The sequence below is a fragment of the Gossypium hirsutum genome, chromosome D05 (assembly GCF_007990345.1).
Source record: "Gossypium hirsutum isolate 1008001.06 chromosome D05, Gossypium_hirsutum_v2.1, whole genome shotgun sequence".
NCBI classification, from domain to species: Eukaryota; Viridiplantae; Streptophyta; class Magnoliopsida; order Malvales; family Malvaceae; genus Gossypium; species Gossypium hirsutum.
Genome location: NC_053441.1, coordinates 24,411,668 through 24,483,756, shown reverse-complemented (window position 1 = coordinate 24,483,756; position 72,089 = coordinate 24,411,668). Strand labels below are relative to the sequence as shown.

At 31.4% G+C, this 72,089-nt stretch overlaps 7 protein-coding genes and 1 long non-coding RNA gene across 10 annotated transcripts; 4 read left to right on the top strand and 4 right to left on the bottom strand.

The window, feature by feature from the left end:
- Positions 1-8,134: 8,134 nt before the first annotated feature.
- On the bottom strand, positions 8,135-9,380 carry LOC107916064 (ethylene-responsive transcription factor ERF021). Its single transcript, XM_016845233.2, has one exon. The coding sequence runs from the start codon at positions 9,146-9,148 to the stop codon at positions 8,612-8,614; it is 537 nt and encodes a 178-aa protein (XP_016700722.1). The 5' UTR covers positions 9,149-9,380; the 3' UTR covers positions 8,135-8,611.
- Positions 9,381-29,066: 19,686 nt separating this feature from the next.
- Positions 29,067-31,852, bottom strand: LOC107914200 (pentatricopeptide repeat-containing protein At1g71460, chloroplastic). The gene has a single exon (XM_016843015.2). It carries the CDS (start codon positions 31,274-31,276, stop codon positions 29,210-29,212), a length of 2,067 nt encoding a protein of 688 aa, XP_016698504.1. The 5' UTR covers positions 31,277-31,852; the 3' UTR covers positions 29,067-29,209.
- Positions 31,853-31,929: 77 nt separating this feature from the next.
- Positions 31,930-36,502, bottom strand: LOC107914027 (pentatricopeptide repeat-containing protein At1g06270). 2 transcript variants are annotated; one of them, XM_016842743.2, is made up of 2 exons: positions 36,258-36,502; positions 31,930-34,684 (listed from the first exon to the last, which is right to left on the bottom strand). In XM_016842743.2, the coding sequence occupies exon 2, from the start codon at positions 34,640-34,642 to the stop codon at positions 33,611-33,613; it is 1,032 nt and encodes a 343-aa protein (XP_016698232.1). In that variant the 5' UTR covers positions 34,643-34,684; positions 36,258-36,502; the 3' UTR covers positions 31,930-33,610. The 2 variants fall into 2 exon arrangements, with proteins under 2 accessions (XP_016698232.1, XP_016698231.1); XM_016842742.2 differs by lacking the exon at positions 36,258-36,502 and adding an exon at positions 35,026-35,313 and having other exon boundaries at positions 33,054-34,684.
- Positions 36,503-38,978: 2,476 nt separating this feature from the next.
- LOC107914100 (uncharacterized) lies at positions 38,979-42,113 on the top strand. 2 transcript variants are annotated; one of them, XR_005914083.1, is made up of 2 exons: positions 38,979-39,724; positions 41,484-42,113. It is a non-coding gene; the product is annotated as an uncharacterized lncRNA (long non-coding RNA). The 2 variants fall into 2 exon arrangements; XR_005914082.1 differs by having other exon boundaries at positions 40,897-42,113.
- A 2,857-nt stretch (positions 42,114-44,970) lies between these two features.
- On the top strand, positions 44,971-47,778 carry LOC107914028 (uncharacterized). Its single transcript, XM_016842744.2, has 3 exons — positions 44,971-45,526; positions 47,060-47,320; positions 47,417-47,778. The coding sequence occupies exons 1-3, from the start codon at positions 45,110-45,112 to the stop codon at positions 47,603-47,605; spliced, it is 867 nt and encodes a 288-aa protein (XP_016698233.2). The 5' UTR covers positions 44,971-45,109; the 3' UTR covers positions 47,606-47,778.
- Positions 47,779-48,340: 562 nt separating this feature from the next.
- Positions 48,341-49,666, top strand: LOC107914030 (ethylene-responsive transcription factor ERF020). Its single transcript, XM_016842745.2, has one exon. The coding sequence runs from the start codon at positions 49,024-49,026 to the stop codon at positions 49,465-49,467; it is 444 nt and encodes a 147-aa protein (XP_016698234.1). The 5' UTR covers positions 48,341-49,023; the 3' UTR covers positions 49,468-49,666.
- A 3,193-nt stretch (positions 49,667-52,859) lies between these two features.
- LOC107914763 (probable serine/threonine-protein kinase At1g54610) lies at positions 52,860-56,564 on the top strand. Its single transcript, XM_016843785.2, has 7 exons — positions 52,860-53,847; positions 53,941-54,225; positions 54,319-54,636; positions 54,761-54,988; positions 55,112-55,212; positions 55,440-55,791; positions 56,064-56,564. Exons 1-7 carry the CDS (start codon positions 53,428-53,430, stop codon positions 56,196-56,198), a joined length of 1,839 nt encoding a protein of 612 aa, XP_016699274.1. The 5' UTR covers positions 52,860-53,427; the 3' UTR covers positions 56,199-56,564.
- Positions 56,565-68,696: 12,132 nt separating this feature from the next.
- LOC107914031 (uncharacterized) lies at positions 68,697-71,821 on the bottom strand. Its single transcript, XM_016842746.2, has 3 exons — positions 71,277-71,821; positions 70,211-70,362; positions 68,697-69,522 (listed from the first exon to the last, which is right to left on the bottom strand). Exons 1-3 carry the CDS (start codon positions 71,515-71,517, stop codon positions 68,851-68,853), a joined length of 1,065 nt encoding a protein of 354 aa, XP_016698235.2. The 5' UTR covers positions 71,518-71,821; the 3' UTR covers positions 68,697-68,850.
- Between the last annotated feature and the right edge of the window lie 268 nt (positions 71,822-72,089).

Below are 72,089 nucleotides of genomic sequence, written 5' to 3'. Positions count from 1 at the left end.
TTATCATGTTTATTCAAGATAACAAGATCTTTTAGATGCATATCCTTTGCTAGCCTCTTCAACGATAGGTTCTGTCCTTAGCCAACTTGATCCTAGTATCGATCTTTTTATTACTCTTAGAAAAGGTAAACTACAATGTAGTTATCTAATTTCATCCTTTATTTCTTATGACAATTTGTCATCTATAATTAGCTCTATTATTGCATCTTTAAACTTTATTTCAATTCTTAAAAGTGTTTGGGAGGCCTTGTTCCATCATGGCTAGACTGATGCGATGATAGAGGAAATGACTACTTTAGATGGTAATGGTACTTGGGAATTGATGGATCTTGTAACACCCCTAACCTGTATCCGTTGCCGAAATAAGGTTTAGAAACGTTACCTGGATTTACGGATCAGACTTAAATATTTCATATTACTTCACATTCATATCAGAAATTAGTCATAAATTTATCATATCGTCCCTTATATGAGCCCTCGAGACCCAAAACATACATTAGAAACAAGTCGAGACTAAATTGGAAACTCAAAATTTTTTTTACAAAATTTCAAAAATTTTCAAGGTGCAGGGGACACACACTCGTGTGGTTAGGCCTTGTGGCTAGCATGGCCAAGTGACACACCCGTGTTTTAGGCCGTGTGGTATTTGAAGTAGGGCACACAGTCGTGTCCCCGACCCGTGTAACTCTCTGACTTGCAATACATTTAAGTGCATGGGTCCTATGGTCAAGCCACATACTCGTGTGCCAGGTTGTGTGATCAATTTTGAGATTCTGCTTTAAAATTTTAAGATGCAGGGGACACACAGCCAGAACACAAGCACATGTGCTAGGTCGTGTGTCACATATGGTTGAGACACATGCCCGTGTGGACAAAATAAGGTCATTTCCAAGCCTTATTCTTCACCTAATTTCACCTTTCACATATATAAACATTTAAACACATTCAAAAGCCAATTCAAGATATTTAAACCTAGCCAAATTCAAGTCTTATGCATGACATATTAATACCTATGATCAAATGTCCAACTTACCAAGATAGCCTAATACTTATAAACATGTTTTACCAAATAAACTATCATAAACTAATATCCAATATACTTATATGATTTTCCTCATTCAACCCTTTAAACATACTCACCAAGCATATTAAGACTATTTACATATCAAAACATATCATTTAATAGCTATTCCAATGGCTAATTTCAACCAACATTAAATTGCTATCAATGGTAACATTTAACCTATACATGCTATTATTACCAAAATTAGTTTACTATTTTTATATATATCGAAAAGTCCGGGGGATAGTGTGCTGTAGCTCTAACTAGCTTCCAACCTTTACGAGCCTTCAAGTATTATAAAACAGAGGAAATAAGACAAAGTAAGCACTTACCATTCATTTACTTATATAATAAACATGCATAATACATCCAAAGCAATTTGACAATTAGCCTAACACATATAACCTCAACAAACATATTAATCATGTATTTCATGTGAATAACAAAAACAAGGATGAGCTTACTAGGTATCGAGTTTCCAAGTATTTCATGCATATATAGATAATAGTTTCATTTTGATTTTACATGTTCTCATGTTAGAATTTCACCCGTTGAATCATTTGAAATCTCGATGGATACTTGGGTAGTACACCTGAAGTGTACAATACTATAAATTCGTCAATTCATATCCGGGAGTGCTTTTATGAGTACTTAAATAGAAATCTCTCTCTCAAGCACTATAACGAGAAGCTCATTGAGCCTTGTAATGAGAAGCTTATCCGGGCAATATAACAGGAAGCTCACAAAGAGCCTATAACGGGTAACTCCAAAGAGCCTATAACGGGTAGCTCCAAAGACCAATTAACGGGAAACATCGGATAGCCATATAACGGGGAGTTCAAGCGAGCACTAATGGGAAGCTCAAAAAGAGCCATATAACGGGACATTCATAAGAGCTGTGGTGTGCCCACAACACATGTAGGGTCACAACTGATTGGGATGCTCCGAAGAGCATTTAACGGGAAGCTCGCAAGAACACTATAACGGGAAGCTTGAGAGGGCTTGTAACGGGACACTCTTTCGAGCTACAGTACGTCCGCAACATATGCATGAACACTACCATTTCGGGAAACAGAACCTTGTATCCATCGAATCTCATTATCTAAACGAGACTTTTTTATTTCTTAGGGATTTTCAATTACAAGATCAATTACATACACATATATGACATTTACATAGTTTACATATTCAACACTCAATATACGCATATAAATATACACAATTAAGTTACACGAACTAACCTCGACATTTGTTCTTGACTTGTAAACTACTAATCTGATACTTTTTCTTTTCCACAATCTAACTCCGTTTTGATCTATCCAGATCTATACGAGTAAATTTAACATCAATTTAATACAATTTACATTCAATTCAAACCAAGTCACATCTTAGGAAAAATTATCGTCTTGCCCGTATACTTTAAATTAATAACGATTTCATCCCTAGGCTCAGAAAATGAAATTCATACAATTTAATCCTTATCCCAAGCCTAGATATTTCCATATATATCAATAGCATCCCATGAATTCCATGAAATTTTAGAATTTTTCCATGAATTCAACAATTTTTCAATTTAATCCCTAAATCATGATTTCATCCAAAATCCTTTAATAAAATACCTTTAAATATCCATCAACATCTCAATTTCATCATCTAAGAACTAAAATCATATAAACTTATCAATGATATCTTCCAAAACTTTCAACAAAATAAAAAAACTAATGAAATGGTTAGTTGGACCTAATTGTAAAAGTCCCAAAACATAAAAATTTAAAGGAAAGAGCAAGAATTAAACTTACATGAAGCAAATATTGAAAAACCAGCTTAAACCATCTTCAATAGTTGTTTTAGAACTGAAAACTGATGATGAAAATGTCTAGAATTTCAATTTCCTTTTCAATTTCCTTTCTATTTCACTTAAATTTGGCAAAATTTACAATTTCGCCCTTATTTCACATCAATTTCTTGACTTTTCTATGCTTATGCCGCCTTAGCCATCCCATGTGGCTCCAATTGCCCTTATAGTCCTCCTTTATTTACTATTTAGGCTATTTTATCACTATTTCTTTAATTAGCAAGTTTTGCACCTTTTTCAATTTAGTTCTTTTTAATTAATTAACTACCAAAAAATTAAAATTTTCTAACGAAACTTTAATACTACCTTAATGACACTCCGTAAACATTTATAAAAATATTTACGGCTCGGTTTATAGGATTGAGATCTCGATACCTCTTTTCTAAATCACTTAACCTAATAAAGCCTTATAAAACACAAATTACTAATTCAAAAATATTTTAAAAATCACATTTGACTCGTAAATATTAAATAATAAAAATTTACGAGCTTATTTGCCGAATTTAGTGGTCTCGAGCCACCATTTTCGACATCATTAAAAATTAAACTGTTATAGATCTGCCTACTGGTAAAAAGGCTATTGGGTGTAAGTGGATGTTTATCCTCAAAGTTAATCTTGATGGGTCCGTTGCGTATTTCAAAACTTGTCTTGTTGGTAAAGGATATGCTCATACTTATGTGTTGGTGATTATGATACTTTCTCCCTAATGGCTAAGTCGGCTTCAATCAATTGTTTATATCAATCAATTGCACTCTAATTTTTTTAAAAATTTACAATTCAATTCGAATTTTTTAATATAAAATTTTTAACTTCACTACAAAATTTAACTTTATCATTAAATCAATATAAAAAATTTGAATAAATAAATTACATATGTCGACCAAGTACAACATCAATGCATGTTTTGGTCATCTTATTCCCAATGAAACAAACACATCAGATTTTAGAAAAATGGGTTTCAAAGTATATTCAAAGTCGATGCATGCAAACCAAAGATTCCAAGAAATCTTAAAAACGAACACATGTGAAAATTTACATGCATATATATATATATTATGTTTTATGATTTAGGGGCTGTGATTAATTGGAACATACCACCAAACGAATCATTAGAGATAGTCAAATAGATAACTGAAACAGCTGGATCCTTCAAAACCAACACACTTTTGGTCTGTCTTCCATTAACATTGTGTCACTTGTTTTGACCTCCAAACCGATTATTATTTGACATTGTTCGATTTTTGGAACTGACACCGCCCATTCTCGACCCATGCATGCCGTACCCCCAAGAACAGGTTTCGCCTCCACCGCCACCATTCGCTTGACTGCCTGCTGGCTTGGCAGCTTCACAAATTGGCACCTAACCGTACAATTTGTATACTTTTAAGGACCTCGTAGATTGAAATGTACGCACCGCTCATGCGGGATGAGAATCGGGTTATGGGAAATTTTTGTACTTTTGTTTTCTATTCATCTCCCTTTATATTTAAAACTTCTTTTTCCTCCTCATTAGATTAATATTCGATGGAATGGAGTTTTTATACTTCTAAATGTATTATTGTTTATTGCTGTAACAATTAAATTACATTAAATGATCATGATTCACATTGAAGAGAATTTGGAGAATCGTTATAACAAGAATAATTCACACTAGTGTGAAAATTTGCTAGAAATTATAGTTTAAGAAAATTGAAGTTCAATTTTATCAAAAGTATAGTCAATGTGAGTTGCCATTGTTCCTCTCTTCATGCTCTAGTGCTAAGGAAGGGTATTTATAAAGGAAGGCTAGTTGGCTTAAGCCCTAGTCATTGAGTTTTTTACCCATAAATGTAATGGTAGAGTGAAGAATGTTAATTGGTAATACTTTTGGAATCGACTTGAAAAAATTAAATGATGCTTTTATTAGGTTAATATGTGATAAATTAATGGATATTGCGAGGAACTCTTTCTAATAGGTTGTTGTTGTGTTAAGGGACTATAGTGATAGCTTTGTGCAAGGTTTGTCAGGCCATTTCACTAATGTATGAAATCCTGGTTTTGTCGAGATTTATGCTCTTAGGGAAGCTTTACTTTGGCTTCCCAAGCAGAGCTTGGATGCTTTGATTGTTGACTTGGACTACTTACTTGCGGTTAATGCTTTAGAAAGAAAGATTATCGATATGTTGGGAGTACTTACTTGCGGTTAATGCTTTAGAAAGAAAGATTATTGATATGTTGGGTTACTAGTTCAAAATTATTTTTATCTTCAGTCATTTTTTATTGATTTGTTCTTTTTTTTAGATGAAGAGGGATACTAATAAGATTGTTCAATCGCTTAGTGTTGATGGTCTTATCTTATGCATCCTATCATGAGTTTGAGTCTACTTTAGATGTTTAGAAACCTATTTTTAGTGCAAATATTTTTGCTCGTTCTAATAAGGATGGTATGCATAGGATATGATGTATGATATAAATCTATTGGCTTGAAATTAACTTGTTTATTCTCTTATGTTTCTTTGATACTCTAAATTTTTTATCGAATTAAAATAATTAATTTTGGTAAATGAAGGGCGTCTTGACATTTATACAATTATTGTGGATGCTGTTTATGAATGGCAAGTTATATTCTACGATCTTCATATTCTTTAAATCTTATTTTTGCATAATGGAAGAGTTATATGCTCATATCGTACTAGTGTCGAAAGTTTGATACATTTTTACAAACTATACTTCAACACATTCGGTATGTTGTATACATATTATTCTTTGCAACATTTTTATTTACTTAAAAATTATACCATTAAATTACCAATATAAATAGTATATTTCATTTTTCGAACAGAAAATAGAGGTATAATAAGTTGGTAAATTAAACGTAATCATGACACAATGCTTTAATGCCTTGAGGCATTTTTCTTTTTCCAAACGTGCTAATTGAAGCCATAAAAAAAAAGCCTGAATTGAATCAAACACTGCTAAATTCTTCGACATCATTTTCAGTGACTTGAGGGTGTTTAAGCTTTAAGAACACCGGCATATAAAGAAAAAGGCCAGTGTCGACCACGCCAGCCCTAGAGAAATAAAGCATTGGGCGACATAATTTTAGTACCTGGCAGCAACTTAGCTAGTCAAATTTGGCGTCTTAGTCCCATAAAATAGGAGTAGACGTGGACCTTCACTTATTTATTTAGTATTTGTATATGCATATAATGCAAAGGCAGTGTATGTTTTGTATTACCTTTCCTCCTAACCATCTTGCATAAACAATCAACAAAATTGACCTATCATTTGGATTATTTGTCCCATGCAAACTTTTAAATCCAATTTTTCTGTTAATTATTTTCAAGCAATTTTGAATAACAAAATAGAAATGAAGACGTGATCTGATCCATTGACAGTAGCAACTAAGAGTTGGGGATCAGCTTAGCCTCATAAGTGTTGGGCTAATTTTGAGACACTGTAATGTTTCTGTGTGCTGCATGGATGGGCATTGTTTCTGGACCTTCATTTCTTCCCTTTATTAATCGATACTTATTTTTTTGTTTAGACTAGTTTAAGTTTTAATCATTTCAATGTTGGATTAACGGGTTAAAGTTGGATCCAACTTATGTTAAGGCGGGATTATAATTGGTAGATCTACTTCCGCAGATAGTAGAAACAATCAAGAAAAAGTTTAGTATAATGGTTTATTTGGCTCGCAATTTAATTTTTCTTTTTTTTTTCAATTTTAGATTTACGTTTTTTTATTATGAAATTATCTTAAAATAAATGAAAAAATTATAATTTTTTAACTTTGCTGATATGACATACACGTGAATGACATGCCAGCATTTAATTAATTATTTTTAAAATTAAAAATTAATTAAATGCTGACATGGCATACACATGGTGTTATCCACATATATGCCACATCAACAAAGTTAACAAATGTTAAATTTTTCATCCATTTTGACGTCATTTGAAAAAAAAAAGGCAAATTCAAAAACTAAAAGAGGTAGGTAAAAAAATAAAATTAGGGATAAAATGATTTTCTGAAAAATTCATTATGCTAAAAAAATTTAGTACAAACTCTCGTAGAAAGAGGATTGAAAAGATAGAAATTTAAAGAAAAATAATAACAACATAGAAAATTTAAAATTTCTTTTTATTCATACGATTGGTAAAAAGATAAAAAAAAAAGTTGTACGGAAAATATATTTTCCTTTTACTAAAGAAAAAATTAAGATAAATTTAGTATTGTATCATTATAAACAGTTTCTTTTATATATTAGATGAGTAAATGAGATTTTTTTACAAAATGATTTTTTTGTAATACTTTTATTTCTTTTCTTAACTTTTTGGTAAAATAAAAAAATTATTTTATTCTCTTAAAAATTAATATTTTAATTTAAGTTCTTTTTAACATAATTTTTTTAAACTTCATCCTTCAAAGTTTTATAATTTTAATCTTGATTCTCAATATAAAATTTCTTACTTGGCTCGCGTACGGAGGTTACACCAACCATGACGGAAAAGATGAGCTGTGGTGGCTCTAATGCGGCTTAAGACACCAGGTATTACTGCGACTTTGCCTTCTAACCCGACCCAAAACAATGATAAAAGCAGAGTACATGGAACATAGGTGTGGCTTGTGCGGCGCAATGTCTTCAAGTATGAAATAGTTTTACAAGGACAACGTAAATATCATCATCTTCTTCTTCTTCTTTTTAGGAAAAGGGAAATTTTGATTTAAAGTTAATTTAATAATGCAGTGTAATATTAGCTGATTGAATCTTAGTTTGATTAACATGAATATTGTTGCCAATGCGGGAATATGTCGGTTTGAGTGCGCTAAAACGCATTATCCTCTTATTTATGAGTTAGGGAGAAACTATGAATAATTTTAGATATTGTGTCAAAAAGAATAGATATAATTAGAATCAGAAAACAATTCGAAGTTATGCTTTTAGATACTTACAATAGTTGAAAAAGAATTTCAACACATGCATTGCATTGCAATATGATTGGTGAATTTTTATTGTTCCACTCTAATCTTCTCACATTAATTTTAGATATAATTATTAATATATGTATCATTTTCTCCTTCAATGTCAACATCAAAATTAAAATACAAGAATGGCAAAATGTATTAACTTTAGTAAATTAAGCAAGATATTAAACCTTAAAAGACACAATCATACAATTAATAAGAAAGTTTAATTGTACATGTACTTAAATGACAAATACAATTCAGTCACATTATATATAAAAATCAGAAAACAAAGCCTACCACAGCAAATAAAAAAGTAGCCTATATGTCAGATGGTGGCTCTTTCACAAATCTCAGCCACAACAAGTAACATTGTTTAAGGCTTAATGGGACCCTCCAAAATCTCCCACCATTTGAACTTCTCTCATTGAATTACACATGGCCTTCTCTCAACAAATGCACATACCATCTCAGAAAGCCTCGTGTCAACTCAATTCTCCACTTTCTATTCAATTTTTGATTCACCGATAGCATCAAATTAACACCCTTTTCTTAATAGAAAATAAACCCATTTTGTAAAATATCTTAACAAATTATGTTTTTTTTTAATTTTTCGAAAACAATACTTTATAAAAGTTCAAATATCATAGTTAATGAATATGTAAGACAATCATGGTATGGAGTTATGTTATTAGGGTAAAACGATGGTTGGTATTAGTTACCTAAATAGTAAACAAACATTACCTAAGGATCCCAAAGGGAATCGCTTTGCATATCATCCCACTGATCATTCTCCTCATTTTCATTGGGCAACATCATATCATCCATCATCAATGCCTCCGACATTTGCATCCACATCTTGGGAGAGTCGAGAGGGGACTCATTGATGGCCTGAATCTGACTCTGCGTCAGCCTGACTGTCACAGGCCCCACGCCGGCACTGGAGCTGCCTACGTCGGGCGGTGTCGCATTAGACCTCACTATCAAAGCTGCCTCCTGAGCTGCCATTCGGATATCATCAGCATTGGAACTTGCCGGCCTCGGGAGACAGTTGACCATTTCAGGGAAGTTAAGACGTGCATCCCGTCCCCTGAAGTGTAACGCAGCAACGTCGTAAGCTGCGGCTGCCATTTCAGGTGTCTCGAAGCTCCCTAACCAGATTCTTGTTTTTTTTCCAGGCTCACGAATTTCCGACACCCATTTCCCCCATTTCCTCTTGCGAACGCCCCTATAGCTCGAAGATAAGCCGGCCCGAGTATCGCCGCTACTCTTTCCTTCCATATACGTTGTGGTGTTTTTCTTTTCTTCTTCTTGGTGTCGTTTGAGAAAATGGATTGGTTTGATGAATGTGATTGTGTGTAATCCAGTTAAGGGTATTTATACAAAATGCTGGGATTACTATTACCAGGTAAGCTTCCAAGCAGCTGCGCAAGTGATAAAAAAGATATGAAAATTTGCATGTTAAGAATGTAGCAAACTGAAAAATGGAATTTAAAAAGATGTTTAGTTGATGGGGGAAGGGAGCCAATGAAAGGGTGACAAGGTTGTGGAGTTGTTTATAAACCTAGGAGAATAACAGAGACTTTATTTACTGTGGAAGACGCGGTTTGAAGAGCCATGGTGGCGAAGGGTCTTTGGACCCACTCATCCATACAAAGATAATATCAAGTTTGGTTGAATGAAATGAATCTTCTGTGCTTTCATCACTCTACATATTATATTATATGTTTCCTTCCTACGTATGCTTTGGTTTGCTTTTCCTCTGCCTTGGCCTCTCATTCAGGCAGAAACCAAATCCCAAGGCTAACTAGTTAGACTTTCAGTTTTCGGTTAACCAATTCCGTCATCTTTAATTTAATGTTATGATGAAATTTTTCTTCAATTTTTTACTGCACCTTACTGTGAAAACATTCATTATGTCTTAACTACGGGGTGAAAAATATCTTGGCGACTGCAACATCATCTGTTCTCTCGTCTTATATGAAAGAAGATTGTATAAATAAATGATTCAACACAATTAATTAATAAGAAACCGAGGTAATCTTTGTTGGTCTGATGACAAAATTAGGAAAGCTTAGGGATAAAATTTGTTGCTCCATGAGATGCCATCTTACCTATTTGAGATTTTTGTCACAGACATCCAACAAAAAATATTTACATATTTGAATCATGAGCAGTTTGCTAGGTTATTATTGTAATAATTAAGGGATGTGGATTCTAATGCACTTAATCATAGTTTTCTTTCATTTTAAAAGTTAAAAAAGAGTTTATGAGTAAAAATAAATATTTTATAAAAAAGTTTAGTAATTATTTTTTTAAATATGTTTGATATGCCAAGAATAGAAAGGAGCAGTGATTAAATCTCTTGTTGACCTATAAAAAAATCAGGATTCATGATTGATATTCCTTCCACAATTTGTAATTTATAGAAAAAAAATCCTTCGTCATGAGATAAAAATTATTTGATAGAAAGTTTCAATAAAAAAGTTTTGAATATAATAAGTTACTAATCAACACGTTCAATTTATTTTATTATTTGATTTTTTTTATTTTCTTCTTGTTGATACAGGTTATCAACAAGGACGAGGTAGTGGGGGAAGAGAGTGCCCGTTCACCTAGGTTAGGTAGAGAGTCTGTGAAGAGGAGGTGAGCCAATTGTGGGAGAGGGAGAGAGTAGAGAAGGATTGCGCTGGTGAAAGGAGGAGAAGATCTTTGTACCATTGTGCATCCCTACTTATATAGTAAGTCGTCGTCTCTTGTCTTGTAGTGCCACGTAACCGATAGTATGGTGCCTGTATGACTGTGCAGGCTGGCTAGGTGTTAGTGCCATTACAGATTAGTCGTCGTATGGTGAACTACGTGTTGCTGCCAGTATTATAGGTTGTCCTACTCTGGCACTTCTGTTCTTGTGGCTATGTAAATGGTTACACCTAGGTGGTCTTGGCAAAGGATGCTCCATAGATTGTTCTCGAACTAGTCCAACGAAATGTCCCTAAGAAGCCTACGAGGGTAGATCATAGCCCATTTGACAACCTGCCACGTGTCCCCTCTTGCTAGGGGTATAACACTTTTAAAACTATAATACCATTTAAATATCATATTATTATTTAGTGCACTGTTAAACAAAAGTTAGAAGATAGCAAGTGTCCCTTAAATTATATTTAAGAATCTAAAAAAATAAATAAATAGACAATATAGTCGTCTTAACCCTCTTGTGAATTTTTTTTCTCTTTCTACTAATAATAGCTATTTTACTCATGATTTACTCTTTCTCTTTGTAAAGTTTTTCCTTTTTTAAATCATTTTTATTATCACGCATAATCTCTTCTCCAAATCCTTAAATAAAAGGATAATAAATACTTAAACATGCTCGGATTTATCTGTCTTGATTGTATTGAATTGCAACTCTAGATATACCTTATTACAAATGGTAAATTTTAATAACCACACAATGTCCAAAACTGGTAAAAATTATTTTTGGTAATATTTTTTTCCTTTTTGTACATTTGATAATATTTGTTTTAAACATGTTTAAATGATATTGAACTTTCATTTTATTTTATACTTGGGATTTAAATATTTAATTTAAAAATGAATTATACTAAATAGTTTTTACGTAAAATACTTTTTAAAATTTTTTCAATTAAATTATTATTTTATATTTTAATATTTTATGAAATTAAATTTGGAACTAAATTAAGATAAATTAGCAAAATATGAGATAATTTGAAATTAAAAATATGACATGATAAAATTAAAACATGACATACCCATTCAAGGTGCAGATCAATCACTTCATGATATAATTTTAAAAATATTAAATTAAGTAATAAAATATATCTATCTATATACAATTGCTATGATAAATCATATAAATAATTCTTCAAAAATACCAAATTATGTCAAAAAATTAAATATAGAGATAAAATCTCAAATTTGAGCGTAGTATAGGGACTAAACTAAAATTTGACAATTGTTATATAATCTAAAAAATTAAAGGGATCAAAATTGAAATTGGACCATCATGTTATAATTTAGGGCGAGAGAGAGAAAAAAAGAGAGCAAAACATGTGTCCCTCAAGGTATTAAATTATGTTAAAAATTAAATATAAAGATTAAATCTCAAATTTAGACCGAAATTGAGATTTAGCCATTATTATATAAATTAAAAAAGGTAAAAGGATCATAATTACAATTGAACCATTATTTTATAATTAAAAAAAGCAGGACACCTGTCTTGTAGGAAGGCCCTTCCTTTTATATTTAGTTTTTAGATATAGATTAAAATTTTCAGCATATTCTAAGGACTAAAATTGAAATCATACCATTATGTTAAAATCAGAGAAATGGTTTTGACACTAGTATAGATTAAACCGGTTGTTTGACATTTAAAAGTTGGATGTTAATATATAGAGATAATATAATTTTTAGCTTTTGAATTTTACAATTAGGTCCATTTTAGTATCTGTATTTTTTTTTGCCCATTTTAGTCATTAAACTTGGTAATTAGATCTATTTTGGTCCTTAAATTTGGATTCTGTCAAGATTTGATGATTTGACTAGTGCTACTGGAATAGATAGGATCGGACGAACTGAGAATTGATCGATATAACAGTTCGAACAACAAGTTTGTACTGATTGACTCAGAAACTACTTGCAATTGGTAAAAAAAGAGAGGATAAATTGACAATTGAACTGGTTGTATCGGTTTAATAAAATTCTTTACTTCTAATTTTTTTTTATGAATTTTTAATAATTTATTTAATTATTGTTGGTCTGACGGTCAAACCGGTCAAACTTGTTGAATCAAGAATCGATGGTATGACCTATTCAACCATCGGTCTAGTCATTAAATTATTGAATGTGACACTCTAAGATTATACCATATTATCATACTTTTATAATTTTCAAGTTTAACGATCAAAATAGACCTAATTGTCAAGTTCAAGTATCGAAATAAATGAAAGAAAAAATACAAATTATATTATCCCTAATACATAATATCAAACCTATTATTGACTACATAGCATTCACTTATTAATATTTGTTTCTTTTAAGTTTTCATATAAAATAAAATTTGAAGCTGGTTATTTTGGTAAAATAAGTAGTAAATATATCAAACTTATAATTTTCATACTATTTTATAGAAAAAAATCGATTTTTGTTATAGATTACTAAACATATTTAAAGAATTAAATTATTGAAAAAATTAACTTTCAGTTTAGTATTTCACATTTTCAACAATTTAATATTTCATATATTTTGCAAATGTTGGTATTCCACAATCTTCAATTATTAACGAAATGTTATAATATATATACGAGGGTTAAAGTGAATATTGGATTTTGTTATTTATCATTATTTTTACAAAATATAAGTAAATTTAATATTTCATTAAGTTTTATTATTCAACTTTGAATTTTATTAAAAATTTCCACCAACTTTATTTTTTATTATATTTTAGTACTCAATATTAATATTGGTTTGAAAAAAATTCTTTTAAATATTTTATTTTAAAGTAAACTACATCATTAGTCACTAAATTATGGATAAAATTTTGCGTTGGTCATTTAACTAAAAAAATTATAATTTGGTCACTAAAGTTTTTAAATTTGTTTTTTGGTCACCCAATTGTTAAATGATACTTTTTTAGTTGGTATAATAATAATTTTAGTCCTCATTTTCTATAGTTTCTATCAATTTGACCCTGATTATGTATGAATGATAAAATAACTTAAAATTATTTTTAAATGGAAAATTATATTTATTTTCTTATAATGAAAACGCTATGTCAGGAAACAGAAGGGGTAAAAAACAACCAATCAATAAATTTTTTTAATATTTTTGTTTTCTTTCTATGGTTTTTTAAACAACGAGTATTAGGTATTTTTATACAAGATAATATAGAGAGAAAATTTGGAGAGTCTAAAAACAAGTTTCCTTCATTTCTCTCGCTTTATCTATTTTTCAAATTGTTATCTGTTTTTATTTTTATTGTTAGAGATTGACCCGATTAAGCAAGGAACAAGTAAAAATAGCAGAAGAAATTGAGAAATTGAACACACAAATTTAACATGGAAAAACTCTTTCAAAGAGGATAAAAAACCACGGGCAAAGATAATTTTACTATAATGGCAAAAGAAACGAATAGTACAAAAAGATGGAGATAAAAACTAAACCTTGAAAACAAAGAACCCTCAAAACGTAAACACAAAATTCTCTAAATGTGTTATGAGTTCTAATATCTAATGGGTGTATTTTCTAAGGTTGTAAAAGAGCCTATTTATAAACTAAATTCATATGTCAAATAATAATAAAATAATCTAAACTAATCAGTGTTTGATTGAAATAAATAAACGAAGTTTAACTAGAAGATTGTTTCTTAAATTTGATTGAAATAGGAGTCATACTTAACAAATCTCCACCTTGACTCATATTTCTACAACGTCATCTTTGCCAAAGCTCGCCACGAGCCTATCTTGAACTATGAAGGGAATTAACTGAGTCGAATCTGTACTTAGAAACTGGAACACTTCTAGCCTTCGACTTGTACACTGCCAAATCAAAACTAGCCCGGGTCTAATTTTTACGAACACAGTGCTCTAACTTTTCAAAACCTGCATCCAAAAGAGAACCTCTCTTCAATGAAATGGTCATACATTTTCCCCTCCTATGACCAAGTTGCCTCCGCTCCAAACGAGTTGACTTCAACTCTGTAACGGACGAGGGGTATCAGATTTCACCAGTCATTGCAGAACCTTCCAGAATATAAAGACTGCGAGTTCTTTTACCTTTTAACAAAACGAGAGCTTCACGAGATACTTTAATGCCGCTCGACTCGATGTTGATTCTGCATCCTTTTAAGTCTAAAATACTCAAGGAGATGGGATTCTTTCGTAAATCAGGTACATACCTGACTTCTGAGAGTGTCCTAATCATCCCATCGTGTATCCTAATTTTAACAGTACCAATACCAATTACCTTACTAGATGAATTGTTTCCCATGCGCACAACTCCACCTTCAACCGAACTGTATGTGGAGAACCGTTCTCTATTGGGACACATGTGGAAAGAACATCTCGAATCTAGGATACACTCGGACGTGAGCTTGGAGTTATCGCTCGTTGACACTAACAAGAAATTATCACCGCTTTCATCGGCCAAATTAGCATCAGCTACATCTTCCTCGTTACTCTCAGCAGCTCTTTTATTTTGCAGTTTATAACAATCTACTTTGACATGACCTAACTTTTTACAATAGAGACACATTTTGTCTCGTTTCTTTGATGCTATCAAAACGGAAGCTTGCATATTTGCCTTGCTATCCAAATGAAGCTCATTGTCGAGTTTGTCTCTACTCAACAAATGACCCTTCACATCTTCGAACGAGATTTTGTCTCTGCCATAAATCAGAATCTCCCTGAAAAACTTGTATGAATGGGGTAAAGAGCACAATAATAGCATAGCTTGATCTTCATCATTAATATGAACCTTAACGTTCTTTAAATCATTTAAAAGAGTAATGAATTGACTGATGTGATCTCTAAGAAGCTCACATTCATTCATGCAAAACGTAAATAGACGTTGTTTCAACACTAAACGGTTACCCAGAGACTTAGTTGCATAAAGAGTTTCTAATCTTTTCCACAAGACAGATGAGGTCTTCTCCATCAATACCTCCTGCAATACCGTATTTGTGAGGCACAACTAGATTGTAGACAAAGCCTTTTCATCAATCTCTTCCCATTCTGTTTTATTTAGATTCTCAGGCATTTTTCCAGTAACAACCTTTTTCAAACCGAATTGAACTAGAATTGTCATCATTTGAACTTGCCACAGATTGAAATTTGTCTCACCATCGAACTTCTCAATTTCAAACCTTGTTGCTGCCATATTTAAATGGGCTAATTTATGAAAATTGAACTAGCTCTGATATCACTTGTTAGAGATTGACACGATTAAGCAAGGAACAAGTAAAAATGGCAGAAGAAATTGAGAAATTGAACACACAAATTTAACGTGGAAAAACTTCTTCAAACAGGATAAAAAATCACGGGTAAAGATAATTTTACTATAATGGCAAAAGAAACGAATAGTACAAAAAGATGGAGATAAAAACTAAACCCCGAAAACTCGAAAATAAAGAACCCTCAAAACGTAAACACAAAATTCTTTAAATGTGTAATGAGTTCTAATATCTGATGGGTGTATTTTCTAAGGTTGTAAAAGAGCCTATTTATAGGTTAAATTCATATGTCAAATAATAATAAAATAATCTAAACTAATCAGTGTTTGATTGAAACAAATAAACAAAGTTTAACTTGAAAATTATTTCTCAAATTTGACTGAAATAGGAGTCATACTTAACATTTATAATTTTCTAAATTTTTAAAAAACAATTTTAGTTTTTATCATTTTATATATAATTAGAGTCAAATTGATAGAAAATATAAAATTGAGGACTAAAATTGTTATTAGACCAACGAAAAAAGTGTCACTTAACAATCGGGTGACAAAATTTTTTTTCAAAAAATTTATGACTAAAATTGTAACTTTTTTTAGTTAAGTGATCGAAACAAAAACTTACCCATAGTTTAATTGAGCTTTTCAATACTCAACATGCAATTTTTTTTTTATTTTCATGTACAGGTTTTTGAAATAGTGTTGAATTTGATTGGCTTATCCTCGACATCCAAGGCTCAAGTCTCAGCTTCATATTTGATTTTGTAATGTTTCCTTTAGTTTACTTTAAATGTGAGTATGTACCTAGGCAACTAGGTGAATTATGGTGTCTTTAGATGATAAATTTGGGTACCTTGATAATCAAGGCATTATTTGGCATGTTATGGTACTATTTGGGACAGTTTTTCTTAATTGGATTGGATTTGAGAAAGGATTCTATGTGATATATGCATGTTTTATGTGTTGTAATTTACTTCCCTATTGAAATCTTGATCTAATATGTTATTTGTCATGAGATGTATGTGTAGGACTTGTTTTTACATGTTAAATATGTTGGTAATGGTTTGGTGGCTTGTTGAACACGTTTAAAGGTATTTAGAGGTCCAATTGCATGACTTGAAATGCGATTTTTTTGCACTTTTAAGTTGATGTCCCGAGGCATCAAGAACATGTCTCGAGACCACAAGAATAATTTCATATATTTCATGCATTTCTGAACATAAATCTCGAGACTTAACATGCAAGTCTCAAGAAATAGGGTACCAAGTATGAAGACACGGTGATATCGTCCCAATACATAAAACACCAAAGCTAATTGGAACTCAAGTCTCGAGACATGGCTTCACTGTTTCAAGAGATTGCCTTGAATTTTGCTAGTTTGATCCATGATTTGTATCTTACCTTCATTTTTTACCACCCCTAACCCCAATTTATTATGTGAGGATCCATTTGAGTTTGTTTAACATGCATAACATGCTTAAATTTGCCACACTACATAATTTATTTCATAATTTAAAAATTCTTGCATGATTTTGGATTGATTTTGAATTGATTCGACAACAGATATGATGTCTTACCCGATCGTTGTTTGGGTCAAATGTAGGTCCTACACAAAGAGAAAAGAATATAAAACACAAAACGGGATGGTAGTTCAATTTTTTTTAATTCTATTTTATAAGCTTGTACATGATCACTATTTTTAAGCTTCAACTATAATAAATTACAAATACAATAACAAAAAAATTTAAATCTCTCCATAAATTCTATAAGATTTTTAAGAGTTAGAAATCACAAATATCATTCATTGAGGTTATGGGAGTTAAAAGGCAACCATTTATGAATATATTTACTACATTTTTAACTTACTCATAGTTATAAAGATTAGCCAATGACTTTTTTCTTTAATTTTTGTGGGTCAATTTAAAAGGATTGGATGAGTTTAAGGTATAAATTTATTATTTTAATTATTTTTAAAGACGAAAAAATGGTTAAAAAAAAGTGGTTAATGCAATTTATTAATATAGTAAAATTTATATAAATAAAAATATCTTAAATATGATTATAACACAAAAATTTACGTATCAATACTATATTTAAATGGTTAATTGAATTGGTGTTACCTATTAATCGAATCCCAACTCTGACATCAACTTAGAGCAATTAACAGAAACCCTTTTTCTATAAAATGAATTTGATGAGATTTAAACCCAGAATATCAAGTTTTTAATATCTTAACTTTATCATTTCAAATAAAGTTTCATTTGTTTCTAATATTAGTTTTTTTTACAAAAATATTTTTACATGATATTTTTCGCAATATATATTTATACTATTAAATTACTCCCAACTAAGTTGGTGCCACAAATTAATTAAGCACCACCTCAATTTAGAATTAGACTTAAAAATCATTTTTTTAAAAGAAAAGCGTATACTATTATTGTAATAATAATGATGATTTTGTCTTTTCATATTTATATATAAAATATTGAAATAAAACAACAAAACGCTACTTAGAATAACTAAGAATTCAATCGTTGAATCCGAGATTGATGAAAATTTATACACAAGACATTTACCACTCTATTTATAGTTCATTTATTGAATAATTTCTTATAAATATATTATTTATTGACCGTCGCCTCGGCGTGCATGCACCAAGGTTGAGACTCAACACTAAAACAAATAATATAAGTGCGTTGTGTTGCAAGTATGATAGGTAAGTTATAATATTTGTAGTGTTTCAATGGAACACCCAAGTATTCCAAGGATCGAACCTAAGAGAGTTCCAATACTAAGTGATTTCTAAACAATTATCATGCAATTAAAGAGGCTAGCTAACTACTCACTAAGTTTTATATTACGACAAATCATGGTCAACATTAATTTTTCTAATTACTATCTAATGCTAAAGAGGACTAAAATTGAAAAACAGGCAAAAGTTACAAACTTAACTAATTAATGACACACAGTGGTTGGCTGACTTCCATGTTGCTAGCTAATCTTTGAATTAGGGAACTAAATCACTTAAACTCCTAATTTGACTCAATTTTACCTTTCGATCTTCACTTTACCAACTTAGACAAATTAGTCTGATTTATCTCTCGACCTCACCAAACTAATCGAGACAATAGAATTTGTGCCCGATAAGATCTCCTCCCGATCTCACTTATCTAAATTTTCCCTTAGGGGCATCAATGCTAAGTTTTGAAGCTTATTCAATTTAATCCAATTTTTACGATTTAATCCCTGAACCTAAAATAAACTAGCCAACATGTTCATCAACCAACTACCATAGATTTAACTACTTAAGCTCATTTCTATACAAACAACAACCAAATATACCATCAAAGCTGTAACAGCCTATTTTTAGTGGTGTCAAAAATAGTGGTTTCGGGACCCCATATCCGACAAGTAAGCTTGTATTAATTAGTATTTAAATTATATAAGTTAATTATAATTTTTATTAATTAGTATTTAAATTATATAGGTTAATTATAATTTTATACTGATTTTTTATTTGAATAATTTTAGCTAATTGAATAAATAGTTAAGTTTGGATGGTTTCAAAAAATAAGGTATCAGGATCTCGTTTCTATAAATCAAGCTCGCAAGTATTTTCATTTAATATTTATAGAGTTATTATATAAATATGTGAAGGTTTGGTTGGGAAATTTTATTGTTCGAATAATTAATTAAAGAAAAAGGACTAATTTAATTATATGGATTAGATGGTTTAATTCACATAAGTGGAATGATTTAAATGGAAAACACACCATTCTTAATTAGCATGGCCGGTTTAAGGTTTGATATATGTTAAAAGCGTATGTTTATTTAAAGGGCAATATTATAATTAAATAATTTTAACTTAAGTAAAGTAAAACAAAATGAACATCATCCTCCTAACATGTTCTTCACCGAAAATCAAAAAGAAGAAATACCATTGAAGGCTTGAAGATTTCGCCACCTTTATTTCTTTGCATGTGAGTGAAATTTTCACTCGTTTTGAGTAATTTTTATGTTTTTGAGATCATTACAACTAGGTCCAACTAACCCATATCTCCGTTTTCGAAACTGTTAAAGATTTTGGATTTTTTTCATTAATGAATTTTAGGTTTTCTTGATGATAGATGAAAGGTTTATAATGTTGGCAATTGTTTAGGGCTATTTTGTAATGGAATTGTAGTTAGTTTTTAGTTAAAGGACTAATTTGATTAAATATTAAAATTTACATCAATTGTATGAATTGTGCCTATTTCGTAAGTTCATGTTTATGATTTATACAAACTTACAAAGCATTTGGTGTTGGCTTGTATATGTCCATTTATAAATGTTTTGGTCATTTGGTATATACTTCTTGAAAGTGCATAAGTTATGGTAGGTAATGTATAATAATGGACATGTATGATATGCCTTTAGCACATGTTTGGTACATAGTATTTGGGAACATTGTTGTTGATTGAATAACATGTATATGGAGGTGATATATTAAGTGAATTGTTGTTGTTTATGTACGAAATTTGTGGTGTCAATGAAGACACATTGGTTAGGCACATAAGTTGTATGAGTTTGGTATGTTCTAGATGTGTTATATGTATTTTTGAATGGGTGATATTGGTTGAAGATGGGATGGCTTGATGTCTAAGTAAGAGTGGTTGTTTTGGATTGAAAATGAAGTCATTTAACTACACATGGTCTGGGACACGGGCTGTCACATGACTGTGTATCTATTTTGAATTTTATGTGTAGGTTTGTTCACACGGCCTGACAACACGGCCGTGTGACCTTATTTCGAATATTCACACGAGCTAAGACACGATCATGTGACCCATATTTCGAATTGTACACGGTTTGGCCGCACAACCATGTTCTCGAACCACATGGTCTAGGCTCTGTCCCACGGCCTAGCCACACGGTTGTATGACCCCTATTTCCAATTTTTTTCACAATTTTTGTTTTGATTCAGATTGGTCCCTGATTGTTTTCAAAATCATTTTTTAGTCTCGTATACTTGATATAAGGCTCGTAAATGTATGTATATTATGAATGATGTTAGATATGGATTTTTTATTTAAAATTCAATATTTGTATGATTAAATGATGTTAAATGTTTCGATATGCATCGTAATACCCCGTAACTCTAATCTGACAATGGAGACGGGTTTGGGGTGTTACAAAAGCATACATCCAAATAGACACAATAAGAGTTTCGATAAAAGCTTGAATTTTTCTTAATAAATACTTAAAGAAAATGAGAAGAGCAGCAATGGTGGTGCAAATAAACATAAAAGATCATATTTTTATAAGAACAAGTAAAACAAAGTTGAGCTCTATTAGGTCTAAGGATTAAACTGAAAATACAATAAAGTTTGAAGGACTAAAAGGAAAATAGAACTAGGCTACAATGTTAACTAACTAACTAACTAATTATTGATTTAACTTAACAAAAATTAGAAAAAGTCTAAACCCTAGAAGATGAAGAAGGCAATTTAAAGAAACTAAGTTAAAAAGGTGTTAAAAGATGATAAAGTGAAGCATATTTCTTCTCTTTAGCCAAAAAGAGGTTTTTCATCTAATTACAACTTAATTTTTGTGACCAAAATACCCCTAAGGATCTAATTTTGATTGGTGTTGAGGTTGGACAAAGACTAACCTTGCAGTAATCTTTTGTTTCTACTCAATAGTGGTATCACGATACTCAGGCTCTGGTATAACGATACCCACATTAATTTTGCATTGAGGGGTCCTGGGGTGTCTCGGTATCGCGATACCCATCCTTGGTATCGCGATGTCACTAGAGGTAGCTCAATTCTCTTCATTTCAACACTACCAAGAGTATCATGACTTTCATGCTTCTATATTGCAATATCCCCCTCTTGAGTGGTATTTTCTTTATGTTCGGGCCATTATCAACTCCCTACAACACTCAATCAACTGTTAAGTTCCTTATGGTGCATTTGGTCAACTCGGGTCTTAAAAATAACATAAAATATAGAAAAGTACTTATTAATGCAAAAAGCTAAAACTCAAGAAAACTACATTACAGACACCTAAATTGCTCGAGAATCAGCTCTTTAAGTGTAATGGGGAGTCTAATTTGACATATCAAGTTACGACAGACCATTTGCATACAAATTTAACTATCACTCATGTCATAGGTATGAAATAATCTAATATAAATAATACAAACTAAAAATTCTATCAAATGCATATGCATGTGGAAACTACATATTTTGAATACAAGAGTGTGTTTAAAAATAATATACAGTAGAACCCCATGTGATGGCCTGATGGTCAATGGTGTTCACCACCCCAGGTGTGGCTTGGGTTTGAGCCACACTAGTTGTGTTTGTTATTCGGGCTTTGTTTTGTTATTGTAATTCACAAAAAAAAATATACAAAAAGTAATGAAATGTATTATTCGAAACTAATTAATAATAACACATACAATATGTACGACATTAAAATGAAAAGGAAATCAAATTAAATTATGAGTAAAATGAAATTTAAACATGTAAATACATCTACAATTACTTATCATAATGTTGACATCAATCTTGAGTTATTATCAAGTAAACTTGTGGTACCAACTCAATCAATAGCACTATTAATATATACAATTAATGGAAGTGATAAAATATGTACAAATATTAGATTAAAGTAAAGTTTTAGTTTAGTAGTAAAATTATTTTTTATTGAAGTAAATATAATGGGTTCCACCACGTATAAATTTTTTTATTAATTCTTTTAAAAAATAAAAAAAATAAAAATACTTCCTAATAATATAACTTATTAAAAATATTTTTATAATTTCTTTAATAAAATTGGTTTCCGAAATTAACGGCTTAAATAATAATATAAAAGATAGAAAATAAAGTGGCTTCACTGGCTAAAACAAACAATAGTCAAATTTAAACGTGACTACAATTAAAATTCAACCCAATATTCTTGTTGTAATTCTACTTCTAGTTTATAGTTGGTAGAAATCATAATTATCATCCAAATGCCATTTTCGTTCTTTTTTCCCATCAAACCTTTTATTGACGTATACATGATATCCCACAAATTAACACCCATCAAATATATATTAAAGATATTGTTAGGGTTAAAAGAAAATAGTGGCAAATTACGGTACAGGCTGTATAAGTGGAATCCATAGAGAAATACACTTTTTTATTTGATATTGATTAAAATAATGTGTTTCAACCTTACTACACTGTTTCTATTTGACATTGATTAGTGATGTAATCTAAACTCCTCTTGTATCATTCGGATTCGACATTAGTGAATTTTTTTCTAATCTGCCCGTGGTTTTTTCTCAAAAGGAGTTTCACGTAAAAATTTGTATTCTTATTTTTCTTTCTTTTTGCTTTGCAATTGTTATGTATTGTTATTGTCGACGTTCAACTTTTATAGGTGTGTATGATTATAAAACCATATAAATTTATTTTAATTTCAAAATTTTCAATAAGAGATTTTCCATTTTTTTGTTTTTATTTTTTGAAAAATAAAATTTATATTTATTCTAATTATAGAGTACAAAAAAAACAATAAAGGTTGATATGAATATAACAAATAAAAAATCATATATATATATATATATTTACCTTTTCCTCCTATTAGCATTAACACAGTATTTGTTGATTTATAAATGCGAAGTAATTATTAAGTGTAAGGAAAATAAGATTAAGGCCTGGCGATTGTGGGTCTCCAATCTTGGTTTCCAACTCAGTTCCACACAAAAAAATGTGTAAATAGCTTAGTTTATCCTCCTAAAATTGACCTCTACAAAACAGCTGGATGTCGCTAACTTTCAACCAAAAATCAAATAAATAAAGTAGATTGATCATACAACAAATCCCCACTCTTTTATAATATAACTTCAACATCTACCATATAATACCATGTTGAAATAATCATTTTTAAGACTTTAAGCAAGGTACTACATAGAATTTATCAGGTCTTGTCTAAAATATGGAAGGGTTGTAAATTCGAAAAATTGATTTGGACAAAAAATAAAGCTTGTTTTTTAAATGTGTCAGGCTTTAGGTAAGTCTTTTTATCCCACTCGGCCCGAATCTGTCTAATTTTGATGTTGTTTTTCTATCATTTTATTATTATATTGCTACTATTTTGTTGTTATTGTTTGGATATTATTTAACTCTTATTTTATTATTCATTTTGATATTATTTTAAAGGCATTTGCTTTCTAAGTTGTAACTATCTTAGTGTTATTTAAGTATAAAGATTTTTTAACGTATTTTCAGTTTGTTGGGAAATATTTATTTTAATGTGTTTAGTGTATTTGATGTATTATATTTTTATTTTTATTTTTATTTAATAATACAGACGGGTCGGATCGGGCTCGGATTTAATATTTTTATCTACGTTGAGCTTGGACAAAATTTTAGACTCATTTTTCAGGCCGAATCAACTTCAGACTTAGAAAACAGGCTTAAAATTTTGTATTGACCCGGCCCTGTTCGACCCATGATTAGGTCTAGTACTACATTACATGCATCTAAGGGTGTTCAAACTTCGGTTAAAACTGAATTAACCGACCGAACTGATCTAATTTGATTAATCAGTCGGTTAACCGATCTAGTACGTTCAGAGGTCGATTAAAGGTTTTTTGAAATTTTAGTTAACGGTTAATTCGGTTCGGAATCGGGTAATTAACCGAACTTAATAAATAATATTATATATTATATGTATTAGGCTATTACTAGTTTGGTTAATTTGGTCAAATGAACATTATAAATTTATTTATTTTGATATGCGTTATACTTGTTTTAACAAAAAAACAAAACATATAAATTTCGGTTCGGCTAAATTTTTTTAAAAAGAAATTTCAGTTCGATAACCGATCAGTTAATCGTTTGAACATCCCTACTTATTTAAAGGTAAGGTTATTTGATAGATTTACTATATTTAGTTTGTATGAAAATATGTATTAATTTAAATAAACTCAAATTAGAAATGTTTTATTTAAATTTAAATTTAAATTTAAACTTAACATGGTAGAAGAAAGATTGGAGTATGAAAGAGTTAAGAAGAGGCCTTGGAGTTGAATATTTATAATTTCCGCGTTCACCAGGAAATATGACTTCTACTGGGGAATAAAATCCAATTAATTTTTTATTCCATTATTTCTTTATTACATACCAATTGATGTCACGTGTTAGTGTTGTTTTGTTTTTTTTTATTATTTTTTTAAGTTACTCTTTTGTTTTTTTTACAAATAAATAATAATTATAGTGTTTTTAAAAATATAATTAATTAAAAGATTGTCTATTTGTATTCATTTTATAAAAATATTTTCTTATTTTTGTTTTATTTTTTCCTTCATATAAATATTAAAATAAATGATAGTTTATATACTAATATATTTTATAACTTATTTATATTAAACTTACAAAATTCTTTTTCTTTTGGTTCTTTTATACAATATTAGAGGTGGGGATGGGGGTAACACGGTTCAAACCCATGCCAAATGAAATGTCTTACAAGAATTTTAACTTCCGTCCCATTCAAATCAAGATTTTTTTTCTTGTGAATAAAGTATTTCTATAAAAATAAATTATTTATGAAATATTAAAGTTTTACTTACATTACTTAATTAAGAATATATTTATATCTTCTTGTCATTTTGTTTTTTTATAATTGAATTAGTGTAAATAAAATTTTATTCTAAGAGGGAAAATAAAAAATATATATATATATATATTTTTAAGTATTTTTATAAGACATCTTTTTGCTTATAAATTACCAAAAAGAAGAAAAATTATTATTAAATACAAATTAGCTCGATTTTTTTCATAAATTATTTTTACTAAAATATGTATTTCAATTATGATATATTATTCATTTTTTTGTATTTATTTGCATAAAGGAAAAGGGAAATTTTAAATAATATTGTAATTAATTATAAATCCAAAAATTATTTTAATTATAATATAAATTATTATTACTATATTTAAGTACTTTACTGAATTAGTGACACTGTCAACTGAATCACTAACTCAACAATGAATTTACTAAAAGCCTCTCATCTTCAATAAGTAATAGATATTATTTTTTACTTGATCGAATACTCACCCCAAGTTGTATACCATCTATTTTCCAATATAAGAGAGGTAGTTGTAAGTTAAAAGCATGGAACACGTGTTTTCCTTGTCTCACTTTGTACTTTCTTCTTAGGTATCAATGCTTTTTTACTCTTTTTTTGGAACCATTCTTCCACTTCAATACCCATAGCTTTTTTGACATATTTTACTGAAAATTTTAAAATAAAAAAGAAAGGTACCCATTCACCTACCTTGTTACACCACACCCAAATCTCCATCATGTTTGTTTGTTTGTTTTTTTGATAAAAATAAAGAGGCCTAGAGTGCTGGATTTGTATCAAAATCTTGGCGTTAAATGAAAAGAAACTCCCTTCAACAGAGAAAAAGGCAAGGTTGATGGTGAAAGATGTTATGAAATAACACAATAAAAATAATATTGTATGTACATGGCATCCTAATCATACCAATTTCCAAACTTTTAACTTCAATATATGTAAAAGGAGGAGATTGGATGGTCCAGATTCCAACCCTAATCACTAAATTTAGCTTAGATATGTCTACTTTTAACTTTCTTCCTTTTTTATTGTAAACAAATTTATTGCATTCATTCAACTTTTTGTTCCAATATTTTGAACCATTGCACACAATGAAACCAAAGATGAGATTGACCTTTGTTTTTTTTGTTATATAAATTGATTTATAAATTATAAAAAATAAAAATAAAAAGATTGGCCACTCCACTTCTCTTGTACCGACAAACAAACAATAAAATAAGGATTTGCTGAATACAAATAAATAAATAAAGAAGCAGTAGTCGTTCAATGAACAAAGAGCAAACACCGACACTTTTGCTGTTGAGTAGCATACAATATGTGGGCATTCCATGCTTTTGCTTTTGATGAATTAGTGTCCTCCTTCATTGGAAAATCTCTTCTGTTGAATTTTAATTAAGAAAATTGGGATGGATTAAGGAATAATTGGAGAGGAAAACAGCTGCATGCCAATCACCACAACCAGCAGGGTTACATTACATGAACCTAATTACAGCCAAGTGCACTGCCAATCACCACTCGCCACGTGCTAACTCTACAAATCTCATGGATTTTGTGGGACCCAATATGACCATGTTGAAGCTGACGTGTCAGATTCCTTATTTTAGGTTCCAAATTGGATTTGTTTGTTTAAGGATTCTTTTCGGGGTTAGATTCTGGTGTATGTTTTTCTTTTTTAAAAAACTAAGTTTGTGTATATAATATGATACTTAAATTATTTGAAAATGTAATCTTGATTGGATGAACTCCAATATCAACATAATTATGGTTATGCCACTATGTTTGTAAATAAAAAATTAATATTTAACATTTTGGTTTTTTATTATCCAAGTTTAAATTTCATCCTAAGTCATTTTTTCTGTTTATTTTGGGTTTAATAGACTTTACATAAAAATATAAAAAAACATCACCCGGTCAAGTTATAATTCTATAGAGTGAAAAGTATGTTTTCATGTCATTTATAGGTTCAAATTTAGTTTCGATCGATGATCTCAATTAAGTTTGATATTTAGAATATTCAAGTTCAAGTTATTCATATTATAGAACTATTATATCAAATCAACACGGTTTATGACTTAGACCTCGTTTGATAATCCATAGAAAAATTTAATTCTTTGAGCGGATTAAATTTTTAAACAAATATAAAAAATATTTGATATAATTTTTAATGAAAAATACTGAAAAAGATAAATAAATAAATAAATAAAAGGTGGCTTGTTGCTTAATAAGAATTCATATTCAGTCAATTAATTTATACCCTTTTTTTCCCTCTTTTACACTATGTATTATCATTTAAATTAATCGTTTTTATTATTAATTTGGATTTTGTTAAGAATATTTATTTCTTAGTTTTATGAATTTTTATATTTAACAATTTAATTATTACTAAATATTTTTTATATTCAAATTCAACTTACGAGTGAAAATATGAAATAAAAATTTTCAAAATTTAACATTTACATCATCAAAAAATTTATTTATATTGGGTACTTAATTTTCAATTATTTACTAAATAATTTTTACAATTCAAGTTAAATACTTATTATATGGAACTTGATTTTTTTTCAAATTATCAATCAACATTTTAATCAAATTTAACTTGAATTTTATATTTGGAATAATGAATATAATCTGTAAATAAAGGCTTAACAAAACATTTGGTACTTTAACTTGACATTTCTTTTCCTAATTTGCTATCTAGGCTTTTTTTTTGTCCAATTTGATTCTTGAACTTGACTTTTTTTTCCCTAATTTGTGGATTCTAATTTTTTTTTTCAAATTGGTACCTAAACTTGTCAAATGTTATACAAATTGCTCCAATGTACTAATAATGTTTTTCTATGAGGTAGCAAAAATAATCAATGTATGATTGACATGTGACAAATGACATGATTTTTCTTTTTTTGTATTTTAAATGTTCAATTACTTTTAGTTTTATTTATTTTATTTTTTAATTTAACATAATGAATTTCTTTCTACTTATCAAATTTGTTAACCGTAGCTCAAAGTACAATTTTTTAACACGAATTTCCTCAAATACCAACAATATTTTTGTGGAACTAAGTGCTTTATGAAAACCATGTCATGTTTTAAGCTTACAATCCCTCTTAAATCATTCCTACCATTAATAGTTGAAGTAACCTTTCCCCTAATGAAAAGTAAATTTTGAGCATATTGTTTGGCAAAATAAAGGAATTCCAAAAAAATTGTAATCATTCTTGCCATTAAATTCATAGTATTCGTCACATGTCAGTTATACATTAGCTATTTCTATCCCCTCATAAAAACTAACATCGTTAGTGTTTTTGGGGTAACTTGTATAACATTTGATAAATTTAAGCATCAAATTGGACCAAAGAAAAAGCTTAGGTATCAAATTAGAAAGAAAAAAAAAAGAGTCAAGTTAACTTAGTACCAAATTAGGAAAGAATGTCAAATTTAGGTACCAAATTGATAAAAAAAAACATAGGTACCAAATTATGAAAAATCCACATACCTTATGTCATATTAAGCCACAAATAAATATAGAAATGACTATCTTTTTAAAAAATTTAAAAAGAGTAGACTTGTCAATTCTCATCTAAATATGAAAATCCGAAAACTCACATCCAATCCAATCAATTTGACGATAAAAAACAATAACTCGAGCTTAGAATAAATTTAAAATCATACGAAAACTGAATTGACTTGATCAAGATTAATCTGACTCTCCAAATTGTGAGGTGTAATTGAAACTTAAACTCGACAAGGCTGTTTTTTTTATCTTATGATGATAGAGATTTCATCTGGATGAATCTTTCAGCCTCCTCAAAGCGACCCGACATATTAAGAAGCTCGATCATGATACAATAATGCTCTTCGGATACCTTGACTTTATATTTACGAGTCATTACACTGAATATTTGGCAAGCCTCATCAACAAATCCAGCCTTTCTGCAAATCGATAATACCACTTTAAAAGTGAAATGGTTTGGAGTGAAACCATCAGATACCATTTGATGAAAAAGACTGATTGCCCCTTCACAAAGATCATTATATCCATGAGCCTCTATAATGGCAGTCCATGTCATAGAACCCTTAACGCGGACTGCATCAAATACTAACTTTGCATTGCTCATTAACCCACAAGCACCGTACATCTTAACCATCTCTGCTGAAACGGAAGGAATCGACTCGAAATCTTTCTTCAAGACTTGTCCATGAATCTCCTTCCCAAGCTTTATAGCTTTAAGCACACCGCAAATGTTCAACATCCTTGCCATTACCACTGAGTCCGGCATGTGTTTCGACAACTGCATTGACCTAAACACACCGATTGCTTCAGGTAAACATCCACTCTCTGCATATGACTCAATCATGGCCGTCCATGAAATTACATTCCTTGCCTCTAAACCATTAAACAACTTCAAAGAATAATCTAAAACACCACACTTTGAGTACATAATCATCAGGGAAGTAACAATAGATACATTGGGAAAGAAACAATTCTTTACAGCATACGCATGAATCTCCATCCCATGATTGAGAGCCCTCAATTGGGCACAAACAGGAAGAACTGTGGCAACCGTGACAACATCGGGCTTAAACCCTTCCTGCTGCATCCATACAACCGATCTCAAAGCCTGCTCAAGCCTCCCATTCGATATGTATCCCGACATCAAAGCGGTCCAAGAAATCGCATTCCTTTCTCCAGAACAATAGAAAACTTGCCTGCCCGATTCCATATCACCACACTTGCAGTACATATCAATTAAGCCAGACTGAATAGACAACTGCTTCGAGTAACTCTTCGTCTTAACCACATAAGCATGGACCTCCTGGCCTACTTTCCGAGCCCAAACTTCCCCAATCACTGGAAGTATCGTGGTGAGTATAACAGAATTGGGATATATACCTTCACTTATCATCCATCTAGCATAATTCAAAGCTTCCCTTTGCATCCTATTATGTGCAAAACCAGCAATCACCGCCCCCCACAAAATAATATCTCTCTCAGGGATTTCCTCAAACACGCGGTGAGCGAGCTTAATCTTTCCGCATTTAAAATATAAGTCGATCAAACCAGTCCTAAGCATAGAACTATTAATGAAACCGTATTTAATCAAAAGGGCATGAGCCTTTAAACCTTGTCTAAATGCTGATGCACCGGCGAAGCTCTTAAGAACAGTAGAGAAAGTGTACTCGTTCAAATTTACCGCCAATGACCTCATTTCGGAAAACGTAGAAAGCACATCCAAATACCGTTTTCTACCCGATACAACACTACCTCTAAGCAAAGCATTCCAGGAATAAGCGTTGTTGCTAGTACATTCATCGAACACCCTTTGGGCATCTTCGATGGAACCACAAGAAGTGTACATATGGGCAAGTTTGGCACGTAGGAACTCGTTGTTTTCGAGACCATTGGTCCGAATATGAGCGTGGATTTGCCTTCCATGGGTTAAGGATTTTAAACGAACGCAAGAAGCAAGGAGGGAAGAGAAGGTGGTGGGATTTACAGGGATGCCTTGTTGGTCAACGTAGTCTAAAATAGCGAGGGCTTCTTTGAGCTTGTTTTGTCTAGCGAATGCTTGAATGTCTTTGTAAATGGCCTGTGGGTTCTTGGAGTGGAGAGGTAAAGAGGGGGAAGATGGAGCTTTCTGAAAGAAGGGCAATGAAGGCGGGTTCCTTCTTTTGCGGGGAAATTTTGTTGGTTTTTTGGGAGGTTTGGGTGGGGATCTTGCGGAGCCTTGGATTCTACAGAATTGCTTTGTTTTATAAAAGAGAGGATTTGGAGAAGAAGGCTGAAGACTGAATGGAAGGGAGTGTGATTGGAATTGGATGATTTCCATGGCTTCTTTCAGAGTGCTGGAGTGGAGGAGACTAAGAGCCCCAAGTTTTCAACTTCATTTCGAATAATTCATTTATCCTTTTAATTATATTTTCATAATAAAAACAATTTTGATTTTAGATGTTAATTTATTCTTTCTTAATATTTTCTTTTTCTTCAATTTTTTATAAATCAAGCATAGACTTGTTTATTCAAAAAGAAAATGTATGATTCTAATTTTTTATGTAAATGTTATCAAAATTTATATTTTATTATTTATTTATTTCTAATAAACTATAGTGTTCTTTAATCCAATAAATCTTTTTTTTTTAATTTTGCTAAAAAATTAAAATATAAAAGAAAATGATACCAACAGATTACACAAGTACAATTATTTGTGAAAAGTAACTAGCTAAATTACTTCTACAGTTCTACACTAGCACAAGCATATACATGTGCCTCAAAAACTCAAATGTTGAACTAAAAGGCAACCCATTCGCAGTTCGAAAAATATTTTTAAAAATTATACTAATATTTATATACTTCCATATTTCAATTTTAAAAATTAAATGGTTTGCCCATGTTTCCTTAAAAAACCAATATTCAAATGTCATTGACATGTAATTTTAAATATTATTAAAAACACAACACTTATAATGAAACACAAAAACAGTGTAATAAATACTAATTTTTTTATAATAATAAATACTAAAATTTAAACACAATTAACATGTCACATTTAATACACGTACCTATACAAGTTTATGAAAAAAAAAAATCCCCCAGACATGATATGCATATACGGACTATCAGGTTCTACTGGTATGCAATCCATCAAGAGCAGCTTTCTTGCCAAAATATAAAACATCTGCCCCTAGAGAAGCTCTCAAGTGCAAAAGACATAAACAAACATAAAAAACATAACTGAAATTGATGGAACAAAAGTATATATAAGCAAAATGATAAATGAAGTAAAAATGTGCATCAAATATAGGTAAAATCTACAGCAGATGAGAACTTTTTAATGAGCATGAGATAAATTCATCTTCTCCATCAACATTCAAGGTTTACAGAAAGTTGCCAATGATCATAGTGAATGGCGGTTTCACTATCTTAGGTGCGTGAGCCTTACCAATGTTCCAAGGAGTATGGTCTGGAAAACACAGAACATAGGGAGATAAAACGATAAAGAGTGATTGCTGATCTAACATGAACAGAAGTACAAGATTTTGATGAAATTGCATTTGCGGATTGACTGATCAAGTTCTCAATATTGGCTATATAAAATTGTAAAACTTATCTTGCAAATTGACTGACAAAAATTTGCAGACATGATGGATGATGAGTTCAGATCTACCTATTCTAGTTTTCTAGTTAAGTCAACATGTGATAAACCAACACTGAGAAACACAAACTTGTTTGGCTGTAAGCAAGAACAAAGGCAGCAGATATCAACTTGAGTTAGCAATTGTATAAAACAAAAACCACAAAGAACCAGCAAGCAGCTGTCAACATATGTAAAGCATAAGAGGGGGGGAAAGAACTTTTGATTCCTCAAATCGGGTGGCAAAAAGAGAGAAACTAAGGGATCAAATACTCTGCTGGGAAACCAACTTGATCTTTAAAAAGTAAATACTGAATTTCCTAGGGACACATAAAGAGTCTAAGACACACAAATTCAAAACGAGTCACCATGCAAATTGAACAAAAACTTGCCTCAATGAAGATAACTAATTCCTTACCAACCACATTACGAGACTGTGAATTGCTTACCAAATAGGAAAATGAACATAAAAAGATATAGTAGCACTATGTCAATTATCTCAATCTTTACTAACCATAACAAGAGAATCACATTGCAGCAGCAACATTTAAAACAATGTTTCAAGAAAAGTATGCAGACCATGGCACATAGCTCTGCTGTCAACACCAAAGACATACCACCTGAGTGAGATCTTGGAGCCACCTTCTAGATGATATCTATGCACCAGTCCTGCAACACAGTGCCATGATTGCATATAGGACTGACATTCACCTTGACATATACAGGTTAAGGGAATGAACAACCTATCAGTCCTTGTTTAGTTGATATAGTCTTTGTTGGGTTTCAACAGTTCTTCACCTACAAGGGTTGATGAATTACCAAAGCCAAGCTGAACATAGGTTAACCAAATCAAACGACTTGAAATAACATGCCAATGGATATTTGACACTAAACTGCAATTTTTTCCACTACTGTAGGACTATATCCAAGGGATATTTCTATCCTTGATCTTTGAATCCACATTAGCCATCACGACAATGACTGATTTTCTTCACTTAGGTGACTCATGCCGAGCTAAAAGCAGCGAAGAGCCTAAGACCCCAATTCTGAAAATCTTTCCCTTACTAAATAGGCAAGTTTCAACTCATTGACTCTAACTAAGCCCTCAACAACCTTTTGCCGGACCCTAATATATGGTATAAAGCCCCTCTCAGTCATTGCTACAACTACCTTTCCAGCCAAAACATATTCACAACATTCCAAGCATCCTTCAACAACTAGCTCATAGCTCTCAAAGCCAACAGGGATACCTTTCCTCTCCAAGAATTCAATCAACTCAACAGCTTTCCATATCTCTCTATTTGCCCGCAAAGTTGCCACAACTTTTTTCACTGTTCCCTGCCTTGGTGTCAATCTAGCTTTTTGCACCATTTGCTTCACTAACTCTATTGCATCACCGGTCCTTCTAAATGTGCACATTGCAGTAATTAAACCAGCAAAACTCTCCAGATCAGGAGGGCAGCCAGCTCCGCTCATACCCTTCAAGATTTTAGCTGCCTCCTCCAACTGATCAACAGCACAAAGAGAAGATATAAGGTAATTACATGTCATGGAGTCAGGGCAAAACCCAATGTCTTGCATCTCCAGAAGGCTGTCTGACACCGGCTGTGAATGGCCACGGAAGTTAAGCCACGCTTCAGATAGGAGGAGTTTTATTTGGGGAGCAGGGAGACAGCCAGAACGAAGAGTGCATTGTAGCACAGCAAGTGAAAGAGGGATTGGGTCGGGACTCTGAAGGGTGTAGGAAAGAAGAAGATCATACACAATCCGGGGGCGGGAGCGAGGCCGAACAGATTTAAAAGATTGTAAGATTTCATCAATGGTCTGGGTTCTAAGCGTCAAAGATAAGGTAGAAAGGAATGAAAAAGGATTCTGAATCCGCCTCGATTTTTCTAAGGCAACAAGAATGTTGGGGAGTTGTTCATAGGTTTTGGCCTCAAGAGCTGCTTTCACAGTTTCTTCCACAGCGTTAAGTGAAGAGATTGAGTGAACTAAGACAAACTGAGAAAGACATGGATACAGATTGAAGAGAGATTTGCAGAGCTTTGTTGGTCTAATGGCCATTTGCAGTCTTACAAAATATTAATTTGCATAAGAATGAGCAACCTGGAACACAATTAATCATTAAAAAAGTTAACAGAAATATTAAATGGCAAGAACAAGAAAATTGAGTAGTTAAATAAATTCAAGCTTCATTTGCAAAACTTCGTTGGTCTAGTGGCCATTTCCAGGCTTAGAAAGTAGAAACTATCAATTTACTTAAGAATGAGCAACATGGAATACAATTAATCATGCAAAAACAGTGCAGCACAACTATTAAATGTTGTAAACCCTAATTTGCTACGATTAAGGACTTAAACATTATGATTTGATTCAATCTTAATTGTACAACGAAAATTAGAGAGAAAAACAGGAATCAAAGAGAGGAAGATAGCATGGAAAGGAACCTGTTTGATGGAATCGGCGATACCATTGCTAGGAAGGGTGCGGAGCCCATATTAGGGGCAGGCGAGGCTTTGTCCCAAATAGGAACATTATTATTAAGCTTTTTAAATCTTTGGAAATTTTAAGTAAGGCTCCTAAAATTTTTAAAAAATTTTATTAAGCTCCTAAGAATTTTAGAAAATTTTAATTAAACCCCAAAAATGTTTGAAAACTGTCATTAAACACTACAAAGTTCTGCAAATTTTAATTAAATTCTCAAAAATCCTGAAACATTTTAATTAAATCCTCAAAACTTAATGTAAAGCCTTACCATTGTCGAGCAAAATACAAGCCCCGCGACAAAGTTTGTTTTTATTTGTATTGCTAATTTAAATATACATAGTTATTGTTGTAAATAATATAAATTGTTATGGATATCCATAGAGATAAATCATTCTTTTTATCTAAGATAAATAAATATTTATATTTTCTATTTAATATTTATCACTATGTTTTCATTTATCTGTTTATTAAACCTGATCATGGGCCGAGTCGGGTTTGGATAGAATTTTAGGTCCACTTTCTAATCTTGGGCCCGATCTGGACCAAAAAACAGACCTAAAATTCTGTCCAAGCCCAACCTGAACTTTATATACTAAACCCGAGCTGCCCATATTAAATTTTTTTAGATTATTTTATTATATAAAACTATTTTAAAAAATATAATTGCAATGGAAGAATTCCAAACACTTTTGAGGAAAAAGAAGTTGGTGTTTTCGTATCTACTTCGATGCTCATGAGTTAATTATTAATAAAAGAAATATTTTCAGATTGCTAACCAAAAATATCAAGTTTTTGCTCAGATTTATACGCCATTAAAGTATAGGATCTCAACACTGTTTTCATCCTCAACAACAAAAAGATTAAACAAAAGAATATCCCTTGTAAAGTAATAAAAGAACAAAGAAAAGCTTTAACCGCATAATTTCCGAATAAATAACTCAGTGCAGACAGAAAAAGGAACAATGTAAAAATTGCTAATTAAGTTCCTCGGTTTTCTCCGCAACCAAACAGAGGTTAAAGTAACAATAGTTACATGAAAAATAAGAAATAAATTTATCATTAAATGTGCACAACAGATTAGAAAAAAAATGAAGGTAAGGCCAATATTAGTTCTCTCGAGCTTATCATTGAAATGCCTCCATTTACCAAAAGAAAATCAAAATTAATGAAAAAGAAGGATTTTGAAATTCACCTGCTCTGAAACGTGAGTTAAAAGTGAGACGTCTTAAAACTTGAAACGTTTCAGAAAGAAATGGCAAGCTTGCTCACTCGATCCGTATTAAAATTATAAAGTCACCAGCGGGTATGTGGTGGATTGGTGGTGGCCGGTGGGTGTTGGAGTGGAGAAGGAAAAGTTATTTTGTTAGGAATTTAGAAATTGGCTGTTAGTGATTAGAAATTGGGGGAGTCGGCCGAAGAGGGAAAGAAAAGAAAGGGTAGGCAGGATTCGGGCCGGGTCGAATTCGAATTAAAATTAAAATTTTCTTACTTCACATTCGACTCGTTTTTTTTTTATTTATCTAAATTTATTTATTAAATCTATATTTTTATCTAAATATTTTTATTTTCGGATCTCGATCAAGTCTATTGTTTATATATAAATTTATTCCCTTATTTATATTTGAATTTGTAAAGCTTTACCATTTTCTTTTACCCAACACTGAGAAAACAATTACTTTGGTTTATGTCAAACATGCTCCATTGTATGAGTTAAGTTTGAACTTTTAATTGAGGTAAATGAGATTATCTTTTCTTTTATCACCACAAATTGATACCATAGGCTTACTGCATCATTATTTTTTTTCCTTTTTTTATTTTATTCCTATTGAAATTGCTTAGATTAAATATCATCATACACAATTTTGACCTTAATATTTACAGTTGATTATTAATGTTTATGTCAATTACGCATTGTTTTTTTTATTAATATGGAGGTCTTAAGTCTTTAAGACTTGGTTCAAGTCTCACTATGCACATTTGTGATATGTGAGTCTCCATTTAATTTTGTGCGAGTCATGCGTGAATTTTTTGCCATTGTTCTTGATTTTTCGCCTATTATGCTTTAACATGCCATAAATTGTTTCATACAATATTATAAAAAATTGAAAGTTGAAAATTAACAATTTAAGCAATTTAATTTTTAAATATATTTGATAACAAATATCCAAATCTTAATATCAATGAAAAAGAAAAGTAGATATACATTTTAATTTGTATTTCTTTGATATTGTATTATCTTTTAAAATGCAATTTAAATTAATTGTTTTTATTATTATTTTGAATGTTATTTAAAATTTATTTCTTTTAATTTTATAATATTTTTATATTTAACACTTTAAGTTAACTTTGACCATATATTTATTTTATTCAAATTAAATTTAGAATTATATATGGAAATTCTATAAATTAACACTATATTTATACTAATTTCAAAGAATATATTTATACTAAAATGAGTTTTAAAGATTTGGAGCTATTTTAGGGTTTCTTCAACCAAGTTTAAAAGATAAAGAAACTAAAATGGGTTTAAAAGATAAAGAATTGTAGAATGGAAGATGTTAGAAATGGGAAGAGAGAATATGTTCTAACGTGTGAGAGTAGAAAAAAATATAGTTTTTATTAATTACAATATAAATGTTTTATTTATCTTTTCAATTTTTTTTACCTTCAAAAATAAAAGGGAAATTTTTATGTAAGTCCTGGTTTTATGGTGCCACGTGGCCCTTCAAATTCTGACAGAAATTAATATCGTCAACTACAGGTACCAAATGTTAGACGATAAAAAAGTCCAAGTATTAAATTAGACAAATTAAAAATGCAAGTACCACATTTACAATTATGTCAAATTACAAGAGATTTTATGTTATTATCCCAGATTAAAAAAATTAAGAGGTACAAAAAACGACAAACAAACTAATGGAAAGAAATTGGAGATGGATAATCAATTATGGAAGAGAGTGACAATCATGTTGTAAATGAGGAAGACGAGAATGAGGGTTTGCAAATGTTGTAATTGTTGGAGTAGTTGTTTTGTTCCTTCCTTACAAGCATCTTTGTTAATTTGAGTATTGGGAAGTAGGGGTGAGTATCCGATCGAGCCGAGTCGAATTGAGTCAAAAAAATTCGAGTTGACGAATCATATTTTAACAACCGAATTCAATTTAAATTTTTTTCGAATCGAATTGAATCGAGTGAAAAAATTTCGAGTTAAGTCGAGTCGAGCTAACAAATCATATTGTTTATACTCAATGTTGCGTTTACATGGACAGATTATTTAACTAGTACACGAAGTACAAAATTATTTGAATAAACAATATAATTGTTTTACCTTTTAACTTAATGAGTAAATATTTATCAAAACAACGTAATATTGCCTTTTAACTTAATAGTTTTGACTTTTAACTTTAGAAAAGGTAAACGTTTATCAAAACGACGTAGTTTGATCTTTTCTTATTCGAATTTGCGGATAACTTAAATTGTATAATTCATATTCGAGTTAAACCAAAAAATTTATTTTTTTATTCGAGTTGATCCGAATAACTTGATTAACTCGAACTATTTAATTCAAAATTTGAATTTTCATTGAGTTTTTCAAATCGAATTAGATTTTACTCACCTGTATTGAGAAGTTTTTCTTGATTCTTGTCCTATGTATAAAAAAGCAAAGAAAGCTTGCAAACATCTTTGTTAATTGAAGGATTGTTTTCTCTGTTCTTGTCCTTTTTATAAAAAGAGGAAAGAAAGCTTGTGGAATTCTAATGTTTTATTTTATTTTTAGGTTAAAAATATTTTTTTTTCATTACAATTGGGCGGTTAGGCACATGTATTAATAAGTTAAAAATTAACACGAATTAAAGTTTAAAAATCACATTGAACATTTAGAAATTAACATGGTTAGGAGAGAACTAAAGTTCAGAAATTAACACAGTTAGAGAGGAATTAAAGTTTAAGAACCACAATGAACATTTTGGAAGTAGAGGTACTTATCCTAACACACTTACTAGACCATTTTCATAAAGTACAAGATTGATAGCTTTCTTCGATTGATTTACAGGGGAGAAAACCAGAAAATATTTTTTTTTATAAAAGAAATAGTTAAGAGAAGTAATTGTATTTTTATAGGGTTTAAGAAAAAAAAACCACATGGATTTAAAAAACGTGCTTGCAAAATAAGCTCAAAAAAATTGAGAAGAGTTAAAGTTTAAAAAACGTGCTTACAAAATAAACTCAAAAAATTGAGAAGAGCTAAAGTTTAAAAAAAGTGCTTACCAAATAAAATAAAATAAAATTGAGAAAAGTTGAAGTTTGAGCTAAAGTTTAAAAATCGTGCCTAAAACAAATTTAGGCTCCGTTCTTCGTTCTTCATTGCGGCTGAGATGGGCTTTAGCAAAAAAAAAAAAGCACTTTTTCTTTAAAAAGTAATGGAAAACACCCTCCATTTGATGACAAAATATCAGCTTCTTAGAAGGACTTTTGGGCAGATGAAAAGTAGATTTTTTTAGCTTTTCAGCCAAAAGGTCCTTTTGGGTTGGTTACTTTACCATTTTAGCCACACGATGCTGGTTCCCTCTGCTGCTTCACTGCTCTCTGCTCTCTGCTCTTTGCTGGTTCCCTCTGCTACACTGCTCTCTGCCCTCTGCTTTGTTCTGCCCTCTGCTGGTGAGTTTATCTTTTTCTTCTCTTCTTCTCTTCTTCTGTATATTGATTGATTTTCCTGAGGATTAAGTTGGATATATTTTTTTTGTTGGATATATTTGGTTGAACTTATGTTGATGGATCTTTAAGAAGATAGCTATGATTGAAAACAAAACCTTGAAACTTGTCTGTGGAGACAGATCCCATGGATCCTTCTTTTCTTTTGGCACATTTTCTTAATGTTTATCCAAGCAAAGAATTAGATCTCGTGAGTCGTGACCGCTGCTGCAACTTGGAGATTCTAGAAGAGGCACATTTGTCATTGGTTTATTTAATTTAAAATTGGAATCAAAAAGAAGAGGGGCATAAATATTCATGTGCTGTGCTGCCTTCCTCAGAAGGGAAAAAAGGGTCCATTTTGCGTCGGATTTTCAACGGTAGCCGTAGGGTTCCAAGCACTAATTGCCGAAACCGTTGAAATCATGTCCAATTCCAAAAGTCTAACCAGTCACCCCCATTGAATCAGTAGTCAACTCTAACTCCCATCTATGCCACCCTGCCATTGAATCTATTCTTCCCAGTTTCATCCAAGTTCTCATTCAAATTTATATATCTAGACTCATTCCATGTTGGAAACAATCATACATTCTCCACGCTATGAGTCATTGCATGATGGAAAATTAACTATATATGAACGTGGATCAAAGAGACTGGCAAGTTGGGAAATACCTTGCATGATGGCAAGTTGAGAAAAATCAAGAAGAAGCAAAGAGTTTTATTTATTAATAATGATATTTAATTAAGTAATGAAAACCTGATTGGTTCTTTCCATTTTTGGTGTCTTTGCTTTGTGGTTTGGAAGTAGTTAGTAAGATGCTTTTGGAATTAATTCTTATCTAATATAACAATTGATTTGATCAACGTGATTGCTTGGATTTCAGAATAGATGAACTTGTTTAATGTTGGGAACTTAGTTGGAGAACTTGTGAATAGCTAAACATGGTATATTTCTTTGTTTTGGTAAAAGATTCTGATGCCAGTAAGTGCCCATTGGGGTATATTCCTGTTCCATTTTTAACATAAGTTTTGGCTTTTCTCTGCTAAAGCTTGATTTATACTTAAAACATTTAATCAAGAGCCATTCTTCTCTCTACGGCGCTTGGCTCACAGCCTTCTGTTTGTAAATTTGTTCCCAGGTAGGATATGATATTCTCAGATGCTAGCATTTGATGTTGGTGAATTATGTGACCTTTGGTGGAGAGTGTGAGGCTCTGTGCTGAGCAAATAGATGCAGGCAGTTAGCTTTTAGTAGTAATGAAGAACATACATGTGTTTCCCTCTTTTAATAAGTAATTATATGTAAATAATTGCACTCTTTGGTGTCAGCTAAGTAGCCACTGTGTCAAGTTACAAGTGGTCATTACTCCTAAGTTAACATATAAAAGAACTGTTCACTCCTAAGTTGCAACTGTTGTAGGAAAAAAGTATGATTAGGATACTGCAAAGGAGTAATCACTTTGATAACAAGTATTATTTAATGAAATCTTCTACATATTCCTTAATGTTTTTTTGTCATTGAGTTTAAGTTGGATTATAGGTTCAATTGTATTTATTGTTCCTTGATTGTGTTGTGTTGCATGTATGTACTAAAATCCCCCAGCATTGCATCAATATCAGATTGTTATTCATGTCACATGATGAATGAGTAGTTTTCAAGTTTCTTAATAAAATCAATCAAAGTGGAGAGCAGTAGTGTTCCTATGAGTTGTATTTCTTTGCATAGGTCATACAGTAGCCACTAAAAATGGGAAGTAAAGGTCGAAATCCACCCTCTCATCTGAGGCGTCTTCTCCCTGGACCTGGCATGGTACATTCTGACCCATTTGGTTTAGGAATTCCTCCCTGTCCAGGTCCTTTTGCACATTCTGATATGTTGCCACCTCCAGAAATCATGGAACAAAAGCTTGCTGCATAGCATGTGGAAATGCAGAGACTTGGTACAGAAAACCAGAGAATTGCTGCTACCCATGGGACATTGAGACAGGAACTTGCTACTGCACAGCATGAGTTACAGATCTTGCACGCTCAGATAGGAGCTGTAACATCTGAAAGAGAATAACAAATGAGGAGCCTTACGGATAAAATAGCTAAGATGGAAGCAGAACTGCAAGCTGGACATTGTTATAATAGAATGTTCTTTCAATTTTAAAACTGTATGAGCAAAATGAAATGGACTAGGATACTGCAAAGAAGTAATCACTTTGATAATAAGTCATTGAGTTTAAGTTGGATTATAGGTTCAATTGTATTTATTGTTCTAGAGGCTACACTAGGTATCAACTTTAGCACCCTTTCTCTTTCAAATTTTTTTTTCAAATGGTAAATAAATGTGTATGGAAATATTTAGGGATCAGAGTTTTCATTTTTGTTTGAAGGTCTTTTGATAGACAACGCACCTCACTTGCTCTATTGAAGTTTATGTTTCTCTTCACCTTTATTTTTTCAAAAGAAATGTGTTTTCCACTTTGGAAATTTTTGTTGGTTGCAGTAGTAAGGTTGTGTAAATATATCAAAGGAGTAATCATTTTTGAGTGAATTTATTGATAAAATTAGTAGTTAGTACAATGTCTTTTATAAATATAGTTTATATATTTTAATTAAATTTAATAAATAATTAATATTAATTACTTAGAAATATTTAAAATTAATATTATATATTAAAATATTAACAATAAGTTATAATAAATTATTTTTTATATTTTTGCTAAAATATCATAATATTAATTAATTTAAACATTATTTAAATACTTATTTGTTACCTTATAAACTCATGTCTAAAATGGATATTTTATTTCTCAAAAACACTTTTTAACAGTAATAACAAACACTCAAACTTTTCAAAAGCACTTATCCACAACACTTTTCAAAAGCAATGTAGAACTGGCTTAAGTGAATAAGATTGTAAGAGAGTGCGTGAGAATACTTGTATGCTTTATTACAATGTTCTTTTATGTATAAGAATGAGGTGGGGCGGCTCTTTTTCTAGTTTCTACCCTTACATTCAACGGCCCATATTCACCCGAATTATTGAAATTAATTTTAACTTAAAATATCCTAATTAGATGGGTTTAGCTGTAGTAAGGCAACAAGAAGCCAGCCCTCATTGGGTGCAAAATGAGCTACCTCTGCTACCTTTTAGGTTTTGTATGGGTACCCCGTGTTGGCATAACAATTACTCTAACCCTATTGTTTGAGCCTAGCCCAATTGGTGGTTAAAACGGACCTTAGTTTATGATGGAATGTTGGGTTGACTAAGTGCCTAAAGGTGGATGTTATTATTGAAATCATGAAAGTAAATTAAGATCTTGAATATAAATTTATCGATAAATATAGACATGGGAATGATTAGCTAAAATAGACGGATGTAATTCAAGTAAAATTAATTTCACTTTCAAATAGTGAAGTTTTTGGACCAATGGTCCAAACATTTAAAAGTATAAAACCAATAAGATACAAACTAACAATTTTGTGAAAACAAGCTAAGGAAAATAAAATTTTAAGATATTAACCACGACTTGTAATATAAAGATTTTTGTAAAGTTATGGCATTGATTATTAAATGATATAATATTTTTTTTATCGTGAATGTAATAATCTTTAGATATTTTATTAGTCTGGTAGTTCATGAAAATTTTGACATGTGTCTATTGGTGGTTATAGTTTGTTATATAAATCACTATAGAAGAAATTTATATTAAAATTCCTAAAGGATTTAGAATGCTAGAATGATATAACAATTCTTAGTAAATTATTCAATACGTTCGTAATTATTTATATTAATTGAAATAATTTGTACATACATGGTAAATTCGTCTCAGTGTATAATAGTTGAGGAAGATTATAAAATGATCCGAGATTCTTATATATATTTGTATAGAATGATCTTGATTAGAGTTTGTTATAATTATTATAGAAACTTTTCTGAAAAAAATGATTTGAGATAATAAAAAAAAACCTTAAAAAAATAAAAATTTGTCCCGACTTACAGATAAAGCACTTAACATATGAAATTCTCGTATATAAATTAAGATATACTGAAAAGACCTTAAAGATTCAATATGAATAAAACATATCAATTAAGTACTTCAATGGTTATAAAATCACTAGATATGAATAAATATAATGTATCATCTTTAAAAAAATGATAAAAAATATTTTAACCCAAAACAGCATATCTTAGTTGGTCTATAAGTACCATATTATAATGCTCTTATCTCAAAAGCATTTTTTGTCCCGAAAGTGCTTTTGTATTATTTTCCCCTTAATTGAAATTTTGTTTCGTTGGGTCTTTCTAATAAGGTTTTTAATGAGTACATGCGTATTTTTTTCTTTCGCTAGTTTTTTTTTTAGAGTTTTTTTATTTTAATAAAATTTTAACGAGACACATTATTTAACAATAGAACATTATAGAAGTTTTTATTATACGGAAGATATCCATTAGTATAAGAAATTTATATACTTTAACATTTTAAAAGTAAACTTTTATATTATTTATACTTGTCATGTTTATAAATATAGACTTTAAAAAATATCTTAAAATATCTCATTGGTTAATAAATAATATATGCTTTTCTTTTTTTATTTTATTAATAAATCACTTTTTTTTTAATTTTATAACAATTTATTATTTATTATTTTCATTTTAAAAGATGGGGAGTTCGTTCACAAATTCATGCGGGCAATTTAGGATTTCTATTTGATGTTCATTTTTTTTTATGTTTTTATTTAATTTTAAGTAATGTATTTAAAGGAGTTTAATATCTACATTCATACGGATCATAGATATTAAAAATTTATAATTATAATTAGTTTTAAATAAAATATTTTATTTTAATTTATAATTAAATAATAATAACTTTGTTGCAAATTTTAGCTCGAATTTAAAATCAAGTACAGAAATTAATCACATTTTATTAAGAAAATAACCCTACTCAAATAAATTACAACAATTTAACTTTTATCTCTCGAATTTTAGAAGTGAAGCTCAATTAGTTAAGATGAAGAACTTAAATTAAGTCAATTAGTTACTCGAACTCACATTTTTCTGCATTGAAAATAATACTGATGCCAATTGAGTTAAGACTCCATCGACAAATTATTAAAATAGCTTGATGTATATAAATATTAATAGGAATGTATTATTTTGTTAAAAAAATCGTGGATCATAATAAATAATTAAAAAGAAAAGGTGAGAAAATAAAAGTTGTGGTGGACATAAAGGCATACACAAACCATAGTTTGGTGTATTCCTCGGAAAGTTTATCCACTCAAATTCTGTGGCCATGCAATGCAGTCCGTTGCCTTCCCCCTCTTCACTCTCTCCCTCTTCTCTTATTCACTCCTCTTCCAATGGCCACCGCTTTCCACCACCACTACAATTTCACGCCCACTCCCATCCTCCGCCGTCGCCGGCCTCCCCCATCGCCATCCCCCATTACCCTCCACCTCAACGCCCCTCTTTCTACTACCTTCAGCTTCCCCACTAAACAATGCAGCAGCAGCAGCAGCAGCAGTAGGATCACTTGCAAAGCGACGGAAATGTCTTCTGTGAGCGAAGAATCAGCGGCGTCGGGCGGCGGCGCTGGTGATAATTGGGTGCCGGTGGTGCCGCTTGCGGCGCTTCCGAAAGGAGAACGGCGTGTGATCATACAAGACGGGGAGACCATACTGTTGCTTTGGTATAAGGATGAGGTTTTCGCAATCGAGAATCGTTCGCCCGCTGAAGGCGCTTACACTGAGGGCTTGCTCAACGCCAAGCTTACCCAGGTCTCTTTTTTTTCTCCCTTCATTACTTGTGTAATCTTCAAAATTCAAATGCTTCCAAATTTTGCAAAATTCAAGTTTTGGGTTAAGTCATATAGAATTCAAGTACTAAAAAAAACATTGGGTTGAAATTAAAGGGATTGGAACACCACACTGCAACTGGTTTTAAGGAGATAGGAAAAATTATCACAGAATTTAAGCTTATAGGAAAGATTTTTTCTCTTTCCTTTTAGTACAATGGGATAGTATAATCTTATAGTTTTGATATGCAAACACTGGAATTATTAACTAAACTCTGAATTCGGTTGGATGGATCTGCAAATGTGTGCAAACCGAAAGAAAGAAGCTCCAGATGAATTCATGCGGGAAAGAGATATTGCTCCATTCTCCATGCAGGTTGTTATTAATTGCCTATGAGTTCATACAGTAAAGGGATAGTAAGCACCATCAAAACAGCCACTCCCTAGTCAGGTTTCAAGATGATGGACCGAAATCCGCAGTCCAAACTTAATTCGATACCGAAATAAATAACCCAAAGCTTTTATCTATACAGTTAGTGAAAAATGATCTTTGAGAGAATTCTATGTCATTAGTTTCATGCTCTGGTCTGGTGTGCGATGTGCATTTGTCTTCTCTCCTGTCCAAATCCTTATGGTTGAACGAAGTTTACAACAAACTCAGACAAATCTTTCATATTGAAAGAATATTTGCATTATTGGCATGGTGGGAAAAGCCAATCCGAAGTCCATTTGCTTTGGTAATCACTGATTCATAGGTAAAGTTGTCTATAGGAAGTGAAGTTACTTCTCTTTTGCTTGCTAAGGCTGTGAAGTGGGAGGAAAATGCACCGCTTTTGTATGTAGTTTGCCATATTTTCAGGTTGTTGACATTTGTTATGACCAATCAAGTTAAGAGACATCAGCAAGTGGAAAATTGAGACAACTTGAGAAGTTATATGATGATAAAGAAGCTAAGCCTTTTTGTTTATACTGTTTCTAAGAACAAATAGAAAATTATAACCTTTTTCTATTGTCTCTTATCCTCCTGCATGTCTTCTCTAGATCTCATTTTTCCATCTTCCCTACATAACGAAGCAATTTGATGGTGATAATCATCTTCACTTTGTAGAGGTGGTAATTGGTTCGAGTCTTCAAACTACTGAGGATTTCATGACTATGCGAGGCACTGGCCCTGGTTAGGTCTTACCAATGCCATTTGTCATTTGATAAATACCTGCACTGGTATCAACTCATAGACTATTTTTTTATGGACTTGCGAGTTCTCAAGCCCTGAAATCCTTAACCTATATTCTTGTACTTCCAAGGTCTGTCTTGGCATGCAAATAATTATCTAATAATCAAACTCCTTTGGCTATTGATCTGTCTGAACTAGCCTGGTGTTTATTTAGTTGTTTTCATTTCATGAACAGAGTTTAGCTGCTGTAAATACCCATCCGGTACTTTTTACCTGCTAAGGACTCTAAGAATGATGAAAGTAAAATGTCTGATTGTACTTTTTCTTTTTATGGTTTTACAGGATGGTTGTATAGTTTGTCCAACAACTGATAGCACGTTTGATCTTCGGACTGGAGTCATCAAGGAATGGTATCCAAAAAACCCAGTGTTGCGGGCCCTTACACCTGCTTTGAGGGCACTATATGTTTACCCTGTTAAAACAGATGGCGAAAATATTTATATCAGCATGCAAGGTGGTGTAAAATCCGATGCAGCTGCGGAGATTGTCTTTAGTGGAAAAGCTCAACCGGGGATAACTGCTAGTGATGTCAATGTGGACGAGGTAACACACTGCCATCATTTGTGAAGCATAATAATCGAGACTCTTAGAACCAAGAAATTGACTTGTTTGATAATCTTTGCATATGTTGTTCTTTAGGTGAGAATGGTAATCGATGAGGACTCGGAGGGGTTTGGTTTCACAGGAAAGAATGAACTTATAAATGGGAAGGCAGCTATCATCGGTTTCCTGCTGTTGCTGGATTTTGAGCTTTTGACAGGTAAAGGTCTTTTAAAGGGAACAGGCTTCTTGGACTTCATATATGCTGCTTCCAACGCCTTCAATTAGATTTACGATTTCATTCACATGGGGTAACTTGTCTTGTTTTATTCTGAAATACTTTTTTACAAGTTAAAACTCTTGAATCCTGTGGATATATGTATATTTATCTAGCATTCATTGTTTGATAACCCCTAATCAACGTGTACAATAAATCTATGTTGCTCCTGACTTTTGACGTACTTCTGAGGATCTTCTTCCATATACATGAAAAGCACGCATCTGTACCCGACATTCTATATTACATGAACTTTTTTAGAAAATCCTGATCAATACTCGATGTTTAATACTCACACTCGAATAATATAGTAGCAAAATACTGATTTCATGAAACTAACAGCCTTTAGATTATGATTAACGAAGTGTATAATTATGTCACCTTTTTTTAATATTCTATTCGCTGTCAATATCATTTAGGTAGTGTTTAACCGCATATTGTGTTGGTGCATGAAGATAAAAAATAAATTTATGAGATATTAGCAATGCCTTAAATATTAACAAAAACTTTGAGGTGTGTAATTATGTTTTTTTTTTAAGTTCTATTTGTTCTTAGTCATATTTTAGTGTGTAAAAGAATTATAAGTAAATGAATTTTGAGAAAATAATGAAATCCAATGACTATCGACGGTAACGAAAATCGTTCATTGAATTTTATTTCTATGTTTTTTTCAAATCACAAATAGATGTTTATTGAGATAATGTTAAAAGGTGGAAATGATTATGTATTCCATCATGAATGGATTTAGATAAATATCCTTACATACACAGTAAGTATAAAATGTATGATTGGAGATTGGTAGGGCAATGGAGTAGCAGAAGTTGGGCCATAATGGGATCAAAGATTGTACTTTGATGGGATTAAGCACATGGTGAAATTGGAGATGGGACCTTTTTGCCATAACAGATTGTTATAGTGCTTCACCAATTTGGAAGAGGAGTGATTGAGCACTATACAGTATACACTATGTATTTCCATTACATATTTCATTTATTTTCAATTTTATAAATTACTCTCCGATGTTTCAATAGTATTTTCCAATATATATTTTAAATGTTTATATAGAAAAATAAATAAATTAAACCTTTTTATTTTGAATTGGACAATAAAATGATTTATTATATAATTATTTTGAAATAAAATTGTTTTTTATTTATTTATACCTGAATGCGACTACTGTGATAAGTCAAAAACTTGTTTGTAGTAGATTGCCATAAACTCTGAAAGGCAGAGGCAGGCACCGTCCACTTTGTGTGCTCCCTTTTCACTTTTGACTTCTTCTTCTATTTCAATCTCATCTTCTATTTTTTATTAATTAATTAATTGCCTTTGACTTTGTACCTTTCTTCAACCTATATAACCTCTTCTTTCCCTCCCCATTTCTCAATTTTCTTCCACCTCCATTAACCCTTTTTGTTCTTTTGAAATAATGAGTGCCGACGGCAGCAGGGCAGATCAAAGGAAATACAAGGGAGTGCGTCGCCGGAGATGGGGCAAATGGGTGACTGAAATCAGAGTTCCAGGCACCGAAGGACGTCTTTGGTTAGGCTCGTATTCAACCCCGGAAGCCGCCGCCGTCGCCCATGACATTGCTTTCTACTGTCTACGCCGGCCATCTTCCTTGACGGCTCTCAACTTCCCTTCCATGTTACCTCCACATGTTAACTCGAACATGTCGCCCAAGTCCGTACAGAAAGCGGCGTCGGATGCTGGCATGGCAGTGGACGCCCAGATGATTATGATGGACAGCCCCATGAACAATGAAATCAAGGCAAATACAAACGATGGCAGTAGTTGTGGTGGTGGCTCCTGGGAAAGAAGCGAAGGAAGAGAAACGGAGACTTTGAGCATATCCATTGAAGATTATCTTTAGACGACGTCAGTTCATGGATTGAGCTTAGCATAGGACCGCCCATGCTGTGTGTTTTTTGTTGTCGATGGATCGTATCCGATTAATATAGTTTAGGCAATAGTATATATATATATATATGGGTGAATGGAAAATTTCTAGTTAAACCTCTTTATATTTTATAAAATTTTAAATTAATATCGATAAAATTACATTTTTATTATCATAAAATTATATAATTTACTCAAGAAAAATTTCTAGCTTCGCCTATATGAATGTATAATACATGATACATACAATTATATATTAAATTACAACAATATGTATCAATATCGGAACAAAAATGACACATACAATAATGCTTACCTTACCAATTAGTTCAAAAAATATTTTCTACTAAAAAATATTTTTTTTATAAAAAAAATCGAATCTAATGAAAATAAATTGTATTTATTTATAAAAAAAATATTTCTGTTCAAATTATATTTGACATAGTATTTAACAATGTTCATAATAATTTTCTTTTACTCACATTATATTTGGAAACTATAAAATTAACTAATAATTATAATTTACAAATAATTTCTCTAAAACTTTTATAATTATAATTTTACTAGATCTTAACTCAATTGTATAAAAAAATAAAACAACAAATATTATTCTAAACTTAATATTAATTTTTTATATTAAAAAATACATCTATATGAGAGAATTTAAACTTAACTTCACCATTTTAATTTTAACTAAAGTACCATTTAATTTTAATTTTTATTTTTTATAAATTAATTACATAAAATAGTTTTTTTTTTCAATTTCAAATAAAAACTTTACTTATCTAGATATTTTAATTGAGAAGGAAATATTGACAGGTGCAATTGAGGTGGGTGAGTGGTCAAGTGGTCAAGCTAAAATGTGAAACCTTTGGATATCAAAACCCAAGTCATCGGTTGACTCTATGCAAGTTTTGACTGAAAATTAAATTGACCAAACTTAATAACTTTGCTTTCCCTATGGCCGACATACTTTCCCATAATTACATGATTTCCATTTTCACACACAAATATATGAATTATATTAGATTTTATCACCCAGAACATTTTATTTTAAAATTTAATTAATAATTTATATTATTGTATATGTATTCGGTCTTTACATTTATAATTTATTATTTAAAGACGATATAAAAAATATTAAAAAACAAAAATACTATTCTAATAATATTAATTATAGTTAAAAATAATAATCAATTTGTAATTTTATAATTAAGTTGGTGATTCGAATATAATACATATAGAATTAATTTATGATGACACATAAAAGCTCAAATTCAATTTGAGTATGGGTTAATAGTAATTTTTAAGTCTACATTTTTTTACATGTCCAATTTTACTATTTTATATTTAGTTTTCCTTCCTACATAAATAATCTACAACCAAAATTAAATAATATTTTTTTTATCAAAGTATATGTTAACTAATATTTATCTGCTTTTTCTATCGATTAATCTAAAAACTTTCTTTAATAGTGATTGGGTTGGAATCATTTTTTTAAAAAAAACACACAAATTAGTGGATAAAAATTGAAAATGTTTTCTGAAAAATAAATAAAATACGGTTTATTATGCGTTGGAATTTGGCGGCAATCGTATTCATTGGAGACTGTGGATGTCGATCTCCATAACTGAAAACCCACGTGTCATCCTTTGGTTTGTCTTATAGCGGGGACCCACCTCTTCCCGATACCGCACTGCACGTCTGGAATTTTCTCAACCGTTAAGAGTTGAAGATTTATTTTTTTGCCTTTGTTTTTGTTCTGTATGGATTGAAAATAGTTTAAATGGTAAGCACTTTGAATCCAACTTTATTTAGTCAAAAAGATGAGGTTCATTTTTTTATATTAATTTCAAACTTAATTATTTCCACCTTTTACAAAATCATAATAATACATATACAATAAACTAAAATTAAAATCATCTCGATAAAAATTGAAATTTTAAATATATTTAAACCCAAATTACAATAAGAATAAATAATATTTTTTTCATTAAAAATATAAAGGACTTCAGTTGACATTAATTTCAAATTAAATTTCGTGATAGTCTTTCTTTATAAAAAAATGTTTAATAAAAATATATCTAGTATTATATATAAAGCTTTTAATTAAGTAGTTATTTATTATTTAATGTAGGATTTTTCAATTATTTTTATTTGATTTCTTTTAATATTATCCTTTAAATATTTTATCTTTAAAATTTTAAAATTATATTTATCAAACTGTTCCGTATTTAATTTTAAGTAATATACCAAATATATTTTATAACTTAAATTTTCAACATTTAATTTTTTAATTTATAAAAGAAAGCGCTCTAATAGGTGTCACAAGTCAACTAAAAACTAGAACCAAACTAAAATATAATTTTTTTAACAAACAACAAATATTATTACAATGATATTTATGTTTTAAACAGATTATTTAAAATCTTTAAAATAATTATTTAAAAATACAATCCTAAAGTTTGAAAGAAAAACCTTTTATTTTTACTTCAAAACAATGTTATTTTTTTTAATTTTAAAAATAATATCTATTTTTAAAATATTTTTTTACCAACACAATGGGTGCCACGTAATTTTTAATTACTAAATATCTCAAAAATAAACATATTTTATATTTTATATTTTAAATTAAGCGAAGCCATATTTGAATATTTGTGACATTAATATCGTAATAAATTTAGCTTTAAATTTAAATTAAATAATGACACATAGGAAAAAATAAAATGATGCAATAAACAAATTTATAAGAATTAATATAAATAATAAATGAGATTTTAGTTCAAGCGTGAAGAATAAAGGTAAAAGGTTAAAAGAGGTATAAATTTAGTATATTTTTCTATTTTACTATATATATATGATAAAAGCAATCTTAAATAAATATAATATATTTGTTCTAAAATGAGAGTATTTTCGTTTATTTTTAACTAAGTTACTATCTAGTTAATCCATAACACAACTCAATTAAAAGCTTTATAATAAGTATAGGCATAAATAAATATTATTGATATTATCATCCTCTCAAAAATATAAAATAACCAAAATGTAATTTGTATTTTCATTTTTTCCCAACTAAGTTGATATCCGATTAGCTCGTGACACTAGCTTTGTAATAAATATTAATGTTGTTTGAACCAGATTGAACCATCCAGTTGGACCAAGAATTGGCCGAGATACCAATCCGAAAAGAGGTTTTGAATCGGGAATTAATAATTTTTTAATTTTTAATTTAATTGTTAATTAAACCAATCAATTTAAAAATCATTGATAAATATAGATATAAGTAAATATGATTGATATTATCATTCCCTAAAAAAATGAGATGATCACATTAAAACTTCTAGCCAACTTTGGCTTCACTGTACAAATTTAATTTAAGGATGAAAACAGAAGATAGAAGAACTCTAGTATCTGTCATATCCTTAAAAATCTTTGGTTTATCGCAATTTTAGGACATAATCTCATGAAATGCCTGCCATTTCGTTTCCGTGTCCACTTCTTCGTCTGTATTTTTTTTTTCAATAATGTCCACTCTGTCTTTTCATTTTCTGTTTTTTTTTAATTGATAAACATAAGGAATCATTAATTATTTTTTCATAAGAATATTTTCTTCTGTATTGATTTCAGGGAATTTTTGTTTGGATTTTTAGTTTCCTTCTACATCGCCCATCGTTTTTGGATTCTTCGTTTTTTCACTCTTATCATTATTCTCCAATTTATTCAGATTTTGATTTGTTTGACTGTTGATATACATTCACAATTTGGGTTGTTTCATATAAAAGAAGGAAGATTTCGATTCTCAATAAACGGTTTTAAATGGTGGGTGTGGACTAAAAATAGTTGAGAAATGATATCATTGTGAGGTTTGAATCCGGCAACAATGGCGGACATGGGAATCCCTAGATTTATTCAGGGTTCCCCTGTCGTTTAATGCATGGTAAGAAGCGGGGTTTTATCGTTTATACAAACATATTCGAGGCAGAGCTGTTCAAAAACAAGGGATTGTTTTGGAGTGATTATGGGCTGCATTTGCTCCAAAGGAGCCAAAGATGAGAGTATAAACGATAATGAGAAAGATAAAGATGTGAACAACAGAAGCAACATGGAATCAGTGCAATTGGTCGCTCCTACACCAACAAAGAAAGAGGACCTTTTAGTTGCTCGACGTGGCAATGATGGCTCCATTCGTCGACCATCCAAAGTTCGTCTTTCAGTGGATATAGCTAACTCTCCTGCTCGGGCTGACGCCGAACTTGTTGCTGCCGGTTGGCCTTCCTGGTTAGCTTCGGTTGCCGGTGAAGCTGTTAGGGGATGGGTGCCTCGACGGATCGAATCTTTTGAGAAGTTAAAGAAAGTAATTATCAGTTCTCATCAATGCTTTTCTTTTACTTTCTCTCACTTCAGCAATGTTTTTCCCCAAAACTGACATGGTAATTTGTATATGCAGATTGGACAAGGAACTTATAGCAGCGTATATAGGGCTCGTGACCTTGAAACGGGCAAAATAGTTGCTATGAAGAAAGTTCGGTTTGTTAATGTGGAACCCGAGAGTGTCCGTTTCATGGCTAGGGAAATCATCATTCTACGGAAGCTCGACCATCCAAATGTTATGAAGCTCGAGTGTATAGTCACTTCAAGGATATCGTGCAGCTTGTATCTCGTTTTCGAGTACATGGACCATGACCTTGCAGGGCTTGCAGGAAATCCCGCCATCAAGTTCAAGGAACAACAGGTACGTACATGTTTCTCTATTTTGCAATAAAATACCTTGCTCATGCTATATCTGCTGTAGTTCTTATAAGAGGCATATGCAATTTTGTTGTAGATAAAATGTTACATGCAACAGCTGTTTCTTGGCCTTGAACACTGCCATAGCCGTGGTGTTCTGCACCGAGACATCAAGGGCTCGAATCTTTTGATTGACAACAATGGAGTTCTCAAGATTGCAGATTTTGGTTTGGCTACAGTTTTTAAAGCTGACCAAAAGCAGCCACTAACAAGCCGTGTCGTAACTCTTTGGTACAGGGCACCCGAGCTTTTGCTTGGGGCCACTCAATACGGAGTTGCTATAGATTTGTGGAGTGCGGGTTGCATCCTTGCTGAATTATTTGCTGGGAAGCCTATTATGCCAGGAAGAACAGAGGTACTCTCTTTTCTGTGTAGAATGTGACCTGTTTCCTCAAATTGTTTCCAGTGCTCGGGTACTAGTGTCGGATACTGATACTTAGAATTGTTTCTAAGTTTTTTCCATTTGTGATTACTTCCAGGTGGAGCAAATGCATAAGATCTTTAAACTCTGTGGTTCACCCTCCGAGGAGTATTGGCAGAAAACAAAACTTCCACATGCAACTAGTTTCAAACCTCAACAACCTTACAAACGATTGATCGCTGACACTTTCAGAAATCTGCCTCAGTCTGCCTTGTCTCTTATTGATAAACTCCTTGCGATCGAACCAGAAGTTCGAGGATCTGCTACTTCAGCACTTAGAAGTGAGGTATTTGGACAAACATCTATATATATTTTTCTGTTGTTGTTGTTGTTCAGTATTCATTTCTGCACATCTTGAAATATGATTTGGTAGTTTGATTTGTATTTTGACCTCTGTGTGAATTTTCAGTTCTTCACAACGGAGCCCTTCCCTTGCACACCATCAGAGTTGCCGAAGTATCCTCCAAGCAAGGAACAAGATGCCAAACAACGTAATGAGGAAGCAAGAAGGTTCGTCATTTTCAGTCTTTTTTTAACCAATGCATACACAAACACATGCTATACTAAAAAATTCAAGAAAATCATGTCAATTAATTTTTCATTGTGATGCGTATATCCTATACTGATGGAGGCCTAAGAATGAAACAACATGAATAATTCCATACCTTTTTTTTTTTTGAGATACTGAGAAATTTTTGAATCCATCTTTAAACCTTTATTCTATGATGTAACTTCAGGAAAAGAGCAGAGGCTATGAAGGGTGGAGGAGCTGAATCGGTTAGTAGAGGTTCGCGAGATCTTAAGGAAGCGCGTTCACCGGAATTCATTGCTAAGGGACAATCAAAACCAGGCGCCACGCATAAATATGATCATCCTAGTGCCTCGATCCTTGATCCTTGCAAGGTCAACTTACAAAATGGTATATCTAGTTCCTCTTCGATGATCCATCCTAGTGCAGTAGATTCATGGAACAAGACAGGTGGTACGAGAAACATCAGCGAGTTAAGAAAACAGAATACAATGAAGCCTCAGGTAGCTAACACTTGCTATACGAAATATGATAGAGCATCAAACAAAGATCAAGCCTCGGTAAGCTACCAGTTGTTTCTAACTACTTCTCATTACCAACTTTTCTCATCATCTCATCATCATCGTCATGATCATCATCATCACCGTACCGTTTTTAGGTCTAGTCATCCTACATACTTATATTACTTGGACTCAAGTGTGTGCATTCAATGTCGAATGTCGAGTTTGGGGTAGAAATGGTCCCAGTCAACTCTGAGGCAACTATCATGTCTTTAGTATCTGCAAGTAACTGCACCATTTATGATATTTCATATTTGGTTCAACTACTGCAGGTTTATACAGCAAAGAAAAACAGGATCCACTGCTCAGGACCACTGATGCCTCCTGGGGGAAACATTGAAGATATACTTAAAGAGCACGAGAGACAAATCCAGCAGGCTGTACGAAAAGCACGTATCGAGAAGTGAGGACAGCAGTAAACTGAAGTCGCAGCAATGTATAAAATCGACTGCACGAGCAGGCTTCCTTGTAAGAAGCTTGTTCTGACAGTTCTCCGATTTCGATATGCCAAGTTGCAACCCTCATAACCTTATCAAGTCACAACACAACGAGATTGAGACCGAGACTGAAATGTTATATTGAATTGGGGTCATGAGAGTCTGGTGAAATATTGATAGGGTTGATTTGTAATTGGTTTTGATTACATGCATTGCTATTTCAAATGCATGAGATGGGAGGAATGCGCTTTGTATAGTAGTTGAATATCAAAGTAAGAGGGCACTTGGAGAATGATACACAACATAATCGGTAGGAATGTAACATTTTTTATTTTATTTTTTTCTTTAACAAAACACTATTATTAATAGGAACTATGAATAACAATACGACAAAAATATAGTACATATAATAAAAAAATCTATTACAAACTAATGCACAAATATCATGTCTGCAAAGTAATCTTTAAAAAAAAAGAGAAGAATAAATTGACGGTAACTACAACATTGGAATTATTCAGAAACAAACTAGAGATGCATCAACTTAATCAAATTGTTGAAATGTGCATCTTACAAAAAAAAAACTATTAAAAGCTCCAAGTGACTCACAGCATCACTGATGCACAAAAAGCCCAGTCTTAGATGGTTTATTCTTCTCTCCTCATCTTGAATCTATCACCATCACTATGATTTATCATAGTAAAGCCTTCCGAGAACAGTTTTTAATAAATTCAGCGGCATCCTTATATTGGCAAACATCACATATATCACTACATGCTAAAAATTAAAAGTAAAATAAAACAACATTTTCTTTCAAAGAGAACATAGTGAACAAAACAAAAACCACGAAAAATGTGTTCATAATTGAATCACGAAATTGTGAACAAAATAAAACCATAAAAATATAGATTAAATTTAAAAATAAAATAAAACTATAAAAAAATGTTGGAGAAATTGTGACTAGCAACCAGTCCGAAGACTAACACCATTGTCGACAAAGCAAAAAATTAATTTGAAAAAGTTGATTCACTTGAATTTTTCTATGAAAAGACTCTTTGATTAAAGAACCATGTTTAGTTCAAAAACATTACATTAAGTGGACAGCATGATGTTACTAATAATGCCTAACATTTGATAATAAGGTTAATCTCAATACCACATTTTTCATGGATAATATTAGGTTCTGAATTTTATATCAATTTTATCCTTTATTTTGTATAATTTTAATAAAATTAGGCTATTTTGAGTATTTAATAAGTTTGTTTTCAAGTAATTTATGAGCATTTTTTAATGTTTTTTTTATAAATTCTTAGGTTTTAGTGTTAATGTTAATTTTTCTTATATTTTATTTTTTCTTAAATCCAAATTAACAAAACTATGTTGTTGGAAGTCTAATGATTGATTTGAACTTGTGGTGGGAGATGACTAAGGTCAAATATCAAGGAAGTGAACTTCAAAGAAAAGACTTGGAGTAACTTGTCGTTAAAGTCGCGACACCAAGCCCCAAAGTCACAACTCCAAGCCCCGAGATCACAACACCAAGCCAATTATTGAAGTGAAGGAATCCAGTGACACTGTCATTAAGGTCGCGACACCAAGTGCCCCCAAGCTAAGTTCATGCCCATTGCCATGGATATCTCGACACCAAAGCCTAGGTGTTGGTGTCGTGACATTGAAATCTGACGAGTAGAGACTAAACATTTTTCTTCCCATATTTTAGATTATGTTTCTTTTTCTTTTTAAATTAGATTTCCCTTTTCTTTTTAGAATATATTTTATTTTTTGTTACTTTATTTTTTTTTATTGCTAAAGACTTTTGTAAATAAAGATGAATCAAACTTTCGGATGCCATTAATTCCGCATAATGAGTATTTCTTACCCTTACTTTTAAATTGTGCAAATCAATTGTTAGATGAAATGTCTATTTGGGTGTTGAGCTTTATTATGTGCCAATATTGCTTGTTAGTTAATTGATAAATTGTTTGTTAGATTAAGTTAATATTTATGCTTGATTGTTTGGTTTTTTTTATATTAAAATACTTCATATGCTAGAATTGACACCTCTGGTGGGAAATCTAGATAAACGAGACCAAAAGGAAAATTAATTATTAGATAGTTCGATATTATTGTGTCGAATAGTGAGATTAAGAGAAGATCTATATGCCCAGGTGAGATCGAGATGAGAGCTTAGGTAGTATTTTTTAGTCTAAGATGAAACCAAAAGGAAATCCTAGGCTAAAAGTGACAAACAATTAATATAATTGATATAAATTTATTAGCTTAGTTGGCGATTAACGAATCAATCGACATTCGCTTTAATCATTTACATTGTTTAAAATAGTAGGAAGAAATTTTAGCTTAGTTTATTTGATTGATAATTTAAATTTAATTTATAAACAATTTATATTTAAATTTACACTAATAATTTTCAACTCCATTAGATTAGTAATTGACATTTTAGGTTTGTGAATTGAAAATTTGACAAGAAACCCTAAGCGTCGCTCCAACCCTTTCTTTCAGTTTCTCGTTTTAGACGGTCAACCACCTGTCATCGATGGTTGATCGTCCTTCTCCTTGTTCTCTTTTTTTTTCCATCCTCTCGGTTTAATAACCCTTTTTGGGGGATTTATCTGAGCGTTCGTGGCTTTTTTCTCTTCTCTCGAGCGGACCTATGTTAAGGAGGGACCAGTGTGGTGTTTTGATGTCGGTGTTCAACTTTTGGTGAGAGTTTTGCTGCAACTCCCAATTGGTGGATGTGTGGCAATGCCAAAAGCCTCAAGATGTTGTTTTCCTTATTTATCTATTTTCGCCAGATCCAAGATCCTCGACGATTCAGTCACTGTTTGTGTGTTGTTCTGGGTTAGGTGTCGCCAATGGCTGATTTCAGTCGGTTTGGGGTGTCTTCGAGCCTCTGCTCTCTTAAGGTGTCTTCCGATGGGTGATTGAGGACGCTCAGCTCTGTCTTGTGCTTCATTATTTCTCTCCTTCTTTGTAAGCAAGATCCTTAGTGAAAACGGAGACGCTCGGTAATGGGGATCATACACACTAATGTTATTATTACTGGCTTCCACCAATGTGAATGGTGATGCTTCCTTCTCTTTTTCTGCTTTTAGAGGGTTGACCGCTAATATTTCAGGATCTTGGTTGTTGGGAACCGTTTTTTGTGGCTAAAAGCCAATGTTTGCTTGGTCTATAATGACTGTGTCTATGGTTGTAATTTGTACTGAGCTTACCAATAGGAATTAAAACTGTTCAAATTTCTATATTTCCTACTGAACCCAGTAATAATTCTAGAAAAACTAGAATGGAAGAGATTCAAGCTTCAACAATTGATAAAAATTCAAAAGCTGGAATAAATATTAAAGTTACATTCCAGTTTAGAAAATATAAAAGATATTCTCTGAATGCTATGATAGACACTGGAGCTACAATCAGTAGTTGCAGGAGAAACGCAATTCCTGTAGAAAAATGGGAATTAATGAAAAAAGCCATAAAAATAATGGGAATAGACGGTAATAAAACCATTATTAAGCATAAAGCTAAAAATATACCAATCTACATAAACAACGTTAGATTTGTGATTCCTAAAATAGTATGTTTTCTTAACATGCAGGGAGATATATTATTAGGAAATAATTTTATATGTAGGTTGTACATGCAAGATTTTGCCCGGGTCTAAAAGACCCAAATTACAAACAGGCCTATAAGGGCTCAAACCAAACTAAACAGAGGCCCAAGATTAACTAGGCCCAAAATCCCAAGCCAAACAGGGGCCCAAATTAACCCCCGGATGACAGTCAGAAACCCTAGGGTTTCAACAGTGCCGCAGCCACAAGCCCCGCATGATCTTCACCTGCAAGAACGCAAAAATAGAAAGAAAATCAAAGATTTTTTAAATCGAATCAAACAGATCTGTTTCTTTACTTTTTCTTTTTTGATTCGGCTATAAAAAAGCCTGTAATACCCCCTACCCGTATTCATCGCCGAAATATAGTATGAGGCATTACCAGATTTTACCGAATTTTTTTTTCAAGATAGATTTATATATTCATAAGATAATTTCATCACATACCAAAACCAAAATTTGTTAGCCATACCAATGGCTAACCATAAATTCATTTCACATTAACATCTAATTTACTAGCTTATACATGCCATTGATTTCCAAAATAAAGTTCCTTTATGTACCGAGATCTCGAGATTGATAGTGTGATGTGTCTCCGACCAAATCCGACCTCCGAGCTCTTAACTCTACAAACAGGGGAAAAAGAAACAGGGTAAGCACTTTGTGCTTAGTAAGTTCATGCAACAGGAATTATACTTACCATACTTATACATCCATCATTTAATAACACAAGCACACATCCAATTCACATAAACATATACCTATCACATACAAACTCAACCTCATGCAAATTCATTACAAAGATAAATGATTGATGAGCTCATCAATTCCATGATTTCCATTTCCTTGTTATTTTTCCATATTTATCCCGTTGAATTACTTGGAATTTCGATGGATTTTCAGAGGTACACTTTAGTGTACAAATCCGGGTCCGTCAATTCATATTCATGTGCGCACATTTCCATTTCAGAGAGCACACTCCCGCGAATCTCATCCGTACAGCGGGATTACCAGTGCAGGCTAAATCCCCTGTAATATAAACTCATAGAGTATTGTCGGGATTACCAGTCCAGGCTAAATCCCCTGCAACGACAATTACTCTAATGAGCTTGGATCTGAATTACCCGTCCGGGCTAAATCCATTTTCCACATATTCTTCGGGAGGGCTATATCAGGATAGGATCACCCGTCCGGGCTAGATCCTTTTTACTGTCAATTCCTTTTTCAGAGATCCATCGAATTTTTCCTTTCATTCAACCGGGATTTATTTCCTCTTTTCATCAAGAATATCAATACTTCATCAATTATCATACATTAAACATCCAAATCATATTCACATCAATAACAAACATTTCAAGCATTTATAAATATAATTCAAGTTACATGAACTTACCTCGACAATTGTTCGTAAACAAAAATCTACTAATCCCGAACTTTTTCTTTTCCTCGATCTTGCTTCGTATTTTAATTTTCCGGATCTAAATAAATAAATTTAATCATTAATCTAATACATTTCATGTTCATATGTAACTTTCTCTACAATTCCATTATTATTTATAGTGCATTCAAAGCTACCTCACTGAGTCACAGTCACTAAATTATTTATATCTTGAGCTACAGAACTCCAAATTAAGATCCATTAATTTTCCCTGAAACTAGACTCACATATCTTCTTACCAAAAAAATTTCAGAATTTTTGGTTTAGCCAATAAGTACAGTTTATTCTTTAAAGTTTCCCCTGTTTCACTATATGACAGTTCTGACCCCTCTTCACTAAAAATTAATTATCTCACTGTACAGAATTAGGATGATACTTCCCTTTATTTCCTAAGAAAATAGACTCATTAAGGATTCTAAGCATATAAATTATAACTCATAATAATTTTTTTACAATTTTTAATGATTTTCCAAAGTCAGAACAGGGGAACCCGAATTCATTCTGACCTTGTCTCACAAAATATATTATATCTCATAATTTACAATTCCATTACTTACACCGTTTCTTTTATAAGAAACTAGACTCAATAAGCTTTAATTTCATATTTTATTCATCCTCTAATTCTATCTCTAAAATTTTTGGTGATTTTTCAAAGTTAGAGTACTGCTGCTGTCCAAAACTGTTTTAGTGCATGGTGTTAATTACCATTTTTCCCCTAAACTTTCAACAATGATAATTTCGTCCCTGCTCAATTAACCTCTCAATTGAGCTGATTTTTCTCAATAAACACTTTATTATATCACTTTAAACTACCTTATAACCTTTGGAAATCAGAATTTCAGCACTAAACTTTAATTCCAAACTTTTTCACAATTAGGTCCTACAAATCAATTTCTATTGGAATTACCTAATAAAATCATCTCATAAACAAATTAAAGCATCAATTTCATCCTATTTCCTCATAAACTTCCAGCACATATTCATATCAACTTTCACTATCATTCATAAAATCAAAACTAATGAATTAAGTAATAGGACCTAGTTGTAAAAGTCTTAGAAACGCAAAAATTACAAGAAAAAGGCAAGAATTAACTCACTTGGTGCAAAAATTATGAAAAACCAGCTTGAAGAAACCCTTAGGACGTTTTTGGCTGATGAGAGTGCAGAAAATTAAAGAGAAATCTAGATAATTCCACTTTAGTCCTAACTTTTAAAGCAAATTTTATAATATTCCAATTTTACCCTTATTTCTTCAATTCTCCTGATTTTTCTCAGTGTATGCCGCCCAAAATATCTCCTTTTGGGGTTATTTGCAATTTATGTCCCTCCTCATTTCACAATTGAGCTATTTAATCCCTCTAGTAACTTTTACATTTTTTTCAATTTAGTCCTTTTCACTTAATTGACTACCCAAACATTAATATTTTCTAACGAAATTTTAATACCATATTACTAACACTTCATAAATATTTATAAAAATATTTTTGACTCGTTTTTACGAGATCGAAGTCTCGATATCTTATTTTTACCTAATTCCTTCAATAATTTCTTTTTCTAACTAACCACTTAATCAGTAAAATTTTTCTATCGATATTTTCATACGATTTTTCCTATCATATCAATATTCATGCAAAAATATTAAAATAAATTTCTCTTTAAATCGGATTTGTGGTTACGAAACCACTATTCCGATAATTTTGAATTTGGGCCATTATAAAGCCACCAATATATTGTAGAAAGGAGGATTTTCGAAAATCAATACAAACAAAAAGTTATTATTTTCACAGCAAACAGAATATCAAACAGTACAAAAATCTATCAAGAAATCAAAAGGTTGATATTTTAGCATTGCCCTCTTCTATATATATATATTTACTTTGCTAAAATACAATAAAACAAAAAGGAAAGAACTTACTTTCGCTTACCTCCAGAACACCGTTGGGACGGTCGAGGTTCGTCTCCGAGGACAGACGGTTAGAAGCCGAAAGGTTTCTAGGTTTTTTGAGGGTGCTTTTGTCAGTTTTTGGAAAATTTAAACCCAGATTTGGGCTTAGAGGCTTCGAAAGGTTTGAATAGGAGATTTTCTCCTTTTCCGGCCACCGCAGACTGCGGTGCCGGCGCCGGAGATCGGCGGCCGGCGTGGTGGCCGGTGACCGGCCGATGACCGGGCCCTGGCCGAAGAATAGGGGGGGCTGAGAGTTTTTTGAAAGGATTTTGGTTTTTTTTTTAAATGGTTTGAAGTGATTTTTCTGGAAGAATAAGGGCTTATATAGGGTACCAAAACAGTACCGTTTTGGAGAGCCCCCAGACGCCCAAAACGGCATCGTTTTGGGGAGGTCGACCCGAATCCGACTCGACCCGGCCTAGGATCCACGTGTTTTTGAGCGGAGGGGTAAATTGCGCTTTTAGCCCCTCCGCCTTTTAATATTTTTGCGATTAAGTTTATTTTATTTTTTTAAATTTGCTTTTAATTTATTTTAAATTTCAAATTTGTCCCTATTGAATGACGCCGTTTAGAGGGAAAGGGAACATTTTCCTTCCAATCCCTCAATGATTATATGCGCGTTCAATACAGTCCTTTGAGATTTATTTATTTGCGGATTTACCCCAGATTTGTCACCTACAGTTCAATTTAGTTTTTTTATTTTATTTCATTTTTTAATTAATCTCAATAATGTAATTATTATTATTTTTATATGTAATTATTTTTTGATCCATATATATGTGTATTTATTTTTCTTTTATGTACATTTTTCTCTTATATATATACGTATTTATTTTTTATTAATTTTGATTTTTTATATATTTGTATACATCTACGTGTGTATATATTTATATTTTTTAACGAATGTTTTTTTTATATTTATATATATAAATGTGTATATTTATTCTTTTTTTTAAATGCTCAAATACATATATTTTTAACACATGTTTTATACGTTTATATTTTTCTTTGCATTATATATTTTGTTATATAATTTTTATAATCCAAAGTTTTATAAATCACATGTATATTTTAATCTTCATAATTTTTATGTGTATACTATATACCTTCTTTTCTTTATTTATTTTGTTTGCTTTCTTCATTCGCTATTTAATTGTGTTTACATTTATATTCTTTATTTATTTGATATTTTTGCATGTCATGGATTATTTTTTTATATATATTCATTTCGTTTATTTATTTTATATTATTTATATGCCATTGTTGTACTTGTTATTGTGACATTCATACATACAATATAACATTACGTCATCTTTTTACTCAAATTTAAAAATAGAATTTTTTAAAATAGAGATAATACACGTATTTAGGATTTTCAAGAAAATTGAGCCCTAACGTATTGAGTTCCGATTTTCTTCGTAAAATCTAACAATCGAGGATTGCTCTTTAATCAAAGAAAATAAAACTTGTCATCGGGAATTCAATATGTTGTGTCCTAACGTATTGGATGTGACACGTTGATTTCTCGAGACAAATATTTTTTAAAAAATAAAGGAAATATTGAATGTTTAGATTTTAGGAAATTGTGTCCTAACGTATTGGGTTGAGATTTCTTCATAAATTTTAAACAATCATATTTTATTAAATTTTATTACACGAGTTTTTTGGACTAACTCATCTTGAAGAGAATAAAATGTTGTGCCCTAACGCATTGGGTGTGATGTTTTTCTTTTTTTAAATGAGAAAATCTTAATAAATAATTTAATTTAATTAAGGATCGCATTTTTTTAACTCTCGGCTTTAAGACATTAATTAATCAATTTGGTACCAATTTTTGGGCGTTACGAGGGTGCTAATCCTTCCTCGTACGTAACTGACTCCCGAATCCATTTTTCTGAAACTCGTAGACCAAAGTCGTTTTTTTAGGTGATCTAGTCACACCTTAATAAAAGATTGGTGGCGACTCCCAATTTTGTTTTTTTTAAGTTGACAACTAAATTTTTGTTTTCAGAAAAATGGTTTTGGCACAGGTATTTACCTTTTACTATTGATAGACATTTTATTTGGCTATCAGTAGAAATACCAGTTGAAAATAATAATAATATTGTGTGTAATAAAAATTTTACACTAGTTAAATTGTTAGATAATAAATAATTATTACTAATAATTGTTGATTATCTTAGCAGGTTCTATAGATAGAGGTAAAAAACCTCTACAAGAAATAGTTGGTGAGTGGACAACTGTTCACAAAAATTCCAACAAAGGGAAAGCAGTATCAAACTCCAAAAAAGGACTTGTACCTGCTCAAATACCATTTTAGCCTAACCAGGGATATTATGTGTCTTATCTAATGTTAAACCAACCGATTGGAACAAATATTTTAAAATATTCAATGGTAAACCAACCAGTTGGAAATATTTCTTCATTGACCCAAAAAAAAAGGAGAGTCAATCACAATAGTCCCAAAATCAAAATTTGGCATCACAAACCAGTTATGCTGAAATTATTATGGGAGCAGAAAATTTGTTGAAACAACAACAAATTCAAGAAACAAAAGATCTTTCAAAAAATTAAAGACTTTATAATTCTGGTTTATCACCAGAAATTTATAATTTTATAAATGAAATATGAAAAACTCATGTTTCAGAACAAAAAGCCCATTTTAGAAGAGCTCTTACCAGATTTTCACAATTTTTAGTTGAAAAAACAACTAAGGAAAGTGAATCTGAAGATTTATTATTAAAATCTATTTTACACAGAGATTGTGATGAATTCCAACTCTTTATCATGGATATTAAGGAGATAAACAATTTTCTTGATATTTTTTAATATTTTATTCGTAAAGGTAAAAATAATCCTATTATGAATAAAATGTTTAGAATATGTATGTATAATAAAGCTAGGAAATTATTACCAGTAGAAACATTCACAAAAATTAATGAAGTAATTTGCAAACAGTAAATTCAATTTCAAAAAGCTTTTTTCGAATATTTTCTACAATCATATGTTTTTAATGATTATTTAGATAACAAATTTCCTATTTTAAAATACAGATTAGATCATGAACCATTTGATATAACCAATATTGAATGGGGTTTTACTAAGGAAGTAGTTGTACAAAACTTTTCTTTTAATCTTTTAAAAGACTTCCTTGCTATAGTAAAATTAGTTTTGCAAAACATCATAAACAATGATGATTTCTTTTACTATTTTCATATTGAAATTAGTAGTTTAATTGGTATAGCTGAAAAAGAAAGATTTTATTAGCCATATCAAATTTAGATTATAAAAAAGATTATTGGAACTCCCCAATTATCTGTTGTCAATGAAAACAAAGAACATTTGGCAAAAACCATTGACAAATGTTATAAAAAATTTGATCATTATCAAGTCCAAACCGGAATTGATTTATTACCACAAGCCTGTTATCTTCTCCATGATGATGTTTATAAATTATGGACGGATAGAAGGAGGATATTGGCATTTTCTAATGGAAACATCCAGGAGGATAAAGATGAAGAATCTGTGAAGCTGTTAAAAAGATAGCTAATATGGAGATAGAAGAATTTCCATCACACATAACAGAAAAAATCAAAAATACATGGGAGACTTGGAGTTCACCACCAAGACTTTCATTAGATTCTTTACATCTAGATGAGATTAAAGAAATGAATCTCAACAATATGCAATAAGGTTGAAGTCAACAGAGATGGCAATCTAAAAGAAAGGAAATCCACATACCAACAAAAAGTTTGGCAAAGTGGAAGTCATCATGATGGAAGCAACCATTAATGATAATTAAAGACATCCATATGCAAACAAAAAGTCTTGCAAAATATAGACTTTTTATTACAAAAGGAAATATTTACAAAAGAGAAAACTAAAAAGTAAAGTATTTGGTAATTTACAAGATGTCTCTACAATTGATCTTTCCTCTCTATTTATAGAGGAATTTTAAAAATTCTATACAATTGTATTTTGAATCCCAAACACTAGTTCTGATAATGATCCAATTCTTCATGGATATGATTGCTTCCACGTCTCATGTCTTTTTGCTTCTTTAATTGCATGGTCACGGTTGTTTCTACGTTGCATACTTGTATTAATGGTCGCTTCCATCACTGCTTGTGTCATGGTTGTTTCCATCATTGCTTGCATCATCATTGTTTTGATGATAACTTCCACGTTGCAAGACTTTTTGTCTGCATATGGATGTCTTTAATTATCATTAATGGTTGCTTCCATCATGATGACTTCCACTTTGCTAAACTTTTTGTTGGTATATGGATTGCCTTTCTTTCAAGTTGTCATCTTTGTTGACTTCAACCTTCTTGCATATTGTTGAGATTCATTTCTTTAATCTCATCTAGATGTAAAGAATTGAATGAAGATCTTGGTGAGTTCCAATCATCCCACGTGCTTCTAATTTGTTCTAGAATGTAGGATGGAAAATCTTCAATATCCATATCAGCTATCTTTTTTAATAACCTCAGAGACCTTTCATCTTTTTCTTCCTGGTTGTTTCCAGTTTCGCATGCCAATATTCTTCTTCGGTCCAAAATTGATAATCCTTTTGTTGGAGTAGAAATTTGGCTTTATTTATTAAATCAAATCCAACTTGAATTTGATAATAACTTGGTAATTTAAAACAATAATCAATGGTTGTTGCCAAATGATCTTTGTCCTCATTTACGGCTGATAATTGGGGGTTTCCAACTATCTTTTGGATAATCCAAATTTGATATGGTTGATGAAATTTTTATTATTCAGCTATACCAATAAAACTACTAATTTCTATATGAAAATAGTAATAAAAATCATCATTATTTATGATGTTTTGTAATACAGCTTTAATTATAGCTAGAAAATCTTTTAATAAATGAAAAGAAAAGTTTTGCACAACTATATCTTTGACAAAACCTCATTCAATACATCGTTCATGATCTAGTCTGAATTTTACAGTAGAAAATTCTTCTCCTAGATCATTTGTAAAAACATAAGCTTGTAAGAAATATTCTGTAAAAACTTTTTGAAATAAAGCATAATGTTTGTCAATAGCTCCATCAATTTTTCTAAATAAATTAATTGATAGAATATTTCGAACTTTATTATATAAATATAATCTAAATATCTTATTCATAATAGGAGTATTTTTTTCCTTTTAGAAATGATATCATCTTTTGAAAAAAAAAATTAATTGATTTAGTGGTATAATGTTTATAATATATGAAATAAAAGATTAAAAGTTCAAATTTTATCATTTTATTAAAAAAAACACAAACTGATTTTTTTGTAAAAATGTTTTCATTTTTTAATTATTTTCTATTGGATCATTAATCGCCCAGTTCTGGGTATATACAATATACCACAAGACCAGATGATTCTTGAAGAGAAGAGAAGAGAAGAGAAGAGAAAAGAAGAATGATTAGTATTTTCCTGGTTTTAGGGTTAGATAGCAGACTCTGAAAAGAGAAGAAAGAAGATCAATTGACTAAAGAAGGCAGATAATAATATTCTGTACATCTATAGTTTAAGAAATACCTGATTCAATACCCAACATCTTAATTCTATATTCATCCATTAGGTCATTACATTTTTACCTGTTAGGTACCCCCCACTATATATCTTCCTTAGGCTTCCTGCTTAATTCTGAGTAGTGACCACCCATTTCCTGCAAAATCTCCTTCCACAAGCTTTCTGACCAACTGTCAGAAGAATCTCCGAATATCAGATGCGGGCTACATGCAGCCACATGCCAATAATCTGATTCGATTTCCTCTCTCAACTGATCCAGCTGCCATCCTGCATACCCCACGAAGAACTTGAAATCCTGTGACTTGAGTGTTCCTCTCTTCACCAGCTCTGCAGCTTCGTCCAAACTATTTCGAGCACCAAAACAGAGGCCAGGAATCACCTCTTCGAACCCACCAATCTTCGACTTTTTTCCCACTTTTAAAAGAAACATACTCGCTTCAAGAGGCCCCCCAAAGTGCAGGGAACAATCAGCAAAAGTAGTGGCTAATTCATTATTATTGGGTTTCATGTGTTTGATCTTCTTGTGAAGTGGGCGATTGATAACAACCCCAAATGGCCCTTCTTGTGGATGTCTGGTTCCAGATCTGAGAAGGAGAACCACCGTGCGTTCAAAGGTGCGAACTCCATCAAGCTTCTCAGTGGCAAGAAGAACACAGCCAGTCTCCGGCACTGAAAGTGGGTGAGCCCATTTCGGGCCAAGAGGTTTTGACACATGAGGTGTCCCACCTTGAGCAACGGAATCTGTCTTTTCCACCTGTTAAAAATTTACACAAAAGTTAAAATGTCTCTATAGAGCATCCAAATTTTCTGCACATCGCTTGCAATGCTTGTCATGTTCCTAAAAGGTCAATTGACATCGAAAAAACCTAATAATAACCCTGCAATTAAGCATACAGGTTTTGCTTCCAAATGCAGCATATCCAAGGCAGAAAATGATAAAAAAGCAATAGAGTTCTACCAATATGACCAGATTCAGCTTCAAGTTTACAAAATTAGACATCTATATCAACTTGGACTTGGGTGTTAGTGTCAAATACGGGATTCTTCCAACAAGGGTAGAGTCAATTTTTCTTCCATGTATTTGAGGGATCCTTTGAGTCATATCCTCATACAGTCACACCAAGGTCTCAGACACCAATTCCAAACACAGGTATTTCAATGAAGATGAAGAGTAAGAACAACATAATAACTAATCTAATTAATACGCTATATGAAATCGTAATGGTTATTCTCTAGTAATGTCTTAACTAATGAGAAGAATCATAAAATGGAAGTTATTGACATTGGACCTTCGGCTATCTTGTGAATCCAAGAAGAAAACAGTATAATAAACTGAATATAAAGAAGAAGACAGAACTATTGAAATAGCCAACACACAACTGAATCCGAGCAAGATCCCTCAATATTGGAGAAGCATCAGGTACATAGAAGAAAAACATCACCTGGTAGTTGTTATATAGCATTGCTCTGAACTCCCTCCAGTTTGTGTTTACATCAAGGAACTTCTGAGAAGCATCACCATTAGATTTATTGCTCTCTGAAGAATTATTTCTTCTTGAACTGTCCCGGTCAGGAATAGATTGATCACCATTTCCTGGATAAATTACCACAAACATTCAATAACTATGTAAATATTCAAATTGCAAGAACTCTAAAATGCCAACTTATGTATTGGTATGTTACACCAAGTCATAATAACAAGATGAAACAAGGAAACAAAGAAGGAATGAGGGACCAATAAATTATATAAGGCCAAAATTAAAGGAAAAGTTGCAGTGAGAGTATTCACCAAATCTAAATGAATTTAGGCAATGATCTCTTGGCCTAGCCACATGAGGCTTGTGAGACATAAAAGCATGGCTCAAACCCTAATAACCCCCACACCCACCTTTAAATCACCCCCCCTACAAAAAAAAAAGAAAATCTAAATGAACTAATGCTTATTTTAGATATAGAACAAGATGGGGAAAAAAGAATAGATACATGAGCTTCCTTCCAACCAAACATAGTGTACGAAAAGAACAGATTTGTACGTCCTTATTACTTACCATTCTTTAAAAAGTGACACAATAAACAGTTGAAATCACATTTGGAAGGACTTGAGAAAAAGCTTCAGCAGTTGGACTAAAATAACTTAAATTTTAATACAATAACATTACCTGTGGCAATAGTAAATATTCCATAGAATAGAACAAACTGAAATCCCAATAAACAATTCCACAATTAAGACTAGTATATCAAATCAGTGATCTTTATGAGTTTACCATTGTTCCATAAGTTTCAAAATAACACCTTACTTTCCCTTACCCGCACTCACTCCAATCCAATCCAAACATAGGGTAATCATCCTTAATCACGTTCAAGAATTCAACAAGAAGTAGCTTCAAGAACCCAAACATATAAATTACAAATTACACAGAACTAATGACTGAAATTTTCTTTTTCAAAAAAGAAAGTCAAAAGCCATGATTCTTCCTAAATTTGCATGAGAAGAAAAGAAAGGCATACCAAAAGAAGGGGATGATGAACTATCGTGATTATTGTTCTTAGCCATAGACGTAACGGTGAAAGAACGAATGGAAGATGAAGGGAGGCATGTTCTTGAAACCCCGATCGGAAGAACTCCGAAGTTGGAAACCTTACAAGAATTGGGTCTTTCAGGAATCGAATTCCTCTTCAACAACAAAGAAGCAGAAGCAGGAGGATTCCCAGGGTTTGCGTTCTTCAAGTGGACAGCCCACAGATCCATTTTTTTTCTCAAAAGTCAGTCAGCCACTTGATCTTCTTTTGCTTTCTTTCTTTCTTTCCAAACAACAGTCCCGTTTGGAAGAAAGAAAAGGAGAAAACAGGATGATAAGAGAAAACCTTGAAAAGATTATATGGATTTGATTACCAATAGAAATGTTAAAAGATGAAAAGAAACTAGACACACAATACGGCTAGGGAACTGAAAATGACTCTTCGCTACTCGAATAGAGTGAGAATATGCTTCGCTTTTATTTTTACCTTTATTTTCAGATTTTTTTTTTCCGATTCAGTTTTCTTCTCCGCTTAAATTATAAAAATGCTTTATTCTAATTCTTTTTATGACTAAACTATATTTTATTAATTACATTATCTCGCTGTTATCAACTAATTACTTTTTAACACAGGATAATTTTAACTAAACTATTCAAAGAATATTAAATATTATTTTCTTAATCGTAAATACATTTATTTTATTATTTATCAAACAACTCTACTAATGAAAAATTCAAGAATTCGTCAAAAAAATTATTAGAACACAATTTTTGACGACAGAATTATTTTATGCGCTTTAGA

What these genes read in the sequence shown, in the direction of transcription:
- LOC107916064 (XM_016845233.2), bottom strand. Translation starts at nt 9,148, where the DNA reads ATGGAAGGAAAGAGTAGCGGCGATACTCGGGCCGGCTTATCTTCGAGC.
- LOC107914028 (XM_016842744.2), top strand. Translation starts at nt 45,110, where the DNA reads ATGGCCACCGCTTTCCACCACCACTACAATTTCACGCCCACTCCCATC. An exon ending in TCAACGCCAAGCTTACCCAG is followed by an intron (nt 45,527 to 47,059) that starts GTCTCTTTTTTT and finishes ATGGTTTTACAG; the next exon opens with GATGGTTGTATAGTTTGTCC. An exon ending in GTGATGTCAATGTGGACGAG is followed by an intron (nt 47,321 to 47,416) that starts GTAACACACTGC and finishes GTTGTTCTTTAG; the next exon opens with GTGAGAATGGTAATCGATGA.
- LOC107914030 (XM_016842745.2), top strand. Translation starts at nt 49,024, where the DNA reads ATGAGTGCCGACGGCAGCAGGGCAGATCAAAGGAAATACAAGGGAGTG.
- LOC107914031 (XM_016842746.2), bottom strand. Translation starts at nt 71,517, where the DNA reads ATGGATCTGTGGGCTGTCCACTTGAAGAACGCAAACCCTGGGAATCCT. An exon ending in TTCATCATCCCCTTCTTTTG is followed by an intron (nt 70,363 to 71,276) that starts GTATGCCTTTCT and finishes TAATTTATCCAG; the next exon opens with GAAATGGTGATCAATCTATT. An exon ending in TGCTATATAACAACTACCAG is followed by an intron (nt 69,523 to 70,210) that starts GTGATGTTTTTC and finishes AATTTTTAACAG; the next exon opens with GTGGAAAAGACAGATTCCGT.
- LOC107914200 (XM_016843015.2), bottom strand. Translation starts at nt 31,276, where the DNA reads ATGGAAATCATCCAATTCCAATCACACTCCCTTCCATTCAGTCTTCAG.
- LOC107914027 (XM_016842743.2), bottom strand. Translation starts at nt 34,642, where the DNA reads ATGGCCATTAGACCAACAAAGCTCTGCAAATCTCTCTTCAATCTGTAT.
- LOC107914763 (XM_016843785.2), top strand. Translation starts at nt 53,428, where the DNA reads ATGGTAAGAAGCGGGGTTTTATCGTTTATACAAACATATTCGAGGCAG. An exon ending in TCAAGTTCAAGGAACAACAG is followed by an intron (nt 54,226 to 54,318) that starts GTACGTACATGT and finishes ATTTTGTTGTAG; the next exon opens with ATAAAATGTTACATGCAACA. An exon ending in CAAACAAAGATCAAGCCTCG is followed by an intron (nt 55,792 to 56,063) that starts GTAAGCTACCAG and finishes CAACTACTGCAG; the next exon opens with GTTTATACAGCAAAGAAAAA.